The 72,089-nt window shown below is 34.1% G+C and overlaps 5 protein-coding genes across 10 annotated transcripts in view; all 5 read left to right on the forward strand.

The window, feature by feature from the left end:
* The first annotated feature begins 33,828 nt into the window (after positions 1-33,828).
* Positions 33,829-39,904, forward strand: LOC141610566 (alpha-1,3-mannosyl-glycoprotein 2-beta-N-acetylglucosaminyltransferase). The gene is made up of 18 exons (XM_074428705.1): positions 33,829-34,100; positions 35,697-35,747; positions 36,204-36,291; positions 36,620-36,682; positions 37,003-37,037; positions 37,118-37,194; positions 37,314-37,359; positions 37,447-37,509; positions 37,624-37,690; positions 37,766-37,834; positions 37,931-38,000; positions 38,150-38,211; positions 38,339-38,428; positions 38,522-38,616; positions 38,699-38,761; positions 38,872-38,910; positions 39,026-39,196; positions 39,442-39,904. The coding sequence occupies exons 1-18, from the start codon at positions 34,032-34,034 to the stop codon at positions 39,556-39,558; spliced, it is 1,335 nt and encodes a 444-aa protein (XP_074284806.1). The 5' UTR covers positions 33,829-34,031; the 3' UTR covers positions 39,559-39,904.
* Positions 39,905-40,806: 902 nt separating this feature from the next.
* On the forward strand, positions 40,807-49,323 carry LOC141610568 (protein NUCLEOLAR COMPLEX ASSOCIATED 4). Its single transcript, XM_074428707.1, has 15 exons — positions 40,807-41,303; positions 42,597-42,689; positions 42,813-42,886; positions 43,179-43,240; positions 43,357-43,396; positions 43,942-44,030; positions 44,575-44,660; positions 45,456-45,557; positions 46,170-46,228; positions 46,307-46,481; positions 46,576-46,749; positions 47,224-47,377; positions 47,767-47,824; positions 47,915-48,020; positions 48,872-49,323. Exons 1-15 carry the CDS (start codon positions 40,917-40,919, stop codon positions 48,989-48,991), a joined length of 1,779 nt encoding a protein of 592 aa, XP_074284808.1. The 5' UTR covers positions 40,807-40,916; the 3' UTR covers positions 48,992-49,323.
* Positions 49,324-50,311: 988 nt separating this feature from the next.
* LOC141610569 (E3 ubiquitin-protein ligase RFI2-like) lies at positions 50,312-59,647 on the forward strand. Of its 2 annotated transcripts, XM_074428709.1 has the most exons (5): positions 50,333-50,640; positions 50,743-50,902; positions 53,690-53,862; positions 56,184-56,242; positions 59,094-59,647. In XM_074428709.1, exons 2-5 carry the CDS (start codon positions 50,752-50,754, stop codon positions 59,410-59,412), a joined length of 702 nt encoding a protein of 233 aa, XP_074284810.1. In that variant the 5' UTR covers positions 50,333-50,640; positions 50,743-50,751; the 3' UTR covers positions 59,413-59,647. The 2 variants fall into 2 exon arrangements, with proteins under 2 accessions (XP_074284809.1, XP_074284810.1); XM_074428708.1 differs by having other exon boundaries at positions 50,312-50,902.
* Positions 59,648-63,252: 3,605 nt separating this feature from the next.
* LOC141610567 (putative disease resistance protein RGA1) lies at positions 63,253-67,195 on the forward strand. The gene has a single exon (XM_074428706.1). The coding sequence runs from the start codon at positions 63,470-63,472 to the stop codon at positions 66,962-66,964; it is 3,495 nt and encodes a 1,164-aa protein (XP_074284807.1). The 5' UTR covers positions 63,253-63,469; the 3' UTR covers positions 66,965-67,195.
* A 2,047-nt stretch (positions 67,196-69,242) lies between these two features.
* The window catches only part of LOC141610570 (putative disease resistance protein RGA3), a 4,327-nt gene continuing 1,480 nt past the window's right edge, over positions 69,243-72,089 (forward strand). For 3 of the 5 annotated variants that reach the window (XR_012528347.1, XM_074428711.1, XM_074428713.1), the window contains exon 1: positions 69,244-72,089. This exon is cut by the window's right edge and continues 875 nt beyond it. Coding sequence is in view for 3 of the 5 variants with exons in the window: in XM_074428711.1 (XP_074284812.1) it covers positions 69,527-72,089 (2,563 nt within the window). In the remaining 2 variants the exon portion in view is untranslated. The other 2 variants (XR_012528346.1, XM_074428710.1) reach the window with 1 other exon arrangement.

Raw genomic sequence — 72,089 nt, forward strand, 5'->3', positions numbered from 1 at the left:
TTTATTAAGACAAAAGCATAACGCATAGCAAAACAAAAGATTTGTTCTATACATATGTCAAAGTAAGACGATGATATTTAATCCGTTTTAATGTTAAGATCAAGTACATGAAAGTACCTGCAAGAGATACCACCCGGGCAAGGAGAAGGACAACCACAAGATTCATTGCAAATTGTTGTAGTAGAACTTCCACTCTTTATATCTGCCATCTCTTCAATATTTTTTATTTCTTTTTAATTAATCCCCAATGTGAAAATAGCTTATTATGTTCCCCCTTTATAAATATATCTATACGTATCGTCATTCTTCGGCTAACGAAGCCATGCGGCAGCATGATAATTGATAAGCTATGTTATTAGGATAAACATGTTTAAATTGAAGGGCTCGTGGCATGCATGCATGCATGTATACGTATGGCCGTAACCACAGGATGACTTGAACGTTTGGAGTAACGAGTGCTATCATGGTCAAAGGTTATGAATCCTACCCCTTCCGTTTCGATTATTTGTTGTCCTTTTGATTTTGGCACAAAGATCAAGGAAAGGGAGAGGGGCCAATTACTAAATGACAAGTGGAATAAATTGAGTGTGAATGATCAAATTACTTATCAAATTCATTCTTAAAATAGAAATGACAACAAATGACTGAGATACCCAAAAATAGAAATGACAACAAATAACTGAGATACCCAAAAATAGAAATGACAACAAATAACCGGAACAGAGAGAGTATATTATAGATCGAACCCCAAAAACTTGGTTATGAATCGTTTTAAGTTAAGACAGACTTAACTCTTAGGGCTCGCTTGGAATGGGAGTAATTATTAAGGGAGTAATAGAGGCTAAAATAAGAAGAAATGGAAGGAGATTGGTGATTTGTGGTGGTTGTGGAAGGTGGAAAGAGGTGGTGAGGGAGGAATTATTACCTCCATATGGAGGTAATGCATTACTTGAGGGGGGATGTGGGTAATTATTACCCCTTAATGGATAGACTATTACACTATCTTCCTCCATTTCTATCTCCAACTTCCACCACTTTCCTCCATTTTCTAGTTCATTTAAACTCTATTACCCCCTTAATAGTTACTCTAATTCCAAGCGAGCTCTTAAGTAAGATCTACGAATTTGAAGAGACTAAGGCTGGACCTAATACGTGTAGGTTTAGGAAAGTTCATGGTTTCCTTATTTTATGTTAGAATATACGAGTATCATGAAATTCCAAGAAATTACTTCCTCCGTCCCAGTGATATGTTTATACTTATTTTATTCCCTCACAAAATAAAGTAAGTATAAATATATTATCGGGACAGAGAGAGTACTTCATGATCTTACGAATGGTTTAGGAAAGTCTACAAATAAATCGAGTCATGTATGATTCTCAAGTTCCTAACGTACTTTCACATCATGTATTAATATGTACACGGAGTATCGACCAGATGATGGCCAATCAATCAATCAATCAATACATACATATATATAAAGCAGAAACTTTTCAAGCGATATTAGAGAGTCCAACTTTTCTAGAAATCCTAATAAGTGTAGATTTAACTTTTTGCTCTTAATAATTTATGAAAAAATTATCCTAATTAAAGTAGATTTAATAATTTATGAGAAAGTAATCATAATAGAAGTAAATCTAATAATTTATAAGAAAAATAATAGTGTTTTTTGTCTGACACCACCTTTAATATAAGGCATTTTGTCAAACACCACCTTTAAAAAAAATTCTGGCATTTTGATACCTTTAAAAAGAAAAAATTGTAAAACACAACCAAATGGCCGGAGTTTGACCAAGTTAAAAAAAATCCGACGTTGACTTCTCATATAAACATTCTCACGTGCCATTTCTTTTCTTAAATAAAGCTTCAATTTTAAAAAAATTCCTTAACCTTCTCTAACCTTCCCTCTTCCATTTTCTTTCTTCATTCCTTCGTCTCTTTCATCACTCTCTTTCCCTCTTTAATCATTTTTTAGAGCATTTATATGATGACATACATTGTAGTAAACATTGTAGTAATTTGATAGGTAAATATGCATGAAAGATTATTATTGCTTGAGCATGTGCTTTCAATGTATTCACATTCACCAATTTATACTTTCATAATTCATATGAACAATGGAAAAGGAAACTAAAGCTTCATATTATAACAAATACTTGTGGTATTGAAACTGGATACATTAAACCTTGTCATTACATACCACTCTTAACATTTCTCCAACTACATTACAACCTTATAAGTGAGAAAAATAACAAGGATGAAAACAATTTTAAAGAAACAATTAAACCTCTTCTCATTTTCTTTAAGATAAAATTTTTCTAAACCTAACTCATTATATTTGTTCTCGTCAAATTCTTAATAATTTGAATATTCATATCTTCATAATTTGAAGCAATTATAGAAAAGAGAAGACAAAGGAGAGTGAAGAAGATGTGGGTGGGAATATAAAGGAAAAAAATGGAGGGAAATTAGTGAGGGAAAGAATCGCACGTGTTAAAGTATTGCCTGCCGGAGTTTTTAAGACAATTCCCAGTTTCCGGTCATTTAGTTGTGTTTTACAATTTTTCTTTTTTAAAGGTACCAAAAAGCCAGAAATTTTTTTAAAGGTGGTGTTTCGCAAACACCTTTTTTATAAGGTGGTGTCAAACAAAAAACCCAAAATAATATTATAGAAGTGGATCTAATAATTTATCGATTATTCTTTACTAAAATAATAATAGAAAAATAACTTTATAAAGAATATTTATTTTAGAAATATTTATACCGCAAAAAAAATAATATAATAAACGTATAAAAATGTGCAAATTGTATATTTTATAAACATACAATTAATCTTTGTGAGAAAAAAAAGAGATCCTAATTTCTTACAAATATTAAATATTGTCAAAAGTACGATTTTAACTACTTAGTGAAACTCGTGTAGTAACAAAGATAATTTTATTTAAAAAAAATTTGAATATTTAAAATATTTACAAAAGATTCGAGTTGTTCATTATATCAAATCCGTAATTGTCTTACAAAAACCTTAGGAAAAAAACTAATTTTTATTTTTTTTTAAAAAAATTCAGGAAAAAGTAACATGTCATAATAAGAAAAAGAAGTAAAGATTAACATTTACTTAGCATTTGGCAGAGAAAAATGTTTACAGTGACAATATAAGAAATAAACAACTTCTTCAACAATGGCATGAAATAGTTTTAACTCTGACTTTCTATAACCTAATAAATGTGTATGATTAGATTACCATTAATATTCACATAAGATTAAAAAAATTTGAGCTACCATTTTAAAACTATTAAATGAGTCTCGTATTGATTTTGTCAAATGAGCCAAAAAATTAAATACAAATGAACAAAGTCAATAATTACGATTTTATGTGGGACTAATAATCCAAGAACCGGCTAACTATGAATAAATCAGTGTACGATAAATATATAGAAAAATTGTGAGAATTATATATAATCAATTATTATATCACCGAATGTTTTATTCAAACTAGTTTCAAATTCATATCAAATCCATAATAGACGTTAAACATGTATTGAACTGCCAAATATACAAAAATTATGCGGTTACATCCATTTTTACTTTCTAAATTCCAATTTATATATGTGTTTTTATTCATTTAATTATTTACAGTGGTTTGCGTATGACTGGTTATTAGACTTATTACTTTGTAATGTACTGATTGTATATTTAAAAGTGCAATAGTTTTCATAGTAGCTTTTCATAGTTTTTTTTGGGAAAATTTCCATTTTGGTCCCTGAGGTTTGGGTTATTTCCACTGTAATGCCCTGAGTTTTGCATAATTGCACTTTGGTGTCTTGAGGTTTCGACTACTTCCACTTTGGTAACCTGAGTTTTGAATAAAATTTCATTTTGTTGAACTAAAACATTTAATAGTCAACGTTTATGTTAATTAAATTTTAAGTAAAATAAAGTGCAAAATTGGATATTAAACTGCATACAAAATAGTATAATCAACATAATATTGCAAAAAAAAAATGGCTTTATGTTCAAAATATTTTTTTAGTGCTCCCTCGCTCCATTCATCTTTTATATTCCCATTTCAATAAAATATTCCCCACATATATTAGAGAAGTGGGAAGATAAAAGATGAATGGAGGGAGCATAAAATACAAAATATGTTACGTATAGCCATATAAGCCACTAAAGTGGGAAGTAGTCAAACCTCAAGGCATCAAAGTGGAATTATGCAAACGTTAGCGCACTAAAGTGAAATTAGGCCAAACCTCAGGGCGGCAAAGTGGAAATAGTCCTTTTTTTTGTTAATGGTTAACTATGAGATATTCCATATTGGTTTTGTTGAATATAAAGTACTCTTTAGTGTAATAAATTAGGTCAAACTCATATATATATATATATATATATTGCTTAAGAAGTGAAACGATTTTACATATATATTTAGTAATTTGAAGCAATTTTCTTAAAATTGAAACTCTTTTCTGAAAATTTGTTCATTTTGTTATTATAAATAAAAAGTAGAATAAAAATGTTAGATAATGAGACTTGATTTTGTTTATAAATAACATTTCAAATAAACAAAAATGAGTTATAATTTTAATAGAATTAATCTAAAACTAATCCAGTTTAAGAGTAGTATCTTAATATCCTACTCCCTCCAATCCACACAAAACTCCTAATTTGTTTTTTAGAGGCCAAACTTTGAAAAGTTTTACCGTTAATTCACTCAAAAATATATTTCACATCTAAAAAATTAGATTTCGTATTATATATTTCACATGAAATTCTAAAGGAACAATCAGTCTTAATGGTAGATAGGCAAAAAAAAATTTTTATTGTTTAGAGATCTAACAAAAATCCTCCAAACAGGTCACATATATAATTGAGATACATGTTGTTTTACATACCACCATTCACCATTTACACTGTCGTATGCTTACAAAATGGAATATTGATAGATGTTGTATGTTAATCTAATTTGTGAATCTTATAAAACCAGTCTCAGTTATCACGTGTTCATTTTATGGAATTAAACAACATTTTTGGGAATGACGTTTTAAATTAACTAAAATCGGTGGCGGTGCGTACAACAATAAAATTAGGTAATTACATTATACAACTGTGTCTTCGGATGCTATACAACTAATATAATTAATACAAAAAAAAGTAGATTTTATGTTAAACGGACTGATGATCCATCAACAATCAACTAAATCAACTCAAAAGTTTTCTGTGTTCCGATTTCAACATAGCTGGACTTTTTTTTTATCAACTTAGTTGACTTCTACTACCAAACCATGACAATGTAAACCAACATTTGAATTCTTAGAATATTCAACATGCATATTCTTAAAAGATGATCCTAATGGGAGCCTCATGCATTACTATACTCGAAATTAAGAATTCTCGCTTGTCATTATGAAGTGCGGAAGAAGTGTTAAATACCGTTAAGTAAGATGTTAAGACCTATGTAAACAATATGAAGATGAATACCATGATTGAAATATTTGTTTTCTCTCCAACAAACATCATTTTTCCTTTTAAATTCATTTTATATGACTACACTTTATCTTCAACATTCATCTTTTACCCTTCTCAATTTCATCGTCAACATTCATCATTTACTATACTTAAGGGGTATAAGTGAGAATGAATAGGAAGTTAGAGGGTATAAGTGGGCTTTCCTGAAAAGTAGAGGTACAAGTGGGATTAGCCCAAAACAGAGGGGTACAAGTGGGAATTTCCCTTAATTTTATTGGAGTTCGGTATTGATTTGATTTTACGAGAAGTATATAAAGAGCAAAATACTCTCTTAATTGTAGACAGTCAAGATAAACTTATGCTTTAGGAGATCTAACATTTTCTATAAACATACTAAATATAGATAATTACGATACATGCATGTTGCTTTACGTAACACCATTTAGTTTTACGTAGTTGTTATAGGTTAAAATAATTTGCAAAACTCATTAAGGTTTGTCTCAGTTATTAAGGGTGGTTCATTTGGTGAGTTGCACTATGTTTATGAGATAACTATTGTATTTAATTAAAACCAGTAATACCTATAACAATAATGGGAAAACTAATTACATACTCTTACTATGTTACTTGTTGTTTCACAACTGAAATTCTAACTATTAAATGACAAAACTTCTATGCTAAAAGCACTAATAGTTCATTGATGGTCAACTACACCAACCACGAACTTTTGTTTATCAATAATTTAAACATTATTGAACTTCTTTTATCAACTATAGAATATATTTATACAGATGATCCTAATGAGAGCCCCGTGCATCGCACGAGCTTTTCAACTAGTACATATATATAAAGCAGAAACTTTTCGAGCGATATTAGAGAGTCCAACTTTTTTAAAAATCCTAACAAAAGTAGATTTCGAAAAAAGTTAAATAAATAAAATTATCCTAATAAAAGTATATTTCTTAGTATTTAAAACAAATTTTAATAAACTTATCCTAATATAAGTAGATTAAATATATTTTAATAAAATTATCTTAATATAAGTAGATCAAATATATTTTAATAAAATTATCCTAATATAAGTAGATTAAAATTATCAAATAGATAATAGAAATTCATAATAGTTCAAGTTATCGTATTTATTTTCCCCAACTTATGGTCTCATACATTTTTAGTTTGTATTCTCGCATCAAAATTCAAGAAGCTGGCGGATAAAAGATGAATTTATTTATTAAAGTGTTATGTTAAGATGATGTAGTGTAATCTTACGTAATTACACGAAGGATAAATTACAATTTCATCAAAATATAATCACTAAATAATCATTGGAGTGTGTGTATTTAAATCATAAATATAAATGATATTAGAGAGTCCAACTTTTTTAGAAATCCTAACAAAAGTAGATTTTGAAAAAAGTTAAATAAATAAAATTATCCTAATAAAAGTATATTTCTTAATATTTAAAACAAATTTTAATAAACTTATCCTAATATAAGTAGATCAAATATATTTTAATAAAATTATCTTAATATAAGTTGATCAAATATATTTTAATAAAATTATCCTAATATAAGTAGATTAAAATTATCAAATAGATAATATAAATTCATAATAGTTCAAGTTATCGTATTTATTTTCTCCAACTTATGGTCTCATACATTTTTAGTTTGTATTCTCGCATCAAAATTCAAGAAGCTGGCGGATAAAAGATTATTTATTTATTAAAGTGTTATGTTAAGATGATGTAGTGTAATCTTACGTAATTACACGAAGTATAAATTACAATTTCATCAAAATATAATCACTAAATAATCATTGGAGTGTGTGTATAGAAATCATAAACATAAATGCCTCCGTGTACATTCAAGGTATCAATACATAAAACATTTCACTAATCTATATATGTTACTATTTTTGTTTAACTAATTTACTTTCTATAAGAATGTGGAGACCATTAGATGGAGGAATGAAACCAAGAAAACCTGAAGTAGAATTTGGGGGTTTAGACAACTCAAAGCTTTTGTGTAACCATGGGACAATTCACAGTGTTATTTATATGATGAATTGATGATCGATTGTAGACTCACGCATTAGTAGTATCACCTAATTTCATCTACTACAAAATTTCATATAAACCCCTAGCATATATCCAAGTAATTTAACCAATACGAAATAGTAGGTGCTACATACTCAAAATACACTATGTAACTAATTATATGGTATATTAATGTCATACACATTATTCATATACTATATCTTATATTTCATTATAAAAATTAACTGAAACCTAAAAAACGAGCTTAAAAGATAACTGAAAATTCGGAACCGATCAGTTAACCGATTAAATAAAAATTGCTTTTTAAACTAACTGAAAGAAAGTTTTTTTTTTTTTATAATATGGCATAAAGGACATTGTAAGTACTCCATATTTGATATTATAAATTGAAGTATTAAAAAAAAACAGGTAGCTTATTTCTCATATGCTTCGCTTATTTTGGTAAATAATTTATCCGCTAAATACTTACAACAAAAAAAATAAATGAAATTTTGATTAGATAAATTTAAGCTTATTTTTTTCGAAACAGAGCCTAAATATGAGATTTTTAATTTCATGATCTCTTGACCTTTATAATATCAAATTATTTTCTTTTTGATATTTTTTTGACCCATGTTTACTTACTTTTGAACCTATTGTTAGGAATTAATCTCATGTTCCATTTTTAATTTTATAAACTTGAATAATAAAATAAATAGCTATTTGTTCAGAATAAATATTAGCAATGAGACATTGTAACACAAAGTACGTATATATCATAATCATGAGAAATAAAATAATAAGCAATTGGTTCAAAATAAATAACGTTCCATATAAGAAAATTGTTAACTCTACAATAAAAAAAAAAAAACTTGATCAAAAGGAAAATCTATCACAATTGTCCAATTATATCTCTTTTGTCTTGGATGCGCGAATAATATAAAGAAAGTTTCAGACTCAAACTGAATTTTAAATCATGTCAACCATGGGACATGGGTAAATAAAATATCAGAAATATTTGAAAACTATAGAATAAGCGAGAATATAACATTTATACGGAACGAACTATTTTAAGATCTACACAAGTTGATCTATGGCTTTGAAAATTTTTACTTGTGACAACTAAGGGCATGTAATTTTTCTAACTAATAATATGGGTATGAGAAAGCCTACATTCGTCCTGTCCCTTCGCCCGTATGACATCCTTGCTTTTAGGAGTCATTTTTTTTTTCTATTATTCGAGACTTGGTAGAGTATTTTAGTCCCGTTAGACTTTGGGAGCAAAATTCATTATCTTTTAGGAATTTCACACTAAATGTACATCATCCTCTTCCCAATAATCCTATGTATTGTTTTTGCAGAGTCGTAAATAAATTAGTTTGACCATCATTTCTGACATATTAATGATCATAGTTATAAACGACGTTGTACCCTTGAGAAGTAATGAGAAAGATGTTTATTAAGAAGTGAAAGGAGTATAGATGATGAATTTTTTAACATAAGTACTCATAATGGTATGTTCTACCAAATGTGGTATGTCGGTTATGTTGTTGAGGAACATCAACTCCGTAAGAGGATTATCCAAAGAGACATTGTCTTATTATCAATCGCCTTGGGAAATTCGAAATAGAAAGGAAGATAATTACGGGTTCCAAAAAAACAAAAGGTACTGAACCGAGCATAGGAATGACTTCCTCGGATACAAAGATTCCTTTCGTTCCGGAGACAATATACATTGAGGCTATGCTACGCTAAACAGTAAACAAGAGTCAGAGACAATCACTTAATCAGGTTGGAATTTATGTACTGAAACCAGTTTTTAGTAATGACCGCTTTTACGTAGAAGCGTCAAGAACAACGCCATCCAAGGCATTAAGGTCCTCATCGTGATAGAGACCAAATGTATCAAGGCCAAACGAAGGACATTAGTTACAAAGAAGTTTTCATAAATTTATCAAATTACGTGTCGTATTATATATTTTGCATGAAACTTTTAAGGACAAGTAGTCTTAATTGTAAATAGTCAAATACTATTTCTGTTAAAAATCGATGACGCGCGAGATTATAAGAATAATAACTCTACAATCCAATTATATCTGTGAATGTTACAACTGATATAGTCAATACCAAATGCCAACATTTTTGTTGCGTTTTTGTGAGGGGAACGGATGATTAGTCTCTCCTCATCTAAATCAAATCCCGAAATTTTGTTTGCTCTCATTTTCAGCATAGTTTGACTTTTTGTTAAATTTAATAGTTTTCTATTACCGGATCATGGTAACGTAAATCAACGTTTCAGCGTTGCCAAAAAAATACTAACTTGGTAACTCAACGATTTTAAATGATGCCATAAAACTAATAAATGATGTTGCCCCCGTGCATTGTATGCAATAGAATCACATATATTTTTGATTGTTATTTAGAGACTAATCAGTTTGGATTTGATGTTGCGAGAAGTTTATAAGGAGCAAATACTCTTAATTGTAAATATATATAATCAAGGTAAAATTATGTTTAAGAGATCTAACATTTTCTTTGAACACACTATATATAATTATGATAATTGTTGTTTTACGTAACAACATTCAGTTTTACGTAGTTGTTGTAGGTTAAAATAATTTACAAGACTCATAAAGGTCTGTCTCCGTTATTAAGGATTCATTTTGGTGAACTGCACCATATTTACAAATAAAGCGTTTTTTTATTGAATTAAAAACCAATTTGTGTTTGCAACAATGAAAAAGCAAAGTACATATTATAAATAAATAACTTGATGTTATAACTTATAAGTACTATTAAATGTTAAATTTTTACGGTAAAAGCACTAATAATTCTTCAATCAACTATACCAACCATGAATTTTTTTTCATCAATGATTCAACATAGTTAGACTTTTTTTGTTAACTTAAGAATATATATTTTTACAGATAATTCTAATAGGAGCCCCGTGCATCGCACGGGCTTTCCAACTAGTACATATATATAAAGCAGGAACTTTTTGAGCGATATTAGAGAGTCCAACTTTTTTAGAATTCCTAATAAGTGAAGATCTAGATTTTTCCTATTAATAATTTGTGATAAAATTATCCTAATCAAAGTAGATCTAATAATTTATAAGAAAGTAATCCTAATAGAAGTAAATCTAATAATTTATGAGAAAAATAATACTAATAGAAGTGGATCTAATAATTTATCGACTATTCTTTACTAAAATAATAATAGAAAAATAACTCTATAAAGAATATTTATTTTAGAAACATTTATAAAGCAAAAAAAAAAAATCATATAATAAACGTATAAAAGTGTTAAAATTGTATATTTTATAAACATACAATTAATCTTTGTGAGAAAAAAAAAGGATCCTAATTTCTTACAAATAAAAATATTGTCAAAAATCTAATTTGTTCGATTTTAAGTACTTAGAAAAACTCGTGTAGTAACAAAGATAATTTTATTTAAAAACTTTTTTGAATATTTAAAAGATTTACACTAGTTGTTAATTATAACCAAACCCGTAATTGTCTTACAAAAACCTTAGGACAAAACTTATTTTTATTTTTAAAAAAATATTTCAGGAAAAAGTAACATCTCATAAAAGGAAAAAGAAGTAAAGATTAACATTTACTTAACATTTGGCAGATAAAAATTTCTACACTGACAATAGTAGAAATAAACAACTTCAACGATGACATGAAATAGTTTTAACTTTGATTTACTATACCGTATTAAATGTGTATGATTAAATCACCAATAATATTCACATCAAATTAAAAAAAATTTGAGCTACCATTTATAAATATTAAATAAGTCTCATATCGATTTTGTGAAATGAGTCAACAAATTAAATACAAATGAACAAAGTCAAGAATTATGATTTTATGCGGGATGGACTAATAATCCAAGAACCAACTAACTATGAATAAATCAGTGTACGATAAATATATATAAAAATTGTGAGAACTATATATAATCTACCATTATATCACCGAATTTTTTCTTCAAATTGGTTTCAAATTCATATTAAATCCATAATAGACGTTAAAAATGTATTGAACTGCCAAATATACAAAATTAATCGGTTACATCAATTTTTACTTTCTAAATTCCAATTCATCTATGTGTTTTTATTCAATTAATTATTTACCGTGGTTTGCGTATGACTGGTTATTAGACTTATTACTTTGTAATGTACTGATTGTATATTTAAAAGTGCAATAGTTTTTACTGTAGCTTTTCATTTTTTTTTTGGAAAATTTCCATTTTGGTCCCTGAGGTTCAGGTTAATTCCACTTTAGTGCCCTGAGGTTTGCATAATTCTACTTTGGTGTCCTGGGGTTTCGACTACTTCCCACTTTGGTAACCTGAGTTTTGAATAAAATTTCATTTTGGTGACCTCAAACCTTTAATAGTCAACTTTTTTCTTAATTACATTTTCAGTAAAATAAAGTACAAAATTGGATATTAAACAGCATACAAATTACAAAATAGTATAATCAACATAATATTGCAAAAAAAATACCTTTATTTTCAAAATATTTTTTAGGAACTCCCTCCATTCTATTTCAAGAAAATACTCCCCACGTATATTAGATAAATGAGAAAATAAAAGATGAATGGAGGGAGTATAAAATACTAAGATTGTTATGTATAGGTCACTAAAGTGGGAAAAAGTCAAAACCTCAAGGCACCAAAGTGAAATTATGCAAACCTCAGGGGACTAAAGTGAAACTAGGCTAAACTTCTGGGCATCAAAGTGGAAATAGTTCTTTTTTTTAATGGTTAACTATGAGGTATCCCATATGGGTTTAGTTGAATATAAAGTACTCCTTGGTGTAATAAATTAGGTCAAACTCATATATATTGGTTAAGAAGTGAAACTATTGTACATATATATTTAGTAATTTGTTCATTTTGTTATTATAAATAAAGAGTAGACACCAAGTCTTTCTTCTGACGAGTATATCCGCCACAAGCTTGCGACGGATCAAGTACTACTCATGTGGGTAGATAAGACAAAACATATTGATACTCCCTAGACATTCTGCTTTTGTCTTATCTACCCATATGAGTAATACTTGACCTGTCGCAAGCTTGCGACGGATATGTCCATCATAAATGAGGATTTGTAAACAGTAAATAAAAATGTAAGATAAGGAGACTTAATTTTGTTAATAAATAACATTTCAAATAAACAAAAATGGGTTATAATTTTAATAGAACTAATCTAAAACTAATGGAGTTTAAGAGTAGTATCCTAATATCTTACTCTCTCCAATCCACACAAAACTCCTGATTTATTTTTTGGAGGTCAAACTTTGAAAAGTTTGACCGTTAATTCACTCAAAAATATATCTCACATCTAAAAAATTAGATTTCGTATTTTATATATTTATTATGAAGTTCATAGGGAACAACCAGTCTTAATGGTAGATAGTCAAAAACAAATTTTTATTGTTTAGATATCTAACAAAAATCCTCCAAACAGGCTACATATATAATTGAGATACATGTTGTTTTGCGTACCACCATTCAACATTTACACTATCGTATGCTTGCAAAATGGAATATTGGTAAATGTTGTAAATTAATCTAATTTGTGAATCTTATAAAACCAGTCTCAGTTATCACGTGTTCATTTTATGGAATTAAACCACATTTAATGACGCCTTAAATTAACTAAAATCGGTGGTGCGTACAACAATAAAAATAAGTAATTATATAATTCAAATGATGTCTCATCGGATGCTATACAACTGTTATAACTAATACCAAAAAAAGTAGCTTTTATGTTAAAGGGACTAATGATCCCTCAACAATCAACTAAATCAACCCTAAAGTTTTTTGTGTTCCGATTTCAACATAGTTGGACTTTTTTTTATCAACTTAGTTAACTTCTACTACCAAACCATGACAATGTAAACCAACGTTTAAGTTCTTAGAACATTCAACATGCATATTGTTAAGGATGATCCTAATGGGAGCCTCATGCATTCTATGTAATAGAATCACATATATTTGTGTACAGTTGTTTAGAGACTATTAAATTATTGGAATTCGGTATGGATTTGATTTTACGAGAAGTATATAAAGAGCAAAACACTCTCTTAATTGTAGGTAGTCAAGGTAAACTTATACTATAGGAGATCTAACATTTTCTCTAAACACACTAAATATTGATAATTATGAAACTTGTTGCTTTACGTAACACCGTTTAGTTTTACGTAGTTGTTATAGATTAAAATAATTTGCAAAACTCATAAAGGTCTGTCTCAGTTATTAAGGGTGGTTCATTTCGTGAGCTGCACTATGTTTATGGAGATAACTATTGTATTTAATTAAAAGCAGTGATACCTATAACAATAATGGAAAAACTAATTACATACTTTTACCATATTACTTGATGTTTCACAACTGAAATGATAACTACTAAATGACAAAACTTCTATGCTAGAAGCACTAATAGTTCATTGATGATCAACTAGACGGCTACACAAACCACGAACTTTTGTTTATCAATGATTTAAACATAATTGAACTTCTTTTATCAACAATAGAATATATTTATACAGATGATCCTAATGAGAGCCCGTGCATCGCACGGGCTTTTCAACTAGTACATATATATAAAGCAGGAATTTTTCGAGTGATATTAGAGAGTCCAACTTTTTTAGAATTCTTATATATAAAATAATTTTTATATAAAATTATTACTATCATTATCCTAATAAGTGTAGATCTAACTTTTTCCCTTAATAATTTATGAGAAAATTATCATAATCAAAGTAGATCTAATAATTTATGAGAAAATAATCCTACTAGAAGTAGATCAATTATTTATGAGAAAGATAATGCTAATAGAAGTGGATCTAATAATTTATTTATTATTCTTTACTAAAATAATAATAGGAAAATAACTTTATAAAGAATATTTTTTTTAGAAATATTTATAACGCAAAAAAGTTCATATAATAAACGTATAAAAGTATTAAAATTGCATATTTTATAAACATACAATTACTAATTGTGAGAAAAAAACAAAAGAGATCCTAATTTTTTACAAATATAAAATATTCTCCAAAATCTAAGTTGTTCGACTTTAACTACTTAGGGCTTGCCTGGAATCCATGGAATTATTAAGGGGGTAAGTTTTATTGGGCGATAATTACCGGGGAAATTAATTAGTGGGGTAATGAGTTCATTGATGATATGTTTGGCATAAGAGTAATAATTACTGAGTAGATCTTTTACTCCCTTAATCATTACCCTGGGGGAGGGTCGGTAATGTATTACCCTTTATAAGGGTAATAATTCCAGGAGGTGAATAATTACCCGTAAACCAAACATGGGAAATACACCTCACATATTACTCCCCTATTCATTCCCCTCCTATTCCCCTCAATACAAGCAAGCCCTTAGTGAAACTCGTGTAGTAATAAAGATAATTTTATTTTATAACTTTTTTGAATATTTAAAAGATTTACAAAATATTCGAGTTGTTAATTATAACCAAACCCCTAATTATCTTCCAAAAACCATAAGAAAAAGCTAATTTTTATTTAAGAAAAAATACTCCAGAAAAAGTATCATGTCATAATAGGAACAAGAAGTAAGGAATGACATTTACTTAGCATTTGGCTTTAACAATGGCGGCGGGAGGAGAAATTTTTTTTATATTGACAATATTAGAATTAAACAACTTCAACGGTGGCATGAAATAGTTTTAATTCTGAATATGATTAGATTATCAATAATATTCACATAAGATTATAAAAAATTGAGCTATCATTTAAAAATATTAAATAAGTCTCATATCGATTTTGTCAAGCCAAAAATTTAAATACAAATGAACAAAGTCAAGAATTATAATTTTATACGGGACTAATAATCCAAGAACCAGTTAACTATGATTTTATGAATGAATCAGTGTACGATAAATATATAGAAAAATTGTGCGGACTATATATAATCTGCTATTATATCACCGAATTTTTTCTTCAAACTGGTTTCAAATTCATATCAAATCCATAATAGACGTTAAAAATGTACTGAACTGCCAAATATACAAAATTATTCGGTTACATCAATTTTTACTTTCTTAATTCCAATTCATCTATGTATTTTTATTCACTTAATTATTTACTGCGGTTTGCGTATGGCTGGTTATTACTATGTCATGCACTGATTGTATATTTAAAAGTGCAATAATTTTTGCAGTAGCTTTTCATAATTTTTTTTTTTTTTGGAAAATTTCCATTTTGGTGCCTTGAGGTTTGCATAAATCCACTTTGGTGTCCTGAGGTTTCGACTACTTCCCACTTTGGTAACCCGAGTTTTGAAAAAAAATTCATTTTTTTTGTTAATGGTTAACTATGAGGTATCGCATATGAGTTTAGTTGAATATAAGGTACTGCTTAGTGTTATAAATTAGGTTAAAATAAAGACAACTAATTGCATATATATATTGGTTATGAAGTGAAAACGATTGTACATATATAATTAGTAATTTGAAGTCATTTTCTTAAAATCGAAACTCTTTTTTGAAAATTTATTCATTTTGTTATTATAATTAAAGACTAGAATAATAATGTACGATAATGATACTTGATAGACAAAATTTCAAATAAACAAAACTGAGTTATAATTTTAATAAAATTAATCTAAAACTAATCGAGTTTAACAGTAGTATCCTAATATCCTACTCCCTCCAATCCACACAAAACTTTTCATTTGCTTTTTGGAGGTCAGACTTTGAAAAGTTGATCATTAATTCACTAAAAAATATATCTGATATCTACAAAATTAGATGTCGTATTATATATTTCGCATGAAGTTCATAGGGAACAACCAGTCTTAATGGTATATAGTCAAAAAACAAATTTATTATTTAGAGATCTAACAAAAATCCTCCAAACAGTTTACATATATAATTGAGATACATGTTGTTTTGCGTACCACCATTCAACATTTATACTGTCGTATGCTTACAAAATGGAATATATTGCTAGATGTTGTAAGTTAATCTAATTTGTGAATTTTATAAAAGTCAGTCTCAGTTATCACGTGTTCATTTTAAGGAAATAAACCACATTTTTGGGAATGACGTTTTAAATTGACTAATATCGGTGGTGCGTACAACAATAAAAATAGGTAACTACATAATATAATTAACGTAAACCAAAAAGAGTAGCTTTTATGTTACGGTGTTACTCTTTCACATACGCATTTTACTCTTTCACATACTTTTTTTCATAATATTTCCATCATATACCCTTCTCATCAACCTTGTTCTCTTTTTTTAATCTCTTACGACCTAAACAAAATCCTCCTAAATTCAACAATAATGAATCTTAATCTCTCATCTCTCATGTCAAACAAATAATACTTGTTATTAAGAACAAGGTATAAACAAGAAGAGAATGGAATACACCGGAATTGAATAATATTAAAGTACAACGGAGAGATTTTATCAATTGGAACAAGCGTTAACTGCTATAATCAATTGCTCCAAACAGTTTGGCCATAACCAATTGCAGTTAACATTTTTGCATACATTCGGTGGGCATGGTAAATCTCTTGACCACAGTCATAGTCCATCCACTGCTATAATGAACATAATTCAAGCGGTAATTCGGTAGTAAATTAAGTTCAAACTTGAATTTGTAAAAGGAAAAATAACAGATTCTTATCAATTGGAAAGAAAATTAAAAGAAAATAAGAATACATTACATCAATTTTGATTGATTAAATTAATTTGTGTTATACGTTCTTTAATTAGTTAACTTTGTCAATTAGGGTTTGATGGGGAATGGATAATTATGGGTTTGAACCAGGTAATCTGCACGCTGCTAATAGCGGTGGTTGCATCTCGATTCGGCAGTGGAGCACGACGATGGCGTGCGAAGGAGATACAAGGGACAAAGGAGGCGCTATGATGGAGTTCGGGTGGTCAATTTTGGGAGTTCCTAAGGAGGTTTATAAGGAGGTCAGATGTGGTGGCTCGGTTGTGATTCATTATGGTCTTCGGTGCGCAAGTGGTTGGTTGCTGGCGACGGAAGGGTAGTGGGCGACAAAGTGCGGGTGGTGGTCAGGTGGTGATAGGCGTCGACGAGCCGTTGGTGGTGGTGAAGGGAATGACGGTGGCGACAATGGCGGGAAGAAGTTGTTCTTTTGTTCCCTAGTTTATTATTGTTGTGAGAGAGAGATGGGAGAGCAGAAAGACAAAATTGAAAAAAAATAAGAGGGGTACAAAAGGTAAAATGCGTATGTGAAGGAGTAAAATTCGTATGTGAAAGAGCAATACCCTTATGTTAAATGGACTGATGATCCATCAATAATCAACTAAATCAACCCAATAGTTTTGTGTCTTCCTACTTTCAACATAGTTAGGCCCTTTTTTTATCAACTTAATAGAATTCTAATACCAAACCATGACAATGTAAATTAAACCAACGTTTGCAATCTACTGTTCAACAAATTCTTAGAACGTTCAACATGCATATTGTAAAAGATGATCCTAATGGAAGCTTCATGCATTCTATGTAATAGAATCACATATATTTTTGTACTGTTGTTTAGAGACTACTAATTTTATTGGAATTCAGTATGGATTTGATTTTACGATAAGTATATATATAGACCAAAACACTCTGAATTGTAGATAGTCAAGGTAAACTTATGGTATAAGAGATCTAACATTTTCTCTAAACAGACTAAATATAGATAATTATGATACATGTTGCTTTATGTAACACCATTTAGTTTTACGTAATTGTTATAAGTTAAAATAATTTGTAAAACTCATAAAGGTATGTCTCAATTATTAAGAGCGGTTCATTTGGTAAGCTGCACTATGTTTATGGAGATAACGTTTTGTATTTAATTAAAACCAGTGATGTCTATAACAATAATGAAAAAACTAACTACATACTCTTACAATGTTACTTGATGTTTTACAACTCAAATGATAACTACTAAATGAAAAAACTTCTATGATAAAAGCACTAATAGTTCATTGATGATCAACTATACCAATCACGAACTTTTATTTATCAATGATTTAAACATAATTGAACTTTTTTTTATCAACTATAGAATATATTTATACAGATGATCCTAATGAGAGCCCCGTGCATCGCACGGCTTTTCAACTAGTACATATATATAAAGTAAAACTTTTCGAGCGATATTAGAGAGTCCAATTTTTTATGACTACCTAATATGAATTGAAATTAGTAATTATAATCTTTAAATATGTTCTAATTAATTATTATAATCTTTAAATAAGTTTTAAGAGAATTAAAATAGGAGTTTAAGAGAGTTTATATATTCATGATAACTTTTGCAATCGAGCATATATATATACATGAGAATTCGAACTCTAAGCAAACACAATCACATACTTTTAAGAGTGTATATATACACTTGATTGCCTTCGTGTACATATACAGTACAATAAACCATGCCTAATCAGTTAATCCTCATCTTTGCTTTTTAATTTTTTTTCTTTTTTTTTTCTTTTTGTTCTCTAATATCGTACCAATTTGTTTTGCCATGTAACTATGTAAGTAGTAGGTACATGCACAAAGGAACGATAGACTTGCAAAGAGCAAACCAGTATTTTTAGGTTGTCAATGTGGCTTGGTAATTATCACCGTTTGAGTTTGTTAAAATTGTTTGAATTTTGGTTGTAAAGGAGTTCTTAGCATTGATTCTTATTTTTTTGTGTTATTGTAACAATTAGTTTGCTATGTTAATATTCAAATCGAAACTTATTTTTGTTGTTTTGTAGTACGGAGTACTATTTTATACGAGATTACATAGTATTTTTCTTTGTTGTTGATTTTGGTATAAATTTTAGGCTTTCTACATAAAACTTTTAATATGGTGGTTTACTAAATAATTCATTTGTTTTCGCAGTGACATGAAAACTATAGATATAAGCTTGTTTCGCTAGTTAACTTGTTTCATTTGAACGTTATTTGGTTTCAGCAGTCATGCATTCGTGCGAATCGGATAGGCTTCCCAGGAGGTCACCCATACCAACACTACTATCACCTAAGCACGTTTAACTGTAGAGTTCTTTTGATATGATACAGAAATTGAATGTTAACTTTGTTGATATAATTAGCACTTTGAATCCTTTTAAATTTACTTTTTTTCCTTTCGAATCTTACCGTTAGTACTACTTAATTACAAAAATGTCACAAGATTTACAATTTTTTACGGGAAAAACATAATTTTGGCCAAAACAATTAAACTTTCGATGTTAACCTCCCGACTAATGATTTTGACGTCGTTTTTTTTTACGACGAAGTTAGCAAAACCATTTTCTCTAAAAAGTAAACTTAATCGTGTTTTCCTAACATTTTTGTATTTCTTTAGTTTATCGACATTATTATTTTCATTTCTCCTGTACTCATTTTTTTCGTATATTTTTTACACGAATTCTATTGTATGACCGTCGTACCTCTGATATGTAAAATGTGACCATTTTTTGGTAAAATAACGACAACCTTTTATAACTAACGGTTTTTTTTTTTCTCCAAAGTGGTTACTATTAACCAAAAATTAGTCACTTTTTTACCCAAAAAACACGAAAAATACTGCCGTAGAAAAGAATAGCTTATTTTCCTAAACCGATTTCTCTTTGTTATGATTTATCGTTTCTTTTCTCTAATTTTTCACATTATTTGCACATATGACTTTAAATATTTATAATTTTTATATTTTCCTTGTGATGTGCTCATTTTCAATGAAAAAAATATTCTCCATATTGAATTTTTACATTGATAATTTTTCAAATATGTTTTTTCTTAATCGATTTGTGGGAGATCATTTTTTTTACTTTCATTTTGTAGCGCACTTATTTTACTTAATCAAATTTATAATCTAATTGTCGTTTCTTTTCCATTTCTTAAATAATTTTCCCAATTTTTTTCTCAGCAAGTTAAATTTTACGTAAATTTTCCATGGTACCCTCAAATTTTGACAGCTTATATATGTTACCCATGTGTTGACCTTTTTCAATCTTAGAATACCCTTTGGCAAAAACTTCCGTTATAACGTTGCTACTTATATTCCTTGTGACGTCTTTTTTTTGTTATCTAATCCCCTATATACTAAAAGATTAACACATCTCCAAATTTTCCCGCTTATATTTCCCGCCCAAGTAAATTATATTAGATAATATTTATTTCCTATTTAATTTGTATTCACTATCTATATTTACTAATATTTACTAATAAAATCTCCTTTACTACTAAGAGCATAATATTTCTTTTATTTCCCTCCAAATGCATCTATCTAATTCAAGAAACAAGTAAAATATTCCTTCTTTAAACTATTATCCTTTTTTATTAAACTATTTAGTAATTGTTATAATTTTTTCATCAAAATAAACTAAATTTGACGTTAAACTATAAACTGCACGTTGTAAATCCTCTATCTACTAAAAGAATAGGCGGATCTAAAATTTTCCCTCTAAAAAGCATCTTCTTAAATAAGGAAGCTTTAGAGCATCCGCAAAGGTGGGAAAATGCCTCCCCATATGTCATCTCTCTCCTCAAATGGGGAGCCTCATTATTGCAAACACTTCACTTTAATTAGAGGCTCCACCATTTATAGAGGAGGTCCCCAAAAAAATAAGAAGGATAAAAAGTGTTCTTTTGGGGAGGTTTCCATAATTTGGGTGTGTGTTGGGAACCTCATTGTTGTATAGATGTAGATATGAATTGGGGAGGGTAAATTTAAAAGTTAGTGGAAAATGAGGTGGACGAATAAGAAAATGAAAGAGAAAATATGGGGAGCCTCACCTTTGCGGATGCTCTAATTACAATTAAGTCCATTTATTAAATAAGGAAACTAATAATTATTATTTATTTCATTAAATTATTATATTTTCATTAAAATTAATTTTTTCATCAAATTATATTATTTTCACTAAATTCTAAACTATATTCTCTTAATTAAAATATAAATAAAACTATAAATTGCTACATCTTTTATTGATGCTATTATTTGAGAATGACTTGAGTCTTGACCGATACTACGCATAAAACAAAATTGTTAATCACTATTATTACTTTAGTGACAAAAATAAATAAGAGAATTTAAAAATTAACATCATTAGCTTTGTGCTATAAAATTTATTTTGTTTAAAATACATTTCAGCACATTACTTAATGCTCTTGATTAATTGTCAATTACAATTTATTCAAATCAAAATACAATGACGAGAAATATGAATTAATTAATGAGATATCACTATTATTAAGTAATTTAATAAATATAAAAAAAACTCTATATACCGTGCATTTATTGCACGGGATCTAAACTAGTCACTAACAATTCATCATCATCAAATACCTAAATCTTTATTTTGTCTAATCAACTAACATTTAGTACCTAAATAATAAAACAATAACAACATAACATACTCAATTATTCATCAAATTACTTATATGATTAACGGCCTTATGACGAAATATACTAGAGGGTATTATGGGATTGAAAAAGGTAAATACAAGGGCAACATATGTAGAAACTTTAAATAAAGAGTACCATGTGTAATCTGGCAAAGTTTGAGGGTACCATGGAAAATTCCCGTAAATTTTATATCAAATTCAAAATTTTCTATAAATATCCTACAAATAAAGTTGTAAATCAAATTTTGAATGAAAAAGTTTAACAATATATTAAGTTTATATTTCTCTAAGATAGATGGTAAATAACTTATTTATTCAATTTGATATGCTATCTTTTCAAATGTGATACGATCATTTAAGATTTTTATTCAAGATTACAACGTTTAATTTTAAAAAGTAAAAGAAATTCACGACTTTAATAAACAGGATTGTATATTAAAACAAATTTCTTAAATTATCAGTGTTTTGAAAAACCTACAAAACATAAGTGTGATTTGTAAAAAAAAATCAAAACATTTAGACGGTAAAATTTTCTTTGCTTACATATAAGTTTATAAAATTTTAAAATTTCTTATTAAAGTAAATAAACAATAAAAAATATGAATTAAATTAATCAAATTGTTTTAAAAAATTTATATTTAAATGTTTTTTCATATTATTATATTTGATTAATTCATTCATTCAGATTTTGTATTTTTGAAGGAAGCAAGTTTTAGGTTTGCCTTAACATGAAAATATCTTAATTTAAGTCGGAAAAGATACTCGCCATGAGTGTTTGTAGTTCGTGGCTAAAAAAATATTTGTCACGGAACAATTCGTGACTAAATAAAATTTCGCCACGGGTGTGACATAGCTCGTGGCTAAAATATCCTATGGTAAATCCAAATCCAAGAACTATTCTGCCTAAAGAAGTGATCTTCCGCGAAATACTAAGAAGGTTAAATCTCGATCATATCTTTCAATTTAAAACAACTTTTAGATCATGGTTATTGAATCTTGAATCAGATTGGTTCATGAGAGAATATATTAAGCATTCATACATAGCTTCAAATCACTGCATGTCTCTCCTCCAAAGAGACATGTACATACGAGAGAAAGAGGAAGTGATGGGTTGGGTAAACCGCATAAAATTTGAGTTCTTGACTTGGGATGGTAGGGTGACCATCAAGTCGGCTTATTAGAATTACCATGACCGTCTTCTGTTTGTGGGTTTGGTGAATGGGTTGATTTGTCCGTTATCTAAAGACCTAGATGCCTTCTTGGTTTGGAACCCGGTGGCGAGGAGAGTCCGGACAATACAAAGCGGTAAGGATGAAGGTGGCCCAAGCTTGAGATCCTATGGTTTTGGGAGAATTGGAGATGATTATTTGATTGTGGCGGTTTACAGTAACTCTGATTTGATGCTCTTTTCCCTCAATACTAATACATGGGAAACAATCCTGCACAATATGGAAGGTTTTGACGGAGGCCTAATATACTCTTGTGGGTTTCTAGCGGGTAACTCATTGTACTGGGCTTGGGATGAGGGTGAATATTTGAGAGGTCTGATAACCTTTAACCTCCTCACTAAAGAGAGCTAACTAGTATGGATGTCCCTTTTTGGCTTAGTTCCCAATTTACCATCGATAATATTTGGGCCGTCGACGAAGAGGTCTTCATCTACAGTGGTTTTAACCGAAAAACATCAGACCTTGGAGGCTCATTGGCAACAGCCAAGTGGAATTTATCTTCTCTGTGTTAAAAGAGGAAATGGACGGTTTGGTGCTTGTTCTAATCAAGGAGAATAAACTGTTGGTTCATAAAACGGACTTCACTCGCAACAGGCAATGCATCAGAGTGTACGATCTGATTAAGCATAAGTTCATAGAAGGGTTTTCGTTGTCGATACATCGCGATGCGACTATTGGACTGCCATACCCTACCTACCCAGATTAGAAGAACCGTAGCTTTTCATGTCCCTCACCAATCAACTACGAGTACGTTTTCTGTACATTGTTTCACAAGTCGTTAGTGCTGCTGAGTATAAATTATTCCTATTGCTTTACATGTGGACCTTCCCGACCTATGTAAAATAGGGTTAATGGTGCTCATAAATGTTGTAATCTGTTGTGTTTGTTTTTGGTACGAGGAACTAGTCATCCACAATAACATGTCACGATCATCATTCTATATGTCCTGTTGTGTTTTCTATTCGTTTATTGAGAAACTTCCTTGGATTTGTGCTTTTATTCGACATTCTTGTAATGTTTGTATCCGTTGTTGCAGTTTTTTTTTTTTTGGGTGCGAAAGAGGGCAAAGCCCCGAAAGTTACCTACTAGCTATTACACGAGGGGTAGCCACCCCAAAAATGACCTCCCTAAGGATTGGACGAAGCTCATTAAGAGGAATATCTAAATGCGTAATTAAAGTGTTCGAAGTGAACCCCGTGTTGGCAAGAAGATCATGCGTTTATAGTGTTGGAGCTTGTGTCCTCCACAATTAGTGTGATAACATTTATAAATCTCTTATAGGTTCACAAGGGTATACTTAGTATTTTATCAGTTGATTAATGTTTATTAATAACGGGTGGCTTGTTAGAAGTTTGACGTTATTATCATACTGATGGCGGTGATCAGCTGGTCTCTAAAAGTCACACCTAAAGGATGTGTTTGAGAGATGTGATTATATGAAAATGTAATCACATTGATGCCTTATATGACTAAAAGGTTAGTCCATGTATTTGACTAAATAATTAGTCAATATGATGATGAGACGATTATTTAATACAATTAAATAATATTTGCTGAGACGAATTAACTGTTAATTCGTAAATTGAATATAAACTGTTATATTTAATTAATGTATATAATGTTAGCTTAAACGAATTAAGATGTTAATTCGTAATTAAACGTAACCAGTTATATTTAATTAGCGAACTATAAATATGTTATATTTATAGTTAATGTATATATTATGCGGAATTGTCATAATAAAATGTTGACAGACCGGTATTAATAAATCGACTGCAAACTGTTGTTTGTGGAATTATAAATACATGTTGACATAATTGACAATTGATAAAAATAAAACACATTATATACATTATGATAACTACCAAAAATAAGAAGATTTTTCTCTCCTTATTTTGGTGTTACACGGCTCAAAAGGAAAAGAAAGAAAAAATTATCTTCCCCATTATCTCTCCTTTTTCGATTATATTAGGTGAGAAGGAGGATTATTTTTATTCATTCCTTTTTGACCTAATTCTCTCATCACAAAACAAAAACCCTAAAAATAATTAACAATTTTAGGGATCTATTCTAGCAAAGAAAAGAGGCATTTCTCATCACATTTTGGGTGCAACGATTAGGAGAATATCGATCTCGATATTGTACTTAGGCCAAATTGCTAGGACCAAAGGTTGATTCTAATCTCCACTATTTTTGTTTATGCAATTTCATTTATGACTAGCATTTTCATAATTATAATTTCGTTATAATCCGAATTTTTTGATGAAGTATACCGATATTTCCCACAAGTGGTATCAGAGCATAGGCCACGAAATTATTTTATATGATTTTCATAAATGAATTTAACAAAATTTCGAGAAAAATAAAAAAAAAGGTTTCGGCCGAAATTTTTTTTTTTTTTTTTTGCCGAGACATTTTTTTGTTTTTGATGTTTTGTTTCCATTTGATTTATTGATATTGTTGTTTTAATATGTTAAGATGATAATATGATAAATTTGTAGATGTTTTGATTTAATTAAAATTAAATTGAAATGTAAATGGAAATTGTTTTGCTTTATGATTTTCATTTGTTTTGCTATATAATTTTGGCATACAAGTTAATTTATAATGTTCAAATCAATTGTGATGAATCAAATATCTGGATAATCGATTTGATCATGATTTAGATATTCATTTTAAGAGGTTAAATTGAATCATCTAGTTTGAATATATGTTTAAATTAAAAAGATGATGATTATGCCAATCTTGTTATACTAGCAACTTTAAACAAATTGTTCATATAAAAGTGGTTGCTTTCGTTTAAGGAAAAAAAAACTGTTTTTTTCTCGTTTTTAGGGCATTTGCCGAGAGAAAGAGAAAAGAAAAAAATTCTGTTTTTTTTTTTGTTTTTGTGAAAATGCCGAGAGAAAAGAGAAATGAAAATTCTGTTTTTTTTTTCGTTTTTTTTGCCGTGAGCTGTTAAAAAAAAAAAAACAGTTTCGGTTTTTGTTAGTTTTTGGCCAATTATAATTATACATTACTTTTATAATGTATGATTGTTTGTTGTGAAAAAGTTCACAAATTAAAGATACCTAATTATTTTAAAGAGGTTTAAAATAATGTTGGATTAATTCATATTACTAGTTAATATGTATTAAGATTGGAATTATTGTGAGTAATTGAGGAATTGTCACATAATTTGATCATTTAAATAGGTGGTTTGGATAAATTACTTTACATAATTAAGGAATTATGTCTTGAATGATTAATTTATAGTTGATGTTTTTTATTTAGTTGAATGAATTGTTGAATGGTTTATTTACGTATTTTTGCAATCGGTTGTAATTTGTATTATCTAGTGTGGCCTTAGTTAATTATGTTTTCGTAATGATGGAAACATAATTTTTATGTAATTTTGAGATCTCGAATCTCCTTTGGTTTTCTTTAGTATTATATTTTTGAAATTAGAATGTAAATAGGTTCATTTTGTAATTTATTTATTATAATTTTGAGAAGACTAAAGATGGAGATTGGATTGCTCACTCCCGCTACATGGACCAAGATGGAACATCGAGACAAGCTTCTCGGGTCCTAGGAAGGATTCCAAAGTTGTATTTATGTTCATTTTGGTAGATAGGCCACACTAGGACTTTATTTTGTTTTACGTTTTTCATTCTCGTTGATTTTCATTCGCATGATAATTAGTGCATCATTTTCCGCCTAAACCAAACCACCTACTACTTATATGCATGAAAATGGACTCATATAGATTGTATATTAGTCATCATGGATATAAAGATGTCACACAATTTTAAGCCATCGTCTTAGTTTATTCATTCTCGCATGCTAGATATTAGTTCACTTAAAATGAATTAAAATAAAGTTGATGGGATCTTCCTCTAAAACTGAAATTGAGACTAGTCTTTATAGGCCAAACAGCTATGAATCCCTTCTTCGTCGGTAGGCATATAAGATCTTACTCTCCATATGACCTCTTCTACGTTGGGTAAGTAGTTTGTGTTGACTTAGTTTACCTCGACATTATAATCCGAAGAGTTTCTCGAGATTATGATGGACTATAGATAGAATTTACAGAAATTTATCAACCAAGAATTCTAAAAGTAGAATTAGCCAAAAAGTTGGCTTATCAATTTACAGATAATTGAGTCTTGGGATCATTTATATAATTCTTGAGGGAGGTCAATTGTATAAATGCTTGAGTCTTCGCGTTATAACAGTATTGCATTAGACTTAAATCATAACGATGAGTATGCTTATTGATAAGGTTATTTCAGTCGTTTTCCTTAATCAAAATAAATCCTATACTACTACTAACAAAATAGCTAGCGGTAAGTCAGGGTCGAATCCACAGGGAGGCGGTGATTATCTAATTTGTTTATATTTAAATCCGTCTTAAGGTAACCAATTTTGGGGGTTTGTTTTGTTTGTATGCTAACCAACTAATTGCAAGTAATTTAAAGGGCAAATAACAATAATATTAAAGGTCTAGGATTTCCGGTTCACTAGGTCAATTATATGGGGTCTATTAATCAATTGCTAGATCTACCAAGTTGTCTAAGGTCATAAGATCGGTCGACTCTATTATGCCCTTTAGATCGATTCTAACATGCGGTCGCTATAATTAGATACAATCTATTCGATTATCGCAGCCTATATTAATTCTAACCCGGTCGGTGAAAGGATTAATTCCCTATACTAATTAACAACTCAGGCCTAAGTTAATTAACTAGAATAAGAACAATAATCAAACGGCAACTTAAACGATTTCACTAGCAATTAATCAATTTCCCCTTTCTAATTAACCTAGATCCCCTTCACCCTGGATTAAGAATTTAGCTACTCATATTAAAGGTACAAACAACAATAACAATAATAAGAAATATGATTGCAAGCATACAAGATGAACAATGAAATAAATGATTAATAATAAAGGAAAGATTAAGAACAATACCGTAATTAAAGGCAATAGATCCGAACAATAATTAAACTAAGCTTAGTATTTGAGAGAGTTTTATAAGGTAGCTATATTAAACCTACTGAAAATAAAGCATCCCTAACCTAGGGTACGAGTTTTGGTATTTATAGCAATACATAACCGACTTAAGGAAAGTTGCGGGAATTATAAAACTGGAAGGTTCCTCGATCGAGCCTAAGTGGACTCGATCGAGGAACCACTTCCTCGATCGAGCCTGGTGTAACACCCCCATACTCCAAGTGCCTTACCAGGACCACTTAAGGCATGAAAGTGCTACCATCTCGGTTACCCGAGGCAATGATATTCACAAGACAATAAAGAAACATATTTAAAAGTAAATAGTTTAAGTGATTACATGATCGAAACCACAACCGATAAACTGGAATTACAAGTTCTCAAAACTAGCTACTATCAAAATACTATAAAGCGTCAGACACAGCGGAAGACTTCTAAACTGCAACGTGGTGACTCATCCCAGCTATCCCATACGCATCGTCTCATATCTGCTCAATAACTGCTCACCACCCCCGAATGGATCACCACAGTTTTTAAAACATTTAAACGGGGTCGAGTACTAATCACACAATTCATATAATCCAACAAGAAGATAAACAGACTTAAAATTTTAATCACACACACACACAAACCAACCAATTCCAATCATCTCAATCGATCGTCCATCCTTTGGACCGGACCCGCCCGATGGGGACCGCAGCCGTACCCACCAAATCCCCGCTTCACATAACAGTGAGCGATAACCCTGTCCATTAATGTGCACATCCCCTTCCGTGGCGGGTTCCACGAAGGGCAAAACTAGGGCGTGAAGCCACTCCCGCAAGTGACCCCACTCAGCCGAGGCCACGCCTCGCGAACCATCAACAACGATCACAACCACAAACACAATATAATCATTATATCAAACAACTAAATACAGCACATCACCAATACCCCATTATGGGACTAATACTGAGTAGGAAATCCTACCTGGAAAGCACACAATCAGACGGTCTCTACTGCTGAATCAAAAAGCTTCCTCTATGAACCCTCCTCCTATCATTCAACACATAAAGGCTACCAAATCACATACTACACATAAACCCCCAAATCTCTAAATTAGGGTTTAATCAAAACAAAGGAAAGACAATAAAAAGGGTACATAGATCTTACCCTCGACGCAAGGAACTCAACGGTATAAACAACGACAAGAACCGACCGTCTGAACTCCGGAAATTGCTAAGAATGCGATTAGGAAGATGAACTTGTTTGCTTTCTTTCTTAAACAGAAATTTAGGTTTTGAAAAGTGATTTAGAACAATGTCGACGAAACTTATATACCTAATCCGCATAATTAACAAAACCCGAGAAAACTCCCCGTAAAACCGGCTACTCGATCGAGTACCCAAGGCTACTCGATCGAGTACCCCCCTACTCGATCGAGTACCCCAGATACTCGATCGAGTACCCAACAGGTCAGAAACTTTTCTAAAACGCAACTTACCCTTACTCGACAGAGTAAGGCCTACTCGATAGAGTACCCCAAGACTTATAAATACGGAGTATTACACCTGGCCTGGCTCGATCGAGGCACCAAAGTTCAAGAACACCCAACTCTCGACATTGCGAAATTTAGTTGATTAGGTTGGTTCCTCGATCGAGTCAGAGGTGACTCGATCGAGCATGAAGTTCCTCGATCGAGCCAAGGTTGACTCGATCGAGGCACCAATTTCCTGCTTCGCGCACTAGACTTCAAACGGCCGCCATTTCTTCGTTACTTGTCAGAAACAAGCGATTTTTGCGGAGTTGGAAAGCTAAGAAGATAAGCTTTCACTTCCAATTGGAATCACTTGAAAATCTGTTGTAGAACTCGAGATAGGGCTCTTCAAATTAGGCACTTGTAATAAGAAGCTCTTTTCTTCGTGTTTTCTTCTTAACTTCTCTTCCTTCATTCTTATGGATTCTCGTGCCATGCTTCGTGTATCCCTTCATTCCCACTCCGCGATGCTCATTTCATTCCTTTTCTCCTCAAATGCATCATTCCTGCATCAAACATCAAAAGGCGGAAGTATCGACATTCTAACTTAAAAGGCATGTAAATGCTATAAACTAGCACGAAAACCGTATAAAAAGCAATTAAGGGGAGGCATAAATATGTATATAATTATGACTCATCAAACTCCCCCAAACCATCTTTTTGCTTGTCCTCAAGCAAAGCAACACACAATACAAAAGGCAATCATACAAATGGCAAATAAACAACTCAGAGCTAATGTTGATGCACATACAAATCCCAAGCTATCCATATCTTGTAACAAAGCAATGACTAAAGTGTACCAATAAAACAAATTCAAAGGTACGGGAAATAGAAAACATAGCTCAAGTCTCAAGTCACCATACTATAGACAAATGCCAAATACCTTTCGATCTTGCAAGACAAATTAGTTGGATTCTCGCGGATGTCACTCATGCACTCATAAGTATATAGGGTGAGTTATATGTGAAGATAGAAAGAAGTAGAAACACTCACTCAACTTATGAAACATGCATGCAATCTAATGTGATAGAGATTTCCCCAACTAATATGCAATCACATATGTAGACAAAAGTACATGTATCAAGGACAATAAGGGTGGCAAATGGGTTAAAGGGATATAAATGGTTTGTGCCTAAGCACGTTATGGATATGTGGAGCTAAGACGGTAGTCGCAACGCTAACCAAAACAAAAACCAAATCTTTGATAATAAATGAACCCAACTTAGAGAAATGATCTCAACTTTACAACATATGAGAGCTAATAAATTACTCTCCAATTAAGCATTAGACTCTAACAACCATCCTTTTTATCCTTGACAAAACCAAATGAAGCAATCTCTTTCTTTTCTTTTATTTTCTCTTTTACATTTTTCGATTTTTCTCTCTCTTTTTTTTCCCTTTTTTTTTCTTTTTTTTTCGCTTCATATTTTTCTTTTCCAACACAAGGATACAACACAATCGCTAAAAGTATTTTGCTATACTCACAGGACAACAATAAGTCCCAACCCAACCATAATAGAAAAATAGACATGATAAATAAGCAACTGCGACTGTCCCGAAAAGGTAGGCAAATTCTTGGATTGTAGCTAATAGGATGTAATTTAAGATTGGCTACAAGGGTTCAAACGGGCTAACAAAAAGGCAATTGTAAGGCTTATTTGAATGGTAAGAACGCCTATCCACATGTATTTAGTCAAATGAAAGCAATAGAACTGCGATTGTTCACTATTTGATCATAAGCCTAATTCAGCCTATTCTTGGCAATGGCGTAAACTAATGAGTTTTCGGACTCTCTTTAGAAAAGGACTGAGATGGCAGGTAGGTAATGGTAACAACATTAAATTTTGGTCTAATAATTGGGTTTTTTCACACCCACTTACAAGCAGTATGGTTGATGATGATAGTAACCGTGATCTTAATCTTTTGGTTAAAGATTTCATAACCTCGGACAAGCAATGGGATGTTTGTAAATTATCCAATTTAGTGAATAACGATATTGTTAATCAGATTACTAACATTCCAGTGCCACATAATGATATTCCAGATACCCTCATTTGGGGGCTGTCCGTAGATGGAAATTTCTCTACCAAAACAGCAACTTGTTTAGCGCAAGGTTTGTTCGATCAAGCTCTTGACAAATTTGAATTTCAGTGGATTTGGAAATTGAATATTCCTCCTAAATTGAAATTTTTTCTTTGGAAATCATGTGTTGACGGCCTTCCAACGAAAAGTAGACTTCTCAAGAGTCATATTGATGTCCCACCTCATTGTGTTATGTGCAACAATCCTATTGAAAACAAAGATCATTTCTTTTACGAATGTCCCTTGATTGGGTCTGTCATCCAAGACCTGAACATTTTTAGTTTCAACGAGTTTTTGTCAAATTATGATACTATTACAAATCAAAGTTTTCTAACGAAACTTAATTATCTCAAGGATTTAATTCCAAAAGATGACTTTATAAAGATTATTTTTATTTGGTGGAATGCATGGTTCCATAGAAATGATATTATCTTTAATAATGTTAATTTAAGTATCAGCAAAATTGTTACTTTATGTAATAATAGCACTAAGACATGGAATGTGACTAGATTTAAGGATCTCAACAATCCCGAGGTAGAAGAGTCAGCTAGAAACAATTCTAGTAAGGAAGAAATTTGGTGGGAAAAACCTACAAACGGTTTCCTAAAGCTAAATTTTGACGGATCGAGAATAGAAGATAATAAAGCTGCTTTAGGATATTCTATAAGAGATCACAATAGTAAAGTCGTTTTGTTGGGAGCAAAAAAGTGCGGATTCAATAGTATCCTTGTTGCGGAAGCACTTGCTTTAAAAGAAGGTATTTTAGCAGCTAAATACTTAGGAATCTCAAAGTTAATTGTGGAGGGTGATAACCTATGTGTTATTAACTCGATTCGATGTACTTGGCAAATTCCATGGGAAATTTCTAGTATTATCAAGGATGTGAAATTGGACCTTCATTTTTTCGATGAAGTGATAATTAAACATTGCTTTCGTGAAGCCAACAAGGTTGCTGACTTCATGACTTCTGTTGGACATTCATGTCCAACTCTTTCGAGGTGGTTTGATAGCCGGTGGCTTCAACTTACCTCCCTCATTCGAAAGGATGAGATAGGTTGGTCCTACCCTAGAGGATCAACCTAGTTTTCTTACTAAAAAAAAAAAAAAAAAAAAAAAAAAAAAAAAAAAAAAAACATCCATGTTTCAAACCTGAGTAATTAGAACTCCAAACTACCCACAAACATAAACATGTTGGAGATTTGATCATTATTCCTTTAATTAATTCTAAATAAATTATAACCTCCCAAATTTTATTTTTTCAAATGTCCAGAGTTTCTTGTGATTTCAAATGGCTGCTTCTTATTGCAGCTGCAGCATTCATCTATATTCAGGTTAATTTAGTCCCCATTTCATAATTTACTGATTTGTTCTAATGATTTACTAATTTTATTTTGATGTTAAGTTTAAGTAAAACCCAGAATTTTGTAATCATTAAATTATGGTTAATCAGGATTATTTATGTAATCACTAAAGCAAACACGCCATTGGGAATGTCGTGTGTTGGGAAGGAAACACGCCATTCCTTTTGGCGTGTCTTATGTAGTTTTTTTTTTTTGTTTTTTTTTTTTAAGTTTATGTGAGTCTTAGGTCTCGTTTGGTTGCCATACGGGAATTAATATCCCATGATTTTACAAAACACGTGAATTGACCAATTCATGTGAATTGCCCAAAACTCGTTTGGTTGACATCCTGGAATTAAATTGACACAGGAGTTTCCAATTACCTAGGGAGGACTAGGTAATTAAACTCCTCCATTATGGAGGAGTTGGGAATTCATGGGAAAAAGAAAATCCCATGATTTGGGGTAACCAAACATCCCTCATTTTTCCAAATCATGGGATTTTCCAATTCACCCATTTTTGTGAGGGCAACCAAACGAGACCTTAGTTGGAGAAAAAAAACTACGGTAAAGACACGTTTCCTTCCTAAAACGCCCCATGGGTAATGGCGTGTTTATTCTGTATTTTAGGTTTTGAAAACCCGAACTTGTAAACACCATTTTGATAAATATTTTCAAAACCGACCCAAAACGATAAATACTTTATTTTTAACATTATTTTAAAAATGGATTCCATTTTTCGAGGCAAACATAACCAAGACAAAAACACAAGTAAACCAAAAAGTCAAGTCTTCACATCATCCTTGTTTCAAACCTGTGTAATTAGAACTCCAAACTGCCCACAAACATAAACATGTTGAAGATTTGATCATTATTCCTTTATTATTCCTTAAATTAATTCTGAACAAATTCAAATCTCCCAAATAAAAACCCAATTTTTTTTTTTTTTTGAAATGTCGAGAGTTTCGTGTGATTTCAGATGGCTGCTTCTTATTGCAGCTGTAGCATTCATCTATATTCAGGTTAATTCAGTCCCCATTTCATAATTTACTGTTTTTATTTTAATGATTTACTAATTTTATTTTGATGTTAAGTTTAGGTAAAACCCAGAATTTGTAATAATTAAATTATGGTTAATCAGAGTTATTTATTGTTTATTTTAGTGATCTAATTTGATAATAAGTGATAGTATTAGTGTTGTTCAGCTTCTGGGGTTTTGGAATTTGTGATTTTGTTTGATTTTTATGTTTGTTTGTTTGGATTTTATGGAGTTTAGCTGATAAAATTGATATAGTGCTAAGATTAGTGTTCATGATTGTGTTAGTTGAAGGGGGTTATGGTAGGAGATGTAGTTGTAGTGTGCAAGGTTCAAGATTGGTTTACGGGTCGATGTATCGACACAGTAATGTTGTGCTTATGCGAGGGTGGTAGTTGATATCCGTTCTTTTACCTGCAAAATGATGGGACTTCCTAAATAAGGAAGGTCGCGGTTGGCTTTCCTGTTATCTAACCCCAACAGGATCTCTCCTAAACACACGCAAGCTGGGCTCCTGCGCAGCTCCATTAACAAGGCCGTAGTTCTAGGATGAGTTTGGGGGTGGGAGGGTGGTAGTTGATATTGGCAGAAAATGCTTAGTTTCAGAATGAGTTTGGGAGGGTGCTAGTTGACAATAAAGCCTTAGTTTCGGAATACGTTTGGGAGGGTGATACTTGAGCTCGACAACGAAGCCTTAATTCCAAAATTATTTTGGAAGGGTGCTTGTTGGTAGATCATAAATGTGGCAAATTGTTATTATGAATCATGATCTATACACAACAACAACAACAACAACAACATCAGAGCCTTAATCCCAAAATGATTTGGGGTCGGCGGACATGAATCATCCTTTGGAACCGTCCATGGGTGAACGCACACCTCAATGCGAAAAAAAAATAGAAAAGAAAAAGTGAAAAACAAAAGGGGAGTGAAACATAATACAAAAGCCAGATAAACTTATACTTCGTAGGTTTTAAAATCGAAGTCCGTATTTCTTTTATAAAATCATGATCTATAAGTTGATGAAAAATTGCCGGTTTAACCTCTTCCTCTGAATTTAGAGTTTAGGCAGAGATGACATAGTATTTAAGTTCAAGAATGTAGTGGCACTAAGAATTACTGTACATATAGCATGTTTGGTAGGATTAATTCCTGCTGTACACTATAGTATACGCAGGGCCTTCAAATAAATTTGAGAGGTCCAGTTCCAAAACAGTAACACTGTTTGAGGCATCGTATAAAAGAAAAACTTATTTTTTTGCCGTAGATGGTACTGGAACATGGACAATTAGACTCTAAAAAGTTTGGGTCCTGGTTTCGAGAACCTGAACTTGTTGTCAGACACCATTGAGTAAACCCTGTACTACTTAAGCTTATATTGTAATTGCCATCTTCTAGCGTCCAGTTTTTTTTCGCAGTAGCTTTATGGTGCCGTCCTTTACTTACAAATGGCTACTGGACTTCAAAGTGCAGATAGCAATTATTGTGAATGTCCTTGCGAGTTGCTACCTCTTGAATTGTTATCGTACAGTGAGCTACAAAGAGCTGATTTATTTGTTTCTTTGGTCTTTTTGTTCACTAGATGCGGCTGTTTGCTTCACAATCAAACTATGCTGATCGCCTTGCTGCAGCGGTATGTGGATCTCTCAAGTCTATTGTTTTTAGTGTGATTACTGGAGTAATGTTTATACTTTAGCCTACAAATTGCGTATTTTGTCTGAAAGTTCCAGTTTGGTTTTGCGCTAGATGATAAAGAATTGATTTTCCTATATGCTGGTAAGGATAGATCTACTGTGCATGTCTTGGAATCTATGTTACTCGTATATTCCAGGCTGCTTTTCCACTTCCCTGTGCATCCCTTGATTGTAACCTGTGTGCGAAACTGTTATTAAGTTCGTCGATTTGTTATAACATGTTATGACGGAAGAACCTTGATTCGTCTTGTATGAGCTTATTGAGCTGCTGTTCCTAGATATCATAGTAGGCTAAGTAACTCAAAATATCCAAAGATCTAGCGGATACAGTGATGTTCAGTTGCTGTTTTTTTCTTCATTTTCACCGCGTATTTTTATGCTTGATGAATTTTCAGGTGGAAGCAGAGCTTCAGTGCACTAAACAAACTCGATTGTTTATTGAACAAATAAGTATGCAGCAAGGACAAATCGTGGCATTGGAAGGTCGGATCTTTTACTGGAGTAGTTTGTCTTTCCTACTTCTATGCATAAGATTGTCTAGGACCTTACGGTGACTTCATGTCATCATTAGTATTTTTGACAAAGTTCACAGCTGCAATGACAGTGCTTACGCAAAGCAGAAACTCATAACAAAGAACTTGAAGCTTAAAATATTCATCTTCTTCAGGATTTTCATTCAAAGTAGTTAGATATTTGCTTTATTACTGAATTCAATTTAACTATCAAATTAGTGGGTGTGAATGTGTGATCCTACCAGCACGTCATTCTTTTCGTTTATTTGACAAGTCTGAAATTGTGCTTCCAAATTCAGATGAAAAGAAGCGGAGAGAAGAAGAAGTCACACAACTAAGAGCAATTGTTCAAAGTCTTGATGGTAAGGAGTTACTGATAAAATTTGAAATTTTGGTACATTCATAAATACTTTTCCTTTCTGAAATAAGGGAGGTTTTCTATTTTAATTTTTGTTCTCGGTGCATCCATGACCGTACTCTTCTATCATCTTCTCTAATATGAGCTCTTCTTTTTCACTAGATGCTTTCACATTCTTCAAAGCCTGTACCTTATCCACTTCATAACAACATAACAAAAAAAAGTCATTTGAGTTCGTCAATTTGTTGATATGTCGTCCTTACTTTAGTTTGATATTTTTTTGAGGCTTTATTTTATATTCAGTTATTCTGTTTTGTTGTGTAGGGAAAGGCAATCAACAGTTGACCGAGAAAATAGAGGTTCAACTCATTTAGGCCCTTGGTCTCATTTTCAGGAGTATACCTGACTTATTAACTGTCTAATATGCTGAAACCTATAGGTACCAGTGGCAGCTATCGTAGTTATGGCCTGCAATCGCGCTGATTACTTGGAAAGAACTATTAAATCAATTTTGAAGTATGTCTCTTGTTTCAAGTTTAGCTTCCGTACTCATTGACGATCACTCAGTCTCTTATCTGCCAAAGATTTTAGTGACCTTGATTCTGTATTCTGATTAACCTACCATTCTTTTCCAGATATCACAGCAACGTGGCGTCAAAGTATCCGCTGTTTATATCCCAGGTATAATTTTTTTTGGCTATAATCTCTAAGAATCGTGAAGTGTTCAATAATAATTTGTAGAATATTTAATGTCGACTGATGTTGCAGGATGGACCTGACCCAAATGTCAAAGACAAGGCACTTACTTTTGACCAGATAACTTACATGCAGGTAGGAGACTATTCTTAAATGACGTTCTTGTCTGAATTTCGTAGTACCGAAATTTCATCCATTGTATTCACCTATTGGGATGTTTATCATGAATTCAATCTTAAATTATTACAGCATTTGGATCATGAAGCTATTCATACAGAGCGGCCTGGGGAGTTGATTGCTTACTATAAAATTGCACGTAGGTTTGTTCTTTTTCGTTTTAATGGTTATTGATAATACTCTTTCATCAACTTGACAGATTTTGGTATCCCAGGTCATTATAAGTGGGCATTGGATGAATTATTCTACAAGCGCAATTTCAGCAAAGTGGTAATTCTTGAAGGTGGTTGTTGCTCACTCTCAAAAGCGATAGTAGATGTTTACCTTATATTTTATTTTTGATACTGGTTGTTGGAATGACGCTTGTGGTTTTACGCAGATGATATGGAGATTGCTCCAGATTTTTTTGAGTATTTTGAGGCTGCTGCTAATTTACTAGATAAAGACAGGCATGCCTCGCATTCTCTCATCATTATAATTTTGAATCTACTCACCCTTTCTATGTGGAACAACCTTCCTAATTAGTATAGTGTTTACTGCTTTCACTGTTTTCAGCCTCGTGTATCGTGGTCTAATTCTTTGAGGTGGCCATTGGCAGGTCAATAATGGCGGTTTCCTCCTGGAATGACAACGGGCAGAAGCAGTTTGTGCATGACCCTTGTAAGTAATGATGCTCTTCTTTTTCCCTCTAAAGTTTGAACGGCGCAATGTTTTTTGGTTTTTCTTCACACTTATTACTAGGTTTATCGGTTTTTATTGTTACGCCTTCCACTTTTTTTTCATGCAGATGTGCTTTACCGGTCTGATTTCTTTCCTGGGCTTGGGTGGATGCTGTCAAAAACTACATGGGATGAATTATCTCCAAAGTGGCCCAAGGCATATCCTTCTTGTGTTTGTTTTTGGTCTGTGATTTCATTGCTGCTGTTTGATCAATGTGTAACTGTACGTGTTTTGCCTTGACTATTTCTTACTTACTGGGATGATTGGTTGAGATTAAAAGAAAATCACAAAGGTCGGCAATTCATACGACCTGAAGTCTGCAGAACATATAACTTTGGAGAGCATGTAACTTCTCCATCTACCGAACTTTCTCAGTTGTCCACTCCTTCCATCCTTACACTTCAGTAAATTTTTCGCTTCTTTGCAGGGTTCCAGCCTAGGGCAATTTTTCAGTCAATATCTTGAACCTATTAAGCTCAATGATGTAAATGTGAGGGTCAAATTTTTTCCCTCGTACGCACGGTACTCCGTATATGTTTTCTCCTGCTGATATTACTCTTTCTCTGATTTCACCCTTCTGTTACCTTTTGCTTCTGCTAGGTTAATTGGAAGTCAATGGATCTAAGCTACTTGATGGAGGTAATTAGCATTGTACTTGTTTTTATTTATTTACAAGCGTGGCTATCGAAGTTGGGTTTGTTAATCTTTTATTGCGGTTGATTTAGTTCTCATGGAGATCTCGTGCAATGTTCAGGACAACTACTTGAAATATTTTGCCAGTCTTGTGCAAAAGGCTACCCCTTTATATGGGAATGATTTCGTTCTGAAGGCAAATAATGTAGATGGTGATGTACGTATTCAGTATAAAGACCAGGGAGACTTTGAAAATATTGCACGCCAGTTTGGCATTTTCGAGGAATGGAAGGTACCTTATTTTTCATTTTCATTAGTATATCAGCATTCCATGCACGACTTACAAAGATCATTACCAATTTTCATCCCATGCACGACTTTTTGCTTATGGCTGCTGTAATTTGAAGCTGCTCCGTTTATGAAGAACGGTTTGGTGCTTGATAAGGACTTAGAACCTCTATCTCTACTTAAATTCACGTCAGTAAATCAATTCTTAACTGAAAATGCTTAACATGTTTAATATCTCTATTTGATCAGGATGGAATCCCAAGGGCTGCATACAAAGGAGTCGTAGTTTTCAGATACCTTACCTCTAAACGTGTCTACCTTGTTGGCCCAGATTCGTTAAAGCAACTCGGGCTAGAGAAATCCTAATGAAAACAGGTTAGTGCCATATGCCTCCATTGCAGCAAATTGGAGCCTTGGAGGTGTTGAAATTGATGATGTACAAAGTTGCGAGACCAGACAGACTCTTGCTCTTGGGAACTGGCTACCAGTTACCAGAGTAACAAAACCAAAGGTCAGGGTTGGATTGGATGGTATGCAACTTTTATGGGCAACTGTAACGTTACAGGTTGTATCTTAGGTATTGAGGGTGAACTCCGAGTTTCAATTGACCTCAATCTCGATCTTAATCCGATATTCTTGTAGCTAGCTTTGGCTTACAGCCTTACACTGTATTTTGGAGTTGCATGATTCTGTGAATACATTGTTAGGTGTATGTGGACTTTCTTGACACTGTAAGGTACTTGCGGAATTAGACAAGGGACAATAGTAGAGGTCCGCAACAGAATGTATTTTCAAGTTGGCCAATACTCATTGGTCATCTCCTCGACAACCCCGCCATATTTTACACCAGTAATCTCCACGGGGAACTCGGTAAGGGTTATGTACCAGTTCAGGACAATATGGCAATTTAACATGTACGCTGTATATCCTTTTGGTGCGTTTTGAGTAAACTCAAACATAGGAGTACATGACAAGATAACAGCTTGCAAATTCCGCACATCAAGTTAACCACCCATCGTACCAAGATAAATGGCTCATAAACATTGGGGTAAAATCAGGATTTCGAATCCAATAATTAACCATTGATTGCGAAAGTGTCAATAAAATTCATTTTTAATCCGGGAAAGAAAATAAGTTTTCGCGGGGTGGTCATCGCGATAGTTTTTGGCTGTAATAAAACCGTTCTATATGGCATTAGCGTGAATTAGCCTTGCAAACGTCAGTGAGGGACTAAACTTGGCAAAAAATGACCCGGTCGGAATGATCGAATCCGTACCCGACCTGACCCGACATTCGAATTGAGGAATCAAGACCTATACTGACCTATACTGCTATATATTACGGTTCCTTGGTAAATTAAAAGTTTCGACTTTTTTACCACTCTCATCCGCGAAGATGTTATAGGTTGATTACTCAACCTAGTTTCCTTTCCTTATAAAAAATAAAATAAAATAATAATCAGAATTGACCAGATCCAAATGTTTATTGTTGGTAATAACATATCCGAAAGTGATTGGACATGAAATGACCTAATATAAAGTGTCCCGACTCGACTCGGTTAACCGGTTTGGGAAGTCCACGATAAAACCATCAGCCATGGCCATGGTTCATTCTGAAGAAAAACATTTGTTGATGCGCGAAATTCCAAACACAAAAACTCCTCTTAAACCCTAAACCCCCTTTCTTCATCATCCCTTCCTCCCAACCTTCATCGACCTCCATCAATGGCGTCCAAAAGATCTAACACCTCCGCCATGGCCGCCACCAAGAAGAAGAACAAGAAGAAGACGAAACACACTCTATCAGACCTAAAAACCCTAGGCACCGAACTCCTCTCCTCTCGATCTCACATCAACAATCTTCCTCTCCTTCTCTCCTACATCAATCCTTCTTCTCCTCCTAATTACCTTGTAGAAGCTCTTCTCTCTCTTCAATCGTTTCTCTCGCCTCTCCTTCCTTCTCTCCCCACCGCCGCCTCCGCCTCCACAGCCGTCGCTGATGTCGCGGATCCTGAGGTTATCTACCGGACGTGGCTTCGTGCGAAGTTTGATGAGCTTGTTGTGGCGTTAATGGAGATTGTTGTTTCTTCTCAGTGTGAAGATACTCTTAGAGTGAGCTCCTTTTTCATCGTAATTTCGTATATTTTGATAAACTTATACAATCGAATGAAACTGAGGAAGTATTTGATTAGTGTAGCATGTAGTTTGATAATTATGAGAATGTTTGCTTGATATGTGCATTGATGTGAAGATAATTAAATTCTTATGTTTTTTTAATTAGTATTAGTATGTTAAATTGATGTTTGATATTGAGCTCGTTGCGTCGTTAATGGAGATTGTTGTTTCTTCTTGGTGTGAAGATACTCTTTGAGTGAGCTCTTTTCAACTTATATTTCGTATATTTTGATAAACGTATACAATCCAATTGAATAGAGGAAGTAATTGGCTAGTGTAGAATGTAGTTGTTTCAGATTTTAGGTTTCCTATACAGTAGGTCTTGCTTAAGACCGTCTAAAACTAAGGCATCTCACAACCTTCTTTACTTTTCAGCTTTATTTAATTTGGCTATAAGAGCCGTCTTAAATTAAGACGGTCCTAAATGACAATTGGTGGTTCTTATATGATTAAAATGTTTGCTTGAGATGTGCATTATGTGGAGGTAGTTCAATACTGATGTTTTTAGCTTGGATGTTGAATTGAAGTTTGATATTGAGCTCGTTGCATCCTAAATGGAGATTGTTGTATCTTCTCGTTGAGAAGATACGCTTAGGGTGTGTTTGGATTGAGGGATTTGGGAAGAAAGGGAGGGGAAGGATTTGGAAGGATGAGAAATCTATTGTTTGGTTAGCAAAATGAAGGTAGAGGGATTTGGAGGAGAGGGAAAATGGATCCCTCCATTTCCCTCCTACAAGACAAATTATTTCCTCACCAACATAGGCAAGATTTGGAGGAAAAATCACCTCCTCCATCTTCCCCCTCCTTCCCTCCTTCCCCCTCCCCTCCCTTTCCCTCCTTTTTACCTATCCAAACAAGGCCTTAGAGGAGCTCTATTAAAATTTATTGTTGATAATCTTTTAGGATATAATTTGATAAATTATTATAGTGTTTCCTTAGACACTTTAGTTATATTCTAAATTTTTTTGCTTGTAATTTAAATTGATGTTTGATGTTGAGCTCAAGATGTCCTTGATTGTGATTATTGCTGTTCATTATCGTAATTTAGCTTGTAAGTTACATTGATGTTTAATATTGAGCTCAGCATGTGCATCACATCGGGATTATTTAGCTTGTAAATCACAGTTTCTTCTCTATGATTATTGCTTTTACAGTGTTATTTACAGGGATAAATCTATTATTTTATGTATTTATATGCTTATAGTTGGTAATTGGTATTTATGTGTGTAGGAGGTTGTGTTGGATACGTTGATGGAGTTTATAAAGCTTGGAAATGGAGGAAAATTTAATTCTTCGTTATACAACAAGCTCATCCAGGCTATCGTGAGTGATACTATCATTGGAATTTTATGTATATTACAATCCTTTGTAATGAATGTATTGAAGCTTGAAGATGATTTCCAAAGTGGTTGTTGTAACATAAACGCCGTATTTACTTGTTTGCAGGTTTGTTTTTCAGTAGAAGTTGATTTTTTGCTTGAATCCTTATCATCATCATACTTTAAGTACATTGATGTTAGGTAATGCCTCGCTCTGTTATGTTACCTCTTCATATTTGTTAAATCTTGTTCTAGATGTTTTTATTTTGACATAACCTTTGTACGGAGAATGTTCTAAAATGTGAGTGTATGCTTAGTGGAATCGTTCTCGGGTGAATAATCTGAAGCTGTTGGCATCTGATTTCTGGGTGAAGGCTATAACCTTCAAGAATTGTGAATTAGGATTTCTATGCTACATATTTCCTGTCTGAGCTTTTATGGTTTCATGTACATTGTGCTCTTTTTGTCTCACACATACTCGTCCCTGCTGCAGTTATTTTACCTTCATCACTGTGGAAAAGCTATGCAAGACACTTGAGTCCAAAAATATCTCAGGTAAAGATGTCTCTCTGCAATACTTTTTTAGCTAATGCTGCCTGTAATTGTTTTTATCTTGAACTCCCGACAAAAACATTTTTGTATGAAATAGTTTTATTTCCTGTCCTTTGCAGCCGATAAAAATGTTGCTGAAGGAGATGACTCAAAGAACAGGTTAGTCTGTTGCTGCCCTCATCTTTCTTAGTCGTGATTGTTTTTTCTCTGACCCTATCTTTTGAATTGTCATTGTTTTATAATAGAATACTGGATTACGCGTAACCATACAGTGAGGCTAAAAACCAACTGAAATTACTCATGCAGTTTGACACTAACATTTGAGTCAGTAACCTGTTGTTGAGGTTCCTTTCGTTGGGTTAGTTGCCTAAGCCATGGTCAGTGACTTGTCATATGAGAAATCTTCATGTAATTGTGCATGGTGTCGTTACCTCACGCTGCTATGTGGCTTATGACCTTTAAGCACGCGTCTTACACACTACTTTGGACCTTTAACATTGATAATTTTGGTGGTTTACAACTTTACAAGGAGTCAACTAAATAGTTAAGTCGAAGGTATAGTATCTTGTTGCAGTCCAGGTTTAGTTGGTTCATGTAACTTTTCGTATAGGATGAAATATCTTGCTTTTATGCTGTAATTGATACAATGTCAAGCTAAGTATGATAGTTTCCTGATCTCTTGAATTTTAATGTGTCTAAAACAGCCTAGAGGGTTCAATAAAGAAGATCCACTTCATCCTGTCACATATTCCTTCTCTTGGGAACTTGACTTCTGTTGAGACGTGGAGCTCAGGTTAATCTCCCTACTAAATTACAATTTGTTTCTGATGTCCTTTAACTATTATTGCTGTCTATTTGTCCCTTCATGCATTTGGCTGTGCTCTTCGCTTTTGTCATGGCCAATGTCACTGAGTTCTTGTTCCTTCTGTTTCTTATTTTTTCCTCTGTTTGATTATCTCTGATGCGATGCTTCCTGTTGCCTCAGCATAGTCTCGATTTGCACATCTGGTTGAATGTTCAATATAGCTAATAGTTCACCATCATGTATATTTTCTAGGAAATCTGTAGGCATTATAAACTTCCTGCAAAATTTATCGGAAACTTTTACTTTAATCAGATGATAGTAATCTGTTGTAGCTCGATTTAACTCTAGATAAATCCAGCCAATTATTTAATAAAATATTTCAAGATTCCATAGTAAATGGTTCTTATCCCTTCTCTTGGGTAACTCCTCAACTGAAATCAATTACTTAATTTCTCAGATTTTTGTCCATGTGATGCTTTTGCGAATACTTACATTGACATAAAAATCTATTGTTTTGTCCATTATCAATCAGGATTCCTATCGAAAGACAACGATAACCAGGAGGAATGTGAGAAAGATGAGAAAATTGCCAAGAATCAAAGTGATTCCACCAAAAATGTAAGCTACAGTGTTCAATCAGCTACATCTTATTTATTTTTCTGATATCTGCATCATGCCATGTGGTTGACGTATGTTCAGTTGTGTGTGATGGCTTTTTATTTCATGATGCAAACTGTTGCGGACGTGAAGTTGAACAAGTGACGATGAAACAATTTTAGTTTTGTCAGGACAATTGATGTCTTGATTATACAGTGCATTGGTCTGACTCAGTTACCTATTTGGTGCTCCATATTCCCTCTGAATGTTTAGTTGCATCTTTTATGTATACTGCCTCTTATTCGACTTGAAGTTTATTGTTTCCTTTTTTGACATACGCTATGCTACTAGTTGTTTGCGCTTTCCCTTTTTTGGGCATGATTTAACATGTCATATATGCCCTTACCCACTTGCACATAGCCTCTTCTGAAAAACCGCACCAAAAACAAATGTAAACTTTTAGTTGAAATGAATAGGAGGGAGTATTTCTTTCTTTGGTTCCATTCCATACCAGCTGCTATGAACTATGGCATCTTGCTCCAGTTAACTTTGCAATTTTCGGGGGAGAGTGTTTATGATTTTCATGTGCCTTTTCTCACAAATTCCTTTGCAGCACTCACGTCAATGAGAAGGGCTTTAGTTTAGGGCATTCAATCTAGATCCATGGCTATGTGAAGCATCTTTTTGTTCCTATGCATGTGACGATAAATTCTCTCCATTCCTAACAAAAGCTGCTGTCGTGAGCATGGTTTATTTGAAAGGCACAGTTGTATGTGTTGTCATTATACTTATCTTCTAATCTGTTATGAATGTCAGGAACTTTCTTTAAGCCGTATTTCTAAGAAGATGAAACTCAAGTTTACCAAGGCATGGATGACATTTCTTAGGTTGCCACTGCCGCTTGAAGTCTACAAGGAAGTAAGATCGACTGCTCCTTAGTTACAGTGTTATCTGTTATGCCCTCGTTGCTTTCCTGTTACTTTTTTGTTATTTGAGTTGTGATTTTTTGTCCACTTCCTTTTAGAAATGAAAAATTTGTTACTGGGAAACCCCTCCAAAAAGGCTGGTTTTTACATGTGGTCCATGGAATTACACATCTAATATGTTGGCCTAAGAACCGGTTCAATGTCACTAGCGCCCTGTTGGTAGAAGATCTTAAGTCCCAAACACTGCTTTTATGCATAAGTAGTGAGCAATATCCTCAGGGTTGGATCTGGGCTGTTAACTTTGTGATACTGTTGCGTTATCCGTACCAATCAAAAGAAAAGGTTTTTGTTAAAAGATTCTCTGATGTGCAACGAGTCTGGTAGTGGATATAATTATACTACTTTTTTTTCCGAGCCAAAGCTGTAGAGTACAATGGCCACTCTTGACTTGGGTTGCTTATGTCGAGGCTACGTTCATGCAATGGTGTTTTTTGTTGACACAAACTTGCAGTACTGTCTCCCATCTAGGGAATATTTCTTGGAAGAGAAAAAAAAGTACGTGTGCTCATTTCTGACTTCCCTTTTTACTTCCCTTGATATTCAGGTGCTAGCTAATATGCATCAAACAGTCATTCCTTTTTTGTCAAATCCCGCAATGTTATGGTGAGTATATCTTATATTGTTCTTCGCGCTTCGAAAGCAAATCTACAATAATTTTAATTTGTTCCCTGGGATTTGCAGCGACTTCTTAACAAGATCATATGATATTGGTGGAGTAGTCAGTGTTATGGCTCTGAGTGGACTTTTTATTCTTATGACGAAGTACGGCTTGGAATATCCTAATTTTTATGAAAAGCTCTATGCGCTACTTATACCTTCTATATTTATGGCAAAGCATCGTGCAAAATTCTTTGAGGTGAGGCTATATACTTTCTGGAACTTAATTTGCGTTTGCTTTCATGACCAATTTACCTTCTGACATCTTCTAATTAATGAATTTACACGTGTAGCTATTGGACGCCTGTTTGAAATCCCCGCTTCTTCCTGCATATTTAGCTGCTGCCTTCACAAAGAAGTTAAGCAGACTGTCTCTTCAAGTGCCTCCTTCAGGAGCACTGGTTATTATAGCACTGGTCCACAATCTACTTCGAAGGCATCCGTCAATTAACTGTTTGGTTCATCAGGTGGGTCCTTTTCCCTTTTAATGCTTGGTGCAAAATTATAGTTTCATTAATCATGCTTACCACTTTAGTGAATTTCTAATTACTTATTAAAGTTGATGTACTTGCCTTTGAGCCCTCTTTCATTTGCTGATATGAAGATGATAGTAGTTATAATATATATGGAAGGCAAAGTATGAAGTAATTTGCTGTTAGAACATCTCATGGCCATTATTTTTTGCTCTTTGCTTCTTCTGTGTCTTTCATAAAAGAAAACGCATACGCCCTAAAAACTAGGATTTCGCTACTGTAGCATTTTGGTCTGATAATAAAGGGTTTTTTTGCCTTAATGGTGAACTTTCCTAGTCTGAAGTAAGGTTTTGTCTATTCTGGGAACTCGGTTTTAAATTTCTTATGATTGTGGATTCTTGGGATGTGAAAGCATAATGCTCCACAAATTTCTAGTGAATCAAATGTTTTTCTCCTCCTTTTGTTCAGGAAATTAGCGAAGAAACCAAACTAAATGACACGACATCTTCAGAAGAGCCTGTTAAAGCTGACACAGATGCCGCTGTTGTATCCGAAAGAGAAGAACCAGGCATTGATCTTTTCAATGATGAGGAAGATGACCTCAAAAAGTCAAACGCCATGAGTAAGCTTCTTTAAACTATTTATTTTATTAAGTGTTTAGTTATAAATCTTATAATGAAAGATATGATGGCGTGCGTTTGTTATTTTCTGCTAAACTTTTTGTTTCCTTTTTCCCTTCCGAGTGGAATGTAGTGGAAATAGATTCAAGTTGTAAGGCACAGCTAGAATTCAAAGCTGGAAGGATCCTTAGTTTTCACTTTTCAGTACATTGTCTGCTATTTATCCACGTGCATTTTGTTTATGCCTTTTTATTTGTTGTCGAGGACACTTGCCTTCTGGGTCAAATGTAGACTGTAGTTCTCCCCTTGACAGAGGGAATGTTATTCATGTCGGTTCTATTTCACTCTATGCCTGTAAAAATCTTTGTGATGACCATTCTTTTTAAAACAGGGAGTTCGCTTTGGGAGATTGACACTCTTCGTCACCATTATTGTCCTCCAGTTTCCAGGTATATACTACCATAGTACCATGGCTTTAAATACACTTATATTTATATCTCTACCATCACCTACTTACCGTTTTGCGTTTGTTGTTGTAGATTTGTTCTATCTCTGGAGAATGATTTGACTGTAAGATCAAAAACTACGGAAGTGACAGTCAGTGATTTCAGTTCTGGTTCATATTCTACTATATTCAGGGAGGAGGTAATTTTACTGATATAGAACTTCGTTTAGAATTTGATTTTTGATCAACTGTTCAACTAAAGACTTTACATAGCCCTTCAGAACATTTCATCTCTCATTATATTTCAAAAATAGCAACCGATTTTTTTTTTGTGGGATCTATACTCAAACCTATACGATTATTGGTAGTCTTGAGACAAGACTTTGGCAAGTCTTAAGACAAGACTCATTCAAACTATCAATAATCTCTAAAAGTCTTAACAAAGTCTTAAGTTGAGTCTTGGATTTCCAAGACACTTAAGACTTTGGGTGAGTCTTGACCTCACATTCAAAGGAAATTATCCAGTGAATGGATCCCATGTGTCATTTCTTTTTGTTTTTTTTTTCAAGTTTGTAAAAAAATAAGTGAAATGGAAAAGTAGAGTCTGTTGTGAATCTGACTGATAATGTATGAAGTCTGAGGTGAGTCTGAGATGAGTCTGAGCAATAAAAAAATAATAAAAATTAGTGGAAAGCTGATGTGGCAGAGTCTTATGACTTTGGTGAGTTGACTAATAATCTCACCCTAATGGAATCAAATGGGAAGTCTCGAAAAGATTGAAGGCAATGTCCCAAGCCCCCAACCAAGAATAAGGGGGGGTTAGGGGTAGACACCAAATATCAAACAGAAAAGGGAGATAGAGAGGGAAGCTAGCTGAGTCCAGACATCTGTCATCTCAATAACTCCCGTTTCTGAAACATACGTTTATAAACCAAGCTGAAATAATGGTTTAGACTCGTGATACTCATGTGCATGTAATGCTGATATCCTTCCTGTCACAATGGTTATAATACGATTCATGTGGTTAATTGGTAAAAAAATGTCAATGCAGATGAGACGAAGGGTAAAGCAAGTCCCTCTTGCATTCTATAAAGCAATGCCTACAGCTTTGTTCTCCGAGTCTGATTTTCCCGGTTGGACCTTCAACTACGAAGAAGCAAAGGTTGCATAAAACTTGTTGCTGGCTGTTCGGTAAAGAGGTTAAATACTAAATTACATGTATCGACTTCTCATTACTGTATCTTTTTATTTTTTATTCGAAACAAAGTAGATGGTTTTCGTCGGCCAATTAATTTTTGATGTAATTTTTATTAGTAGCCATGCACGAGTAAAAGTTCGCGTATGTAGGCCTTTCTTATCACATGGCGTACGAACTTGGCCATTTGAGCCTTTGGGGCATTGAGATGATCTTATTGCCTTGTTTATTATACTTTATAGTTTATACTTCATACATCATGTGATCCGAATCTTTTGTCCTTTCTTATGTCTCATCTTGCACCCTATCATCCCTCTTAGATATCGTTCCTTCTAATTCTCATGAATGCTCTTTTATTTGGTTGCACTCGACGACAATGGGTATCCTTATTGTGAATCACAAATTCTCATTTGTGACGGGTAATATTCGTCACAAGCTTGTGACAGGTCAAATAAAATCCACTTGGATAGATAAAGACAAGTTATTTGTGATTCCTTAGGCATTTATCTATTCATGTGGGTAATACTTGACCCGTCACATGCTTGTAACGGATATATCCGTCACAAAAGAGACTAACTGATTATGAATAACGAAAGAGTCACTTTGAGTCACACGATCAACAATAAAAGCGTGAAAGATACTGAGGTATGAAAAAATTCTCTCAATGAATTATTGGGAGTTGGGTGATAATCTTTCACGAGTATTTGTGTATAATAATTTACCCAACTTATCTTTGTGCGAAATCACTAACTTTGAAAGTATTGTCATCTAATGTAGTTCAGTATCTCATGAGATAGTTCCCTAAGAAAAAAACATTTCATAAAAATTAAAAATTAAAAATTAAAAGATAAAATCCTCGTCATATACAAATATGATTTTTTTCACTGAAGTGTAAGCCTATCTTACATGAGTTTGTATACATTCCAAAAAGGTAGCTGATGTGATATACGTGATTCACATAGGCTACCCCGTTACCTAGTGAAAGTAACGAGGGCAGTTTGCACATAAAAGATCTAATACGATGATATAATACACCAAATATACCGTTTTTCGACAGATATACCTTTCATTTTAACACAAATTCTCATTTGTGACGGTGGATATCCGTCATAAGCTTGTGACGGGTCAAATAAAACCCACATAAAAGGATAAAAACAAGTCATTTGTAATTCCCTATGCATTTTACTTTTTGTCACATATGTGAGGGATACTTGACCCGTCACAAACATACCCGTAACAAGTAAGAGAGACCTAATGCATTTTAATGTCATCTTCTTTCTTTCCATTCCATAAAATAAACAAAAAAGGCATAATATAGGGGAGACTTGGGTAGGCAACACCACGCAATGTACGCACCACGTAACGTTACTCGTGGTTAGATACAGATTACAGTTAACCCACAATCCGCTAAAGCATCACCAATTTCCCCAAATTTCCCAAATTAATACATTATACATTCCCCTGATTATCATTATTAATCCAAAGAAATCAAAAAGAAATAAATAAACAGAGTAAATTAAGTGTATTAATTGTCTGTGTGATCACATTTCTGGGTGAAAAAATACCCAGATATTTGATCCACAGCTGGGATTTGGATTTTATTCCATTTTTAATCAATTCTAGAGGTGGGTTTTTCTGGGTTTGTCTTAAATTTGCTAATTTTTAAGATTAATTAAAAAAGATTTGAACTTTGGGTGTTAATTTAATTAAAATTGATTGAAAAAAAGGTGATTTTAATGGAGAAGATTGAAGAAAGTGATAAAGGGATTGATTTGAATGGTGAAGAAGTAGTGTCAGGTGTAGCTTGTTCTATATGTCTTGATCTGGTGATAGAGGGTGGACAAAGAGCTTTTGCTAAATTGCAATGTGGCCATGAATTTCATCTTGGTAATCTTTTTTTAATGCTCCCTTGTTTTTGATTTTGCAAATTTTGAGTTTTTTGGTGTTGATGAATTGATGTTGAGGTTATTGGGTAATGCAAATTGTTTGTAAAGTTGAGATTTTTGCTGGTGATGAATTGATGATGATGATGATGATAAATTTGTGTTTTGTACTATTTTCGTCTCGGTTATTTGTTTACCTTTTTTATTCATTAGAAGAGGGATTTTAATCAGAGGTAAACAGATGATTGAGGCGGAGGGAGTATATAGTAAATTGAAATTCTAGGATTCTTTGTTTTGTTTTGCTTGATTTTGTGGATGATTTGGGTTAATTAGTATTGATTGCTTGAGTAGCATTATTTTGTGCAAGGTTTTTATTGAAATGTTGGAGAAAGGTGGTTTGTGGTACTAAAGTGTAGTTGCATCACTTGTATGTGTGAACACCGGCTTCGTTATGTAAGAAGAACTGGTTCAGGTGTGATTTCAGTTGTACATTGGTTTATGAGAGGCTTTGGAGCTGATGACTTGTGTTTGATAGCTTATGAATGAATGTTAATATCACAAATTCTAAATGCCACCAAGACATTACATTTTAGGGCAAGAACATATAAAAAAATCAGTGAAAGGCTTCGCGTGAGATTGTAACAAGCACTCGTGTGTCGTGTCTGGTAGTCGTTGCTAGGACTGAGTAACGAAGCCTTTTGTGGTCATGCAGGGGGTAAGCGCTTAAAATGAATTAAGTTTGCAGGCTTTGATGTAAAGATACTTATGACTGCATGTGTACTTGTGAGATATTCTCAGTTGTCGGTCTTTTTAGGGATAGTTGATCTCAGGAATGTAGTGTCTGATAAGAATGTGTGAAATTTTTATCCAAATTTAATTTGTTTTCAGCTATGTAAGATCTTAGCCATCTTACTAGATCTTTTACGTAAAGTAATGTTGCAAAATTCGGAAGATGCCAGGCTCTTCAGTTAAGCAGGGAAAACACCCATGCAATAATGTAACTAGGGCTATTTCCTTTAAAAAGTCATCACTAAGCTCTTGTCTCTTCTCATTTGCATCTGCTGATGACACCAGAACAGTACTTCACGTAGTTAGTGTCATTTATCTTAGCATCAGCATTTACGAGTCTTACAGTGGTTAAAGCCTTAAGGGTAAGCAGCATACACCTGCACTCCCTAGATTATACCAACAAGATGAAAGTATGCAGCTTCTGTTCTATGGAATGTGGATTTCTAGAGTTGCAGCAAAAATTAGTGAGGCCAATAGTTGTGTTTTGGGGTATTTAGGTGATGATGCTATCAGTTTAGGTTTTCGCTAACATTCATTCTTCTGTATAGTTCGTTCATTCTTTTTCTTCTTGATGGTAGTTAATGCTAAGTTTGTTAGAAATGATTTTGAATTGATAATTTGGTATACATACTCGCATGTCTCATACTTATATGGAGGTTTAGGGTTTTACTCCGAAGTCACAAACTCGCGGTAAGTGAATTTATTGTGCCTCCTTAAAGTGTACTGCTAGTATGTGCTGATGCTCTAAGGGAAAAGATATATTGCTATAAGGGGGCTGTTTAATTAGTTATTTTGAGACTTTTGGAGATCTAGGCTTTTGAAGCGAAGGAAGCCAACGATGATGGGTTATTTGGATTGTCATGTAGAAAGCAACATTTGCATGAAAGTGTCATATTATGGTATCTCAGTTAAGAGTTCATATCACCAATTTCATTAAAATAAACTTTTCGAAAGATGCGCCTCTATCTTAAATTGTCAAATAAATATAGATTATTGAGTACTAGATAGAGGATAGAGCTATATAAGATCTGTTAGAAAGATGCACCTCTATCTTAAATTGTAAAATAAACTTTTAGAAAGATGCATCATAAGTTACGTAGCTGAATGAGTGAGTAAACAAGAACTTGGTTCTTTGGTGACTGATATGGCAGTTTGCACATCTTTCTTCTCTTCCTGCATCAATTGTTTTATCCTGTGTTCCTCCCTAGTCAATTGACACATCCTTAATTGTGGAATGTACCTGATGCGTTTGTGAAGGGACCACTTGCTATCCTTTGTCCGTAGAAAGTTGTCATCTATTCCCTTCTGCTTGTCCTGTACTGAATGTCTACGTGGTTAGCAAAGTACTATATCTTTTGTTTGATTTCCTGTGATATCACTTGCTATTCTTCTCCCCCTAGAGTAGAAAGTTGACATCTATCCCTTTCATAATCTCCTATGCTGAATGTCTCTACCTTATAAATGAAGTATATCCTTTGTTTGCTTTCCTGTAGTATCCTTGATTTTGCTGTTATTTAGCGCTGTCGTGCTCAGTAGATTCTTAAAGCTTTGCACATTTGCTGGATCCTAAAAGAACTGATTTTGCTAGTTAGATGGTTCATCACATGGAGACTAAATTATACTTGAAGCCAAATGAACATGCATGAAAGTTAGAATAACTAAGTAATTCATTTATTGATCATCAATGGGAGATAACATAAAGGTAATTATTTTTTATCTTTAGTGTGTTTAGCCTATTTGGTAATTTCTAAGGAACTCATTTTAGAACTAAGGAGGCATTAACGAAGAAAATCCAACTACTTCTTTTGCCCTAGTTCTCTTCTTCCTCCTCGTGGATCTGTTAGTTCTTGAGAATGGACAATGCAACCATAGAAGAATATCATTTGTTTTGTCGTTCACAATTTCACATACCTGCTTCTTTCTTCAAATCATGTCATGAATTCATGATTCAACAATTTTTGACGATTCTCTGAATTTGTGACAATTTCAATATCTATGACAGACTGCATCGGTTCTGCGTTCAACATGAAGGGAACAATGCAATGCCCAAATTGTCGAAAAATCGAGAAAGGTCAATGGTTATATGCAAGTGGTTCGAGTAATTCACCTCCTGAGTTAAGCATTGATGATGGAAGCCCTGAAACTAACCCCTTTTTCCTCAGTTTTGCTGAAATGGTAACTATAGATGCTCCTTTTCGTTTGTTTCGTTGAGGTATTCTATATGCTTTACCTATGAGTTTGTCATCTTCAATGAAGATACGGTTGGACGCATTACCTAGCCAAGAAATCATCCTTTCAAGGATATGAAAATTACCGACAAGGACCTAGTAGTGCAAGTTGTATTTATGAACTTCTCATCTTTTGCAAATTAAATGTAGACGTAATTACTTTTTACATGATGATGGCAGTTAGTCACAAGAATATTTTGACATGTTTAAGCTGCGTTAAGAGATGTTATAACTTTTAGGAAAGAAAAGTTGCCATATTATCTGTTTTATGTTCTCTATATAGAAAGTACTTAAGAATTAGGACGAATACTACTCCCTGTCCTTCCATTGTATTTGTTTTAATCAATTGCATACTGACTGTAGAGGTAATACTTGTTTAGTCCGCTCACAGAAAACTTGTATCCAAAATAATTTTCATCAGCTGTTAGCCCACACTAGTTGTTGGTCGGATTCATGAATGCCTACGATACACCTACGATACATTAGTCGTATAAAATATAAATAGCATCACAGTAGCAAATAAAGGCTATAATTTCAGGACAAATCATAAGATAAAACTAGTACAATATTAGCACGAGATAAGGATTTTGATTTAGAAAGCTGTTTCATGTCTCTGCATTTTGTTTAAATGAGAAGAGAGAGGGAAAAAATGTGATAACTCATCAATAATGAACCTTCTAGACATGGTAAATCTACAACGGTTTAGAAAGCTGTTTGATGTTTCCATGCAGGTGGAAATTAATTTTATAAAGTATCATTAATATGAAAATTCTTCAGATGATTAAATTTTGCTCAAAATTGTTAAAGCATTATACTGAGGGAGCTCAAATATAATGAGGCTTGTTTAATCCGGTTTATAGCATTACTGCATAAGATTAGCTACTTTGCCACTTTGGTGAAGTCTAATTGTGGATGAAATAATATAGGTGGAAAATCTTTCTATAGATATGAAATCTAAATTCCGTAGTTAATGTGGTTGTCACGATGATGTCTTGGGAGCAGTCAATCAGATTGTCTGCTAAGTTCACGCTTTAACTCTACACCTTAGACACGGACTTTAGTTTAAAAAAGCATGTCTTGAGTGTGCTATGGTGCAAGGTGTTAACCAAACGTGCTGGGGCTTCATGCTCACCTTGCTCATAAGAGGCACGACAGACATTTTTGCCCTAATTCTTTTCAGTTTTCACTATACTCGTCGCTTTGCCGCATTATTCCGAGCTTTACTTCTTAACCTGGTAGCCGTCTTCAAAATTCCGAAAATGGCATTCTTACCAAAAAAAATTCTTTTGAAAATACATGTTTCTCTCTCTTTTTTTTTTTTTTTTTTTTTTTTTTAATAAAAAAAATAGGGCGCCTCTTGTGCATGAGGCACCCGGCTTTACCCAGTGGCGTAGCCATTATATAGTTAATGAGGCCCCGTATTTATTTGGACAGCTGATGTTTTGCTTGTTGAATCTGTTTGATTTGGAAATTTTATGACCTTAAGATCCCATAAATAAAAGAAATGTATTACAACTTAATTAAAAGTGATCTCATAGTCTTTCGACTGCACCACTGCCTTTGCCCTATATCTTGCTGGCACTGGCTCTTGTCACCTTTCCCCGTTTGAAACCTTGACATGGATATTTTCTTTTGCGTGTCATTTGTGATAAAATTTGAAAAACATTTTGGTGTTTCAAGGGGGAAAAAAATTTGACATAGAAAAATTAGCATTGCAGCACTTTTTAAATATGTGTATAAAATACTTTTTGTCTATATATACTTCGTAAAATTTAGTGGGTATTAACCAATTTATCAGTTATTTGCATCTTAGTAATTATGTTCAGGAAACTCGTACTTCTGTTTCAATTAGTCTGTCCCATGTTTTTTGTATTCACTAAGTATCTTTTAGGTTATAATGGTTAAATACTCCTTGTGCTGTATAATATGCGAAGATATCCTTGATTAAGATGCCGTCTTTTTGTACGTATACCGTTTTTATTACCTACTTGTCATAAAAATATTTTCTTGCTTTTTTAGTCTTCTGATTCCTTTATTATACTCGTCACGCATGCAATTATTTCTTATGAATTCCTCCGTTTATTGTGTGTCCGTGTCTTCAGAACTTCTATTTTGTCGTTCCCCGTCTGATTTGCTTCCTTTGATGTGGGACGGCATGCTGTGTTTCAGATGTAGTTACTCTCGTAGATTTAATATACTGATGATTTTTCTTCTAAATGACCTGTATACTCGTCACCCTTTGATATTTCCTCTTCCTTGTTTGTGCAGCCCTACAGAGTTCACATCTGTCCATTTCGCGGATTAACACAAGTGCATCCATCCCCTGAGTAAGTATCTACACTAGTATACTTTATGTAGTGCGTGCTTTGCTATTTTTTAGCAGTCTTTAGTTTCTGCACGCCATATGCCCATATATCCTTGTGTCACCCCGATGATAAAAAAAATTGGAAAAAAGAGAAAATTTATGTTCCTATATATTATGCCTATGATATTTGTCCTATAACTCTAAATTTTGGTTGCACGACTATCTTGAGATATGGTTTTTATTTTTGTCTCTTAGACATTTGTGTTGCATAAACATATTACAAGTATCCATCTTGCATAAAATTTGATACTCTGTAGCTCTTTGAACCCTAGTAAAATTGATAACTGCTGGTTTGAGCTCATTTTCTAGGATTTGAAGTGAAAATGACCGTGAAATACCCCAAGTGCCACTTTGTAATCAATGGACTTGTCCCTCTTCCGTATGATCTCTTCCTGTTTGCTTATTTTTAATGAGGGTAAAGTGAGAATACTGCCATTCTCATCTATTGTGTATAGGAACTGAGTAATTGACCAGTTATTTTTGGACAAACCAAAAATGAAAATTGATATCCCTCCCCACCCTCTGTCGCCAGACCAAAGCTGGTAGATCCTCTCCGACGTTGTCGTCGTCTCCAAAGCTGGTAAATCCTCTCTATAAGCAAACAATTGTTGTGAACTTGCTATGGTAGCCAAGGTTGTTTTTTTCTCTAGATGTTTAGGACAGCATGGTAAAGAGGTGACTCCCCAAGCCGTAAAGCGCCGAGACAAGTCGTCCAGCACACACTGGCCTCACTTAGTCACTTGTACGCAACTGGAAACATGACTGTCCATTCTAAAAACAACTCTTAACTGTGGGTTTTTAGCTTCCGAAAATTGCTTTTGCAGTGTGAATAATATCATCAATGCTTTAAATTACTTATGTGAGCTTCTTCGACCTCAACCATTCTTCTCAATAGCCTAGGTAATTCAAGGGTATGTTAGCGTCGAGATGGACATTTAAGTCTGATGGTGATGGCCAGGGTGGCATATGGTGTTGGTGATTGACTGGAAAACAAGGGGGTGGGGTTACATAAGGTTGGGATAGGGGAACGGTAAGTCTAATGACTTTAATGTGAATAACCAAGTGACCTCACACAAATTTAGCGTAAAACCGTCTTAGACGAAACATGCTCATTTTAGTATGCTGTATTAGGCATGTCATAATGCTTTCTATACCTAAGAACCAAGTTTGATGCTGAAATTATGACTACTTCTGCTGAGAAGCGAAAACACGCACGTGATTAACAGTTGTTGCTTTTCTCCCTGCATTTTTTTTTTGTTTTTTTTGTTTTTTTTTTTTCCCATCCTTTTCCGCTATGCATGCCTGAGTTTTGTTCTGAAGCAAGGTTCACGAAAAAGTAAGGATATGCTAAATTAGCCAACTACTCCATAGTAAAATGTGCTTACGTTTCCTGCTTCTGTCCTAGTCCCAAGCCCGTGTTCGCTCAAAGGAAGGGCAAAGAATGGGACGGAGACAGTATCTGTTTTTTCACTTTTTTGGTTACATTTTCTTTTCCTTATGAGTGAAATTAAAATCCTTCCAACATACTTATTGGTTTTAATTGGGATATCAGATTCGGAAGGAACATGAATACATCTTCATATAGAGAATACATTTTCTTTTCCCCAAAGCTTGTGTCCAAACAAAGGACAAATCTTTTTAAAAGGAAGTCAAGGAACAAGTTTGCTCAAAATTTATAGACATCTTCATATAGAGAATTAGTTTAACATGTGACTTGCAAAACGTCTGTGTCCGTAGTTTTCTGCCAAATTCTTGTACGAGACAATTTCAGTGTGAGATGGTCCTAATCACTCATAAATAAATGTGAGATATCTATTATATACTATTAAGAGTATTAATGGCTGTTTATGTTTGTCTTAGAGTGAGACAGTCCACGTCTTACCATTATACGAGTATTTTTTAATGGCAGCATAAAATTGCTTTAATGCTACTCATCGAGTAATCAGTAATCAGTTTTGAAGATTTTATGGGAAATTTATATGCACTGGAATACTGCTAACTTTTTCTTGCCTGATTTTTGTTTTCTCAGTAGACAGTCCACGTGATTCAACAATTGTTGCTTTTCTCCTTGCTTATTTTTTGTTTTCTCAATCCTTTTCCGCTATGCCTTGCCTGATTTTTGTTCTGAAGCAAGGTTCTCCGTACTAAAATGTGTTTACCGTCCCAGCTGTTGTCCTACTCCCAAGCCCGTGTTTGGAGTTTGGACAAAGGGCAAAGAATGGGACAGAGACAATATCTCTATTGTTTGGCTAGTAATTTGGTTATAGGAAAATGGAGCGGAGGTTATATGAGAATCTATTTTCTTATGAGTGAAATTAAAATCCTTCCAACATATGAATGCTTCGGATGGAAGATGACCTCTCCCCTCTACCCCACAGCTTGTGTCCAAACAAACGACAAATCTTTTGAGAAGGAAGTCAAGGAACAAGTTGTTTTTGATGTATAGACATCTTCATTTAGAGAATTAGTTTAGCACGTGACTTGCAAAACGTTTGTGTCCGTAGTTTCTTCCCAAATTCTTGTATGAGACCATTTCAGTGCGAGATGGTCCGAAACACTCATAATTAAATGTGAGATATCTATTACTATTATTTACTATTAAGAGTATTTATAACTGTTTATTTATCTCACAGTGAGACAGTCTCGTATACGTCTTACCATTATATTTTTTAATGGCAACCTAAAATTGTTTTGATGCTACGCATCAGTAATCAATTTTGAAGATTTTATGGGAAATTTATATGCACTGGAATACTGCTATCTTTGCCCATGTTCTGTATCCTGATTTTATTAATGTTAATCTAATGATGTAGGCCAAGCCTAGGAATCATGAGCACAATGACCCCAATGGTGAACCATCAACATCCCGCCGGTAGCGGGCTTCACCCGCATGGCTGGCTCCAATTCCATCATACTCCATTTCAGCCCCACCACCCTCTACCACCAGGCTTGCCTCTGCCTATCACCAATGGCAGCGGGAGATTCGACTCTCAAAGAAACTTGCCGAGATTCATACCACCCGGTGGAGTTTATGAACCGAGTGTCGGTTTCTCTCTCTATGGTGAAACTCCAATGAATTACTCCCATCATCCCTGGGTAAGAGATAATCATCCCCATTTCCCATTGCAATGATGGGTTATATAGTTTAAGACATAATGGGCTTTTCCGAGTAATTCTCGGGCTCCGATGTTAATATTACTTGGTCATGAAAGTTGAGGACTTTGTGTGGCAATTAATCTTGGGCTTCAGAAATGTATTATCTGAAAAACAAGGGAGTTTGCCCCATGATTTTGTACATTTTGCTGAAACTTTGATGTTTTCATGGCTAATGTAAAGAAGTGAAGCCCAGTCTATGGGACATTTGTTATTTGTATACTATATGCCAGATGCTCACAATTCCAGAGTTCTGTGACATTTGCATGCAAGAGATAACCTTTCTGGCACGATACATATTGGTTTTAATTGGGATATCAGATTGTATTGATGCAATCGATAAACCATCGAAAATTCTACAAAATTTGTCACAATGTGGTAGTCTTGGCCTAGGACAAGTGATAGTTTTGTGTTTGAGTTTTGACCAACACTAGCATAATTGGAAAATTGGAAATGCATGTGAATAATAAAACCTGGCTGACTAAGGAATTTGTGTCTCCAATGACAATATCCATTAGGTTTGAATAAGTTTGATGAATGATATGGCTGACTAAGGAATTCTATATTATCCGTTATTTAACAAGCAATTAAAGATGTCTTAGTTTAATGGCTAAAAAACTTTAAATGGAGATACGTGGATATTAGGTCGTGTTAGTTCGGGTAGGATTAGGTCGGGTTTGGTCATCTCGAATTCGGGTTAATTTTGGGTAGGTTGTTATCAAGTTTTTTGAGGATAACGGTCCGTATAACATTCGAGTGAGTTGAACAAGATCGGGTCAATTAGGATTTCGGGTCAAATTAGAGTCCTCAATTTGGGTGCAAGTAGACTTGTATTCGGGTCGGGCTAGGGACGGTCGGGCTGGCCAGGGGGCGGATCGGGCTCTCCTGGTCAGACCCGGGCCATGCGAAGGCAAGGTCGGGGCGGGCTGAGCTGGGATATGCTTGATCTGGGCCAAGGGCGGGGCGGGCTGGCGGGCCTTACCAATTTATTTTATTATTTTTGCTAAAATGGCGAGCCAAGGGCGGGCCGGACTGGAATTTTAGGACCCCGGCGAAGCCCGGGCCAAGGCTGGCCGGATAAAATAATGGGCCAAGGCGGGCCGAGTCCGTACCGGGTCGGGTTCGTTCAGCCCATGTTGATGGTCAGCTCTAGGTGCGAGTAGGGTTTCAGGCTGGGATATTCGAGGCGATTAGTCTCAATATAAGAGTTTTTTCATTGATTCATTATTTAATACTCCCTCCGTCCCGGTCTTTTGTTGTCCTTTGCTTTTGGCACAACGACCAAGGAAAGAGGAGAGGGCCAATAACTAAATGACAAGTGGAACAAATTGAGTGTGAATGATCAAATTACTCATCAAGTTCATTCTTAAAATAGAAAGGACAACAAATGACTGAGACACCCAAAAATGAAAAAGGACAACAAATGACCGGGACAGAGGGAGTAATTAACCATGACATTTTGAATTAAAAAAAGGGTTTTTTGTCAGAAACTACCTTCTATTTAGGACCATTTGTGAACAACTACCTTTCATTTTATTTTTGGCTTTCAACTACCTTTTATTTCTTCATTTTGCGAAAGACTACCAAAAATCCACTTCCGGCGAACAAAAATCAACTTTCCGGCGTTGACTTGCTCTTTTCTCCCTTTTTCACACATATAACCCATATTTCTCCCTTTGTTCACCCAACAAAATCCGAAAAAGCTCCTCTCCATGCCCAACACCTTATCAAAAGTTTGTTTAAAGCAATATCAACGCATCAACCATCTCAATCTCCATCTCCGTCTCCGTCATCACCTTTACTACCACTTTCACCTTCACCCTTACATTTCAACAACCTTATAGACTACTCATGATTCATCAACCTACTGTCCATCTAAGTCATATTAAAGTGCCTTCTTTCTCTCTTCATGGTAAGATGGTGGGTATACGAAAACTAATGAGATAGTCGCACACAAGTGAGCCTACGAGTGAATCCATGATTATTTTCGAATAATTAACAGTAGGAGTTAATTTTGCCAACAAGTCCATAATAGATCATTATTGTTGAAGAATTATTTAGCATGTTAAGATTAATATCAATGATGATTTTGTTTCGGTGATTAGGACTTTGATTCGGGTAAGAGATAGACAAATTGAGGTGATTAATGTCGGGTTTAATCAATCTTTATCATCGATTATTAGGGTTATGAAGTAAAGAGTTAGATTCAACATGAAATGGTAAGTCAATGCCGGAAAGTTGACTTTTTTTCGCCGGAAGTAGATTTTTGGTAGTCTTTCGCAAAATGAAGAAATGAAGGGTAGTTGAAAGCCAAAAATAAAATGAAAGGTAGTTGTTCACAAATGACCCTAAATAAAAGGTAGTTTCTGACAAAAAACCCTTAAAAAAAAAACTTAGTTGAACTGATATAAAACCTGAATTAATTTGTATCTTACCGAAATACTACAACCCAGTTGGCCGAAATGAACCCAACCCAAATTCAATTTAACCCAATCCAAACCCGAATCGAATGACATGTTTGCCATATAAGAGTATAAGACTGACCAACCAACCATAAGCAACTTTTTGTTACTCCCCTCACACAGCTTCATAAACTGCAGTAAAAACAAGATGCCACTACTGTAAGAAATTGGGGAATCCGGCCTACAGACTTTTAACAGTTTTTTTCTAACTCATTCTTTCCTGTTGTTCAATTCTTCTGTTAAAATTTTAATTTTTTTTAGTAGAATCGTAATTTCATCAATATTTTAATTCTGATAAACGAATTAACATGGTTGATTATGCAATTTTTAATTTATATAGCTCAGTTTAAGACGATTTATTTTCATTCTCTGTGATTCATTTTATGTTGCTCGGACTCGGTTACAATTATCCAACACACGGGTGCGTAGCCAAGTGTCAAATTCGTCTATTTTATGAAAAAGATTCATGCTTTTGGTGTAATGAAATGTCCGAGTGTCCGAGCAACATAGGATTCATGCTAGCTATGTTGTAAGCTTAAGACGGTCTTAGACACTCGCTGTCTGATTGTTTAATACCATTTCAAGTCAAAGGATCAGGAAGTCAATGGTTCCCTGATTACTTAATGAATGTGCTCATCCTTTCCTCTTGTGCAATTATTTTGTTAAGGAATTTTGAATTTTGATTTCATCAACATTTTAATTTTTATTAGTTTCTGTAGAGATATTCAGGTACTAATTAAATTGTTATTTCGTATTAATTGCTCCCTAATTGTTTAATTTGATGCTCCTTCTGTTCCGGTCAATTGTTTACGTTTGTTTACATGCTTTAAGAAATAGAAAAGCAGAAGAAGCAACTTTCACAGGAAGTGAAAAGGCAATTTGCACAGTACTTAATAAACGGAAACGTAAAGAAATGACTGAAACGTGAAGAATTGACGGGAATAGTGGGAGTGCCTTTTAAAGTCCACAAAGATTAGGAAGTCAATGGGTCCCTGATTACTTGTAACTAAGTATAATTGACCAGTAGGGGTATTTTAATCAAAGGTAAACAAATGATTGGGATGGAGGGAGTATCAAATACCAATCTATAGACTATAGGTAGTGTACTAGTGTTAAACAAATGATTAAGACGGAGGATGCATAAATGCAAGAGAGTTGAAAAAAACTGCAACATGAGCTCCTGATAAATGCTACATGCTTTTCACAGATCCTCAATAAGTCAACAGCAACCAACTAAATATCAATTAAATATCTGCTGCTGAGGGTCTGAATTCAATCAATGATTCAATAATTCAAATAATAAATGAATATCTAGATGCTTAGGAAGATGCCCTGAAAACTGTCAGTTTTAAAGAGCTGTATTTGTATTTTATAAAGCCTATACTGTACTCGTTTGTCGGATCTCACCAGCTTGGATAGTCCCATGCATTTTTAATTCGTCATAATCTTATCTCTGCCATTATTTAAGAACTCATTTGGGTTAAGATCGAGATATCAATTCACTACTCTGAAATATATTATTACTCAAATCATCCCTGTACACACATCCACAACATTCATTACTTTGAATAACAATGGCTGAAATCGGGATCAGTCTTGCAGGAAAGCTGATTGAAGTGGTGGGGTCTGAGGCCATCAGAGAGATTTGCTCAATATGGGGTTATGAATCTGAGCTTGACGACCTCAAAGACACCATCACCACCATCAGGAAAGTCCTCCTTGATGCCGAGTCTAAGGATCAACTTTCCCACAAAGCACAAGACTATATTCAAAAGCTCAATGATGCTGTTTATGATGCTGATGATTTGTTTGACGAGTTTCAAACTCTAGTTGAGCTTAAGCAGCACAACAATGACAATAAACTATCTGAAAAGGTACGCGACTTCTTTTCTAAGAAAAATACCCTTAGTGTCGCATACTCTATGTCTCGAGGAGTAAAAAAAATTAGGAAGCAATTGGGTGCGATTGCTAGTAATCATAACACATTTGGATTTAGCGTTGACTCCCAACCTATTAGGGAGAGAAGGGAGGAGACTTGTTCTTATGTGTATTTGGATGAGGTTGTCGGGAGAGAATGTGATCTCAATAGGGTTGTCCATATGCTTTTAGACTCTGATTCACAAGATAGTGTTTCTTTCCTCTCTATAGTGGGAGTTGGAGGGTTGGGGAAAACTACACTTGCCCAACTTGTGTTTAATGATGAGAGAGTTAGGACCGAGTTTCCCTTGAGGTTATGGACATGCGTGTCTGATGAAAACGCGGACGATTTTGACGTGAAAACCATTCTAGCTAGGATTCTAGAATCCGCGTCTAGTGACAAGCATGATGGTCTTACAATGGATTTGGTACAGAGGAAACTTCTAGGTTTTCTTGGAGGAAAGAAGTATTTAATAGTTCTAGATGATGTATGGAATGAAAATCGTGAGAAATGGCTTGGTTTAAGAAAATTTTTAATGGGTGGTGGAGCAGGAAGTAGGGTTTTGGTAACCACCCGTTCTAAAAGCACGGCAATGGTTGTTGATGAGATTTATAATTATGAGCTCGGAGGACTATCTCCTGAAAATTCATGGCGTTTATTCCAGATGACAGCATTCGGAGAAAAAGACAGACAAGATGTCATTTCTTCTGAATTGATTAAGCTTGGCAAGGAGATTGTTGAACAATGCTGTAATGTTCCTCTTGCTATTAAAGTTGTCGGAACTCTTTTATATGGTCAAAATGAAAGTAAGTGGAGATTGTTTCGAGAACGCGGATTAGCCAAGCTTAATGGTGGAGATAATAAGATCATGTCCATACTGAAATTTAGTTATGATAATCTTGAATCACCATTAAAGACTTGCTTTACCTATTGTGCATTGTTCCCCAAGGATTTTAAAATAAACAAGGAGAAGTTGATTAGGCTTTGGATGGCACAAGGATACATAGTTCCATTTAATGTGGGTCAGAGCCTGGAAGATGCTGGGGAGGAGTACATTTCAGTCTTGCTACGAAGATGTTTTTTTCAAGATGTAGAAAGGAATAATCTTGGTGGGGTTAAATCATTTAAAATCCATGACTTGATTCACGATGTTGCTCAAAAGGTAGCAGGAAAAGGTGTTGTGGGAGTAAGGTCTATTGAAGCCGATTTAGGAGATGAAGCTCATCACTTATTTCACATAGGAAGTAAATGTAAAGGAAGTATTTTCTCGAAGTGTAAGATCCGCTCTTATGTTCGAGATGGGTTTGAAATCAACTTTCAGGTGGCTCAACTGGTTGAAAATTGGAAGTTTCTTAGGACATTAGATCTGCATGACCTTGACATCCAGACTTTACCAAATTCGATTGGTAAATTATTGCATTTAAGGTTTCTTGATCTATCTCAGAATGAGCGTCTAACGGCGCTACCTGATTCAGTTACAAAGCTGTATAATCTGCAAACCTTAAATCTAAAGAGGTGCCAAGGTTTGAAAGAGTTGCCCAAACGTTTGGCCAGATTGGCAAATCTGAGGCACTTGGATATATCTTGGTGCTCTAAGTTGAGTCATATGCCTTCAGGTCTAGACAAACTAAGGTTCCTATGTGTTCTTACCAACTTTGTGGTGGGCGAAGCAAGTTCCATTGGGGAGCTAGAAAATCTACTAGCATTGAAGAACCTAAGAGGCAGCTTAACAATTTTATTCAACCACACAATCACGGGTACTGTGGAATGTAGGGGAGGATATCTGAGAAGCATGAACCATCTGGAGGCACTAGAAATATGGATGGAAGGTGATGGAAACCATGAAGCTTTGCTAGAAAATCTCGAGCCACCTCCTTCTTTAAAGCAACTAGATTTGTCTGTTTACAATGGAGCTAAACTTCCATCAAGGTGGTGGGGAGCTGGAAAAGTAAATAATTGGGCCACCTTTCTTCCAAATCTTGTCCATATTGTGCTTTTCAGTTTTCCCAATGTGCTGCATTTGCCTTCATTGAGCAAACTACTCCATCTCAAGTCACTGTCACTTGATCTTTTGTTTAAATTGGAGTACATAGAGGATTCAAGCCATTATGGTAGTAATACAGAAGTGTTTTTTCCATCCCTTGAGGAACTTAAAATAACATTTGCCAGTGAGTTGCGAGGATGGTGGAGAGGGGAAGATATAGACTGCAACAATCATGTACGGCCTTGCTTTTCCCGGCTCTCCAAGTTGGAAATTGTTGCGTGTGAAAAACTGACATCATTTCCTGCTTGTATAAGTCTAGAAACGCTGAAATTGAATGTTGTGAACAAAGAATTATGGATCACGAGTTTTGGTCAGGAGAAAGATTCGATTAAATTAAGGGAGGTGCAAGTAGACAACCTTGATTACCTAATAATGTTGACCACGGAAGGTCTAACTAGCATTCTTATAACTGGAAATGATGACATAGAGAGTTTGTCACAACTTGCGGAGACATTCAAGGGCTGTCGTTCCCTACGGAGCCTGGCAATTAGGAATTGTAGTAACTTGAGATCTCTCAACGGAGTAGGGTGGGAGCATCTAACAGCTTTGGATTCACTACTGTTAATGTTTCTCCCCAAGTTGACATTCTCGATTTCAACAAAAGAAGAAGAAGATGAAGATGATGATGATGATGATGATGACGATGATGACGATGCCGATGCCGATGATGATGATGCCAATGATGATGATAATGGTGACAATGATGATGATGATGATGATGATGATGATAATGATGGGATGCCATGGAGATCCATTGGGAGGAGTCTCCGATCCTTGGAATTATCATGTTTTTACATGAAGACCATACCTAAAGGTATCAGACATTTAACTTCCCTTGAAAACCTAACAATTGACCGGTTATGGCATCTTAGATCCCTCCCTGAATGGATAAGTTGCTTGTCTTCTCTCCGATCCCTGCGCATTACAAGCTGTTTGAAACTCCAACTAAATGTAGGCATATTGCGGGACCTTACCTCCTTGCAGCTGCTGGAGGTGAGGGAATGTCCGTTGGTAACTGAAAGATTCCGAAATCCAGATGAGGAGGACTGGGCCAAGCTCCGACATATACCCTCTGTTGACATCCGGCCAGGTGATTTTAATCTATGATGCTTTGCAAGATACCTAATCAAGATATCCTCTCTGCATTCTGCTTTCCCATTGCAGTTCCAAGAGTTTTTTTTTTTTTCCCCTCTCTTTTGTAATCTAGTCAACAAGTTTTATTATTCGTGAAAATCACGAGTTTGTTTATGGTATTTGACTTAACATGCTTCCTGTAATTGTTTCATTGGACACACTGTTTTTTTCTTAATAAATGTTATGTGATGTGGGGATTTACTTGGTTTTGCAACTTGATTAATCTATGTCTTAAGTTAGTATATAGAACGTGAAGCTTTTGCAGTGTGAATGATATCATCAGTTCCTTTAATATCAACCATTCTTCTCAATAATAGCCTAGGTAATAAAGGGTATGTTAGCGTCGAGGTGGACAGTCAAGTCTGATGGTGTGGCCGGGGTGGGATATCACATACGCTGTTGCCATGTTGGTGATTGAGTGGAAAACGAGGGGGTGGGGTTGCATAAGGTTGGGTTCGGGTGACCGTAAGTCTATATGACTGACCTCACACAAATTTAGCTTAACACCGTCTTAGGCGAAACATGCTCATTTTAGTAGGCTGTATTAGGCATGTCAGAATGTATTCTATACCTAAGAACCAAGTTTGATGCTGAAATTATGACGACTAATGCTGTAAAGCGAAAACACACACCCGCTTATTTTTCTGTTTTCCCCATCATTTTCCGCTATGCCTAATAAAATTTGGTTGAAATCACCAATTACTACCCACGGCAAAGGCGACATATCTTTTAAATCCCTCATTAGCTGCCAAGACTTCCACTTCTCCTCATTATGAGACCACCCATAAAACCCCGTAAGGTGCCACACGTCTACATTAAAGAGCCCCTTAACAACAACATCAATATGATGGGCGGACGAGGCCTGCCTATGCCTATCAGCAATGTCAGCGGGAGATACGACTCTCAATCTCAAAGCCGGTGGAGTTTATGATGGGAGTGATTCATAGGCATTGTGTCTTAAACAAACGTTCCCCATTTCCCATTGCAATAATGGGTTTGTAGTTTAAGACACAATGGGCTTTTCCGAGTTATTCTCGGGCTCCGATGTTAATATTACTTGGTCATGAAAGTTGAGGACTTTTGTGTGGCAATTAATCTTGGGCTTCAGAAATGTAGTATCTGAAAAACAAGGGGGAACAATGGAAGAGATTCTGATTCCTATCCATAAACAAGACATTTTTGCACTTTTGATTTCACGAATTTCCTGCGGAATTAATCACAGAGCATTCCGTTTCAATTACAGGTTTTTCTTACCTATTTTTTTTTTTACTGTTGTTCAGTTCTTCTGTTAAAATTTGTACTTAAATTCTTTGTTATTTTATTTTCAGCAATATTTTAATGTTCGTAAACGCATTAAAATGTGTGATTATGCAATTTTAATTTAATTTTGACAATAATTAGTTACTGCATGTTAGTTGGTGCCTAACACTAAATCTCATCTAAATCCGTCTTAAGTTTAAGACGACTTCTTTCATTCTATGTGATTTATGTTGTAAGAGCGGATTCTCTGTCTCATTTTCGTGTCCCATTATATGTCTCGCAATGCTTATAACATTTGCAAAATATTTGCTAATGATTAATGATTAAGTGTCGAATGAAGAGGTTGTGCAGTTGTGGTACTAAAGATGGGACACGGAAATGGGATAGAGGATCCGAACTCAAGCTTAAGATGGTATTAGACAAGATTAATTCGTTGTCTAATTGTTTGATACCTTTTCAAGTCAAGGATTAGGAAGTCAATGGCTCCTTGATTACTTGAACTAAGAAATTAAAATACTCGATGAATGTGCTTGGTATACTAGTTCTATTAGGAAGATTCCTATAGTTTTCGACAATTTAAAATGGGTCGAATATGATAGATGAGACAAAAGCAGAATGTTACGGAACTAATAAAAAGCTTGTCTCATCTGTTCAAGTAGGGTGGTATTTGAGCCGTTTTAATCAGAGGCCGTTGTTTACACTACTTTGGTTAAGGAGTTAAACTTAGATCACAATGAACTTAGATCATAATGTCGGAGTTAATTCATGTTAAAAGTGACAGAAAATTGGTTGCGGTAGTCACGATTGAGACTCATGAATAGAGTTGAGAGATACGAGTGTGAATTGAAGAAAAAAATAGACGTACAGTGTAGAAAAGTCGAGAGTTGAGCGGTACCAATGAGAAAAACCCGTTGTTTTTATTTTGAGTTTTCTACGAGGCTAAGACTTTTCTTTGAAGAGATTCGGAGTGGGGTGTGTACTTCATTTAGAGTTTAGGGAAAGTCGATAACTGAGCCTGTATCAATGGGTTAAACCCTTTTTTTCATTTTGATGCCTCTAATTGTTAACAACGTAAATGTAAATTTTTCATGCCTCTAATTCCAATTTGTGGAAATGAATAAAGATTGACTGATATATATGCTAGTCAACTGTACTTTGGATTGCTAAACAATTATGGCCACATATTTTAGCTTTGTACTCTCATATATATGCTAGTCAAGTAATCATCTTCCATGATTAGCGCTCGAAGCACAACTTCCATTACTTTGAAAAACGATGGCCGAAATCGGGAACACTCTTGTAGCAAAGCTGATTGAAGTGGTAGGGTCTAAGGCCATCAAAGAGGTTTGCTCAATATGGGGCTATGAATCTGAGCTTGACAACCTCAAAAACACCATCACCACCATCAGGCTAGTCCTCCTTGACGCCGAGTCTAAGGATCAACTCTCCCTCGAAGCAGAAGACTATATTCAAAAGCTCAAGGATGCTGTTTATGACGCTGATGATTTGTTCGATGAGTTTCGTACTCTAGCTGAGCTTAAACAACACAGCAAGGACCGTAAACTATTTGAAAAGGTACGGGACTTCTTTTCATCTAAGAAAAATATTTTAAGTGTCGCGTATTCTATTACTCGAGGGGTAAAGAAAGTTAGGAAGCAACTGGATGGTATTGCTAGTAATCATAACACATTTGGGTTTGCAGTTGACTCCCAGTCTATTAGGCACAGAAGGGAGGAGACTTGTTCTTATGTGTATTCGGATGAGGTTGTCGGGAGAGAAGGTGATCTAAATAAGGTTGTCCATATGCTTTTAGATTCTGGCTCCCGAGATAGAGTTTCTTTCTTCTCTATAGTGGGGGTCGGGGGGTTGGGGAAAACTACGCTTGCCCAACTTGTGTTTAATGATGACAGAGTTAAGACCGAGTTTCCCCTGAGGTTATGGACATGTGTGTCTGATGACAATGGGGAGGAATTTGACGTGAAAACAATTCTTACTAAGATTCTTGAATCGGTGTCTCATGAGAAGCATGATGGTTTTACAATGGATTTGGTACAGAGGAAACTTCTAGGCCTTCTTGGAGGGAAGAGGTACTTGATAGTTTTAGATGATGTATGGAATGAAGATCGTGAGAAGTGGCTTGGTTTAAGAAAATTCCTAATGAGGGGTGGAGCAGGATGTAAGGTTTTGGTAACCACCCGTTCTGAGAGGACTGGTACGGTTGTTGATGAGGAACATATATATGAGCTAAAAGGATTGTCTCCTGAAAATTCATGGCGTTTATTTGAGATGACCGCATTTGGGGAAAAAGATAGCCAAGATGTGAATTATGCTGAATTAATTACACTTGGCAAGAAGATTGTTGAACAATGCTGTAATGTTCCTCTCGCTATTAGAGTTGTGGGAACACTTTTATATGGTCAGAATGAAAGTAAATGGAGATTATTTCAAGAATGCGGATTAGCCAAGCTTAAAGATGGAGATAATAAGGTTATGTCCATACTGAAACTTAGCTATGATAACCTTGAATCGCCACTAAAGACTTGCTTTACCTATTGCGCATTGTTCCCCAAAGATTTCAGAATTAACAAGGAAAATTTTATTAGGCTTTGGATGGCACAAGGATACATAGTTCCCTTGGATGTGGGTCAGAGCCTGGAAGATGCTGGGGAGGAGTATATTTCAATCTTGCTACGAAGATGTTTTTTTCAAGATGTAGAGAAGAATGAAATTGGAGGGGTTAAATCATTCAAAATCCATGACTTGATTCACGATGTTGCTCAAAAGGTAGCTGGAAAAGGTGTTGTGTCAGTAAGTTCTATCCAAACCAACTTTGGAGATGAAGCTCATCACTTATTTCACATAGGAAGTAAATGTAAAGGAAGTGTTTTCTCGAAGTGTAAGATGCGCTCTTATGTTCGAGATGGGTTTGAAATTAACTTTCAGGTAGCTAAACTCGTAGAAAATTGGAAGTTTCTTAGGACACTAGATCTGCATGACCTAGACATCCGGTCCTTACCAAACTCAATTGGTAAACTATTGCATTTAAGGTATCTTGATCTATCTTACAATAAGCGTCTACTGGTGCTTCCTGATTCAGTTACAAAACTTTATAATCTTCAAACCTTAAATCTAAGGTGTTGCTCACGTTTGAGAGAGCTGCCAAAGGGTTTGGCCAAGTTGGCAAATCTGAGGCACTTGGATACATATTACTGTTTTGAGTTGGGGCACATGCCTTCAGATCTAGACAAACTGAGTTGCCTATGTGTTCTTACCAGGTTTGTTGTGAATGAAGAAAGTTCCATTGGGGAGCTTGAAAAACTACTAGCATTTAAAAACCTGAGAGGAAGCTTTAATATTTTAATTACCCATGATTTCATGGGTACCGTGGAATGTAGGGGAGGATATTTGAGAAGCATGGACCATCTCGAGGTACTAGAGATATGGCTGCCAGGTGATGGAAACCATGAAACTTTGCTAGAAAAACTTGAGCCACCTCCTTCCTTAAAGCAACTCAATTTGTCAGTATACGAAGGAGCTACACTTCCATCTAGTTGGTGGGGAGCGGGAAAAGTAGGTAATTGGGCCACCTTTCTTCCGAATCTGGTCCATTTTGAGCTTTTCCAATATCCCAACTTATTGCATTTGCCATCTTTGAGCAAACTAACTCATCTCAAGTCACTGTCATTAGATTCTTTGGATAAATTGGAGTACATAGAGGATTCAACCCATAATGGCAGTAGTAGAGAAGTGTTTTTTCCATCCCTTGAGAAACTTAAAATTTCACATCTGAGTGAGTTGAGAGGATGGTGGAGAGGGGAAGATGTAGATTTCAACAATC

Source organism: Silene latifolia, chromosome 11 (assembly GCF_048544455.1).
Source record: "Silene latifolia isolate original U9 population chromosome 11, ASM4854445v1, whole genome shotgun sequence".
Taxonomy (NCBI): Eukaryota; Viridiplantae; Streptophyta; class Magnoliopsida; order Caryophyllales; family Caryophyllaceae; genus Silene; species Silene latifolia.

What these genes read in the sequence shown, in the direction of transcription:
- LOC141610566 (XM_074428705.1), top strand. Translation starts at nt 34,032, where the DNA reads ATGTCGAGAGTTTCGTGTGATTTCAGATGGCTGCTTCTTATTGCAGCT. An exon ending in ACCAGATAACTTACATGCAG is followed by an intron (nt 37,510 to 37,623) that starts GTAGGAGACTAT and finishes AAATTATTACAG; the next exon opens with CATTTGGATCATGAAGCTAT. An exon ending in ATCTAAGCTACTTGATGGAG is followed by an intron (nt 38,911 to 39,025) that starts GTAATTAGCATT and finishes TGCAATGTTCAG; the next exon opens with GACAACTACTTGAAATATTT.
- LOC141610569 (XM_074428708.1), top strand. Translation starts at nt 50,752, where the DNA reads ATGGAGAAGATTGAAGAAAGTGATAAAGGGATTGATTTGAATGGTGAA. An exon ending in TCCTCAGTTTTGCTGAAATG is followed by an intron (nt 53,863 to 56,183) that starts GTAACTATAGAT and finishes TTGTTTGTGCAG; the next exon opens with CCCTACAGAGTTCACATCTG. An exon ending in CAAGTGCATCCATCCCCTGA is followed by an intron (nt 56,243 to 59,093) that starts GTAAGTATCTAC and finishes CTAATGATGTAG; the next exon opens with GCCAAGCCTAGGAATCATGA.
- LOC141610568 (XM_074428707.1), top strand. Translation starts at nt 40,917, where the DNA reads ATGGCGTCCAAAAGATCTAACACCTCCGCCATGGCCGCCACCAAGAAG. An exon ending in TGTTGAGACGTGGAGCTCAG is followed by an intron (nt 44,031 to 44,574) that starts GTTAATCTCCCT and finishes ATTATCAATCAG; the next exon opens with GATTCCTATCGAAAGACAAC. An exon ending in TATTGTCCTCCAGTTTCCAG is followed by an intron (nt 47,825 to 47,914) that starts GTATATACTACC and finishes TTGTTGTTGTAG; the next exon opens with ATTTGTTCTATCTCTGGAGA.
- LOC141610567 (XM_074428706.1), top strand. Translation starts at nt 63,470, where the DNA reads ATGGCTGAAATCGGGATCAGTCTTGCAGGAAAGCTGATTGAAGTGGTG.